The sequence below is a fragment of the Bufo bufo genome, chromosome 5 (genome assembly GCF_905171765.1).
Source record: "Bufo bufo chromosome 5, aBufBuf1.1, whole genome shotgun sequence".
In the NCBI taxonomy this organism is placed as follows: Eukaryota; Metazoa; Chordata; class Amphibia; order Anura; family Bufonidae; genus Bufo; species Bufo bufo.
In genome coordinates, this window is record NC_053393.1 from 18,638,129 (window position 1) to 18,704,337 (window position 66,209).

A 66,209-nucleotide genomic window follows, 5' to 3' on the forward strand; every position below is an offset into this window, starting at 1 on the left:
TGTGTCAGGTACAGGGGTGCAGAGCTGTGTGTGTGTCAGGTACAGGGGTGCAGAGCTGTGTGTGTGTCAGGTACAGGGGTGCAGAGCTGTGTGTGTCAGGTACAGGAGGCTCCACACATTGATGCCTTTCTCCATCCAGCAGCCCAGCCTGGAGTCTGACTCCGCCCACTTGTGATAGCTCACGTGGTCATGACACCAAGGTCCTGCTCCTTTAACAGCACAACCTAGAATCTGACTCCTCCCACGTATAATCGCATGGGCATGACGTCATCACAGGTCCTTTAGCGTTCCCAGTTGCACAGCCTGGAGTCTGACTGCGTTACCCTGTTGCTACATCCCTCCGTTCCTTTAAACCCACGTGAGTTTGTCATGTCACGTGACCTTGTGACATCACAAGGTCCTTACAGCGCATTTCCACATATAATGAAATGATAAGGACATCGTCAAAGGTCCTTTAAGCGCCTTCAGCAGCGCGGAAGTCTGACTCCTCCCACATATGATCACATGGTTATGACATCACCAAAGGTCCTTTCGCCACCTAGAATTGCCATCGTGTACACGCTGGAGGATGGCGGGACTGGAGCTGCTGTCAGATCAGGGATACCGGGTGGACGGGAGGAAGGCCGGGGAGCTGCGGAAGATCCAGGCCCGGATGGGGGTGTTCGCACAGGCTGACGGCTCCGCCTATATCGAGCAAGGGAACACCAAGGCGCTGGCTGTAGTGTACGGACCGCATGAGGTGAGAGGGGGGTGCCCGCTGCATGATGGGAGTGCTGGTCTAAGGGTGTGTGACTGGTCCATGATGGGAGTGCTGGTCTTAGGCTGTATGACTGGTCCATGATGGGAGTGCTGGTCTTAGGCTGTATGACTGGTCCATGATGGGAGTGCTGGTCTTGGTCTGTATGACTGGTCCATGATGGGGGTGCTGGTCTTGGTCTGTATGACTGGTCCATGATGGGAGTGCTGGTCTTGGTCTGTATGACTGGTCCATGATGGGAGTGCTGGTCTTGGTCTGTATGACTGGTCCATGATGGGAGTGCTGGTCTTGGTCTGTATGACTGGTCCATGATGGGAGTGCTGGTCTTGGTCTGTATGACTGGTCCATGATGGGGGTGCTGGTCTTGGTCTGTATGACTGGTCCATGATGGGAGTGCTGGTCTTAGGCTGTATGACTGGTCCATGATGGGAGTGCTGGTCTTAGGCTGTATGACTGGTCCATGATGGGAGTGCTGGTCTTAGGCTGTATGACTGGTCCATGATGGGAGTGCTGGTCTTAGGCTGTATGACTGGTCCATGATGGGAGTGCTGGTCTTAGTCTGTATGACTGGTCCATGATGGGAGTGCTGGTCTTAGGCTGTATGACTGGTCCATGATGGGAGTGCTGGTCTTAGGCTGTATGACTGGTCCATGATGGGAGTGCTGGTCTTAGTCTGTATGACTGGTCCATGATGGGAGTGCTGGTCTTAGGCTGTATGACTGGTCCATGATGGGAGTGCTGGTCTTAGTCTGTATGACTGGTCCATGATGGGAGTGCTGGTCTTAGGCTGTATGACTGGTCCATGATGGGAGTGCTGGTCTTAGGCTGTATGACTGGTCCATGATGGGAGTGCTGGTCTAAGGGTGTATGACTGGTCCATGATGGGAGTGCTGGTCTTGGTCTGTATGACTGGTCCATGATGGGAGTGCTGGTCTTAGTCTGTATGACTGGTCCATGATGGGAGTGCTGGTCTTAGTCTGTATGACTGGTCCATGATGGGAGTGCTGGTCTTAGTCTGTATGACTGGTCCATGATGGGAGTGCTGGTCTTAGTCTGTATGACTGGTCCATGATGGGAGTGCTGGTCTTGGTCTGTATGACTGGTCCATGATGGGAGTGCTGGTCTTAGTCTGTATGACTGGTCCATGATGGGAGTGCTGGTCTTAGTCTGTATGACTGGTCCATGATGGGAGTGCTGGTCTTAGTCTGTATGACTGGTCCATGATGGGAGTGCTGGTCTTAGTCTGTATGACTGGTCCATGATGGGAGTGCTGAGGAGTTGATAGGTGCTGTGGTCTTGGGGTGTTTAATGGGAGTGCTGATATTTGAGTGGCGGACGATGGGAGTGCTGATATTTGAGTGGCGGACGATGGGAGTGCTGATATTTGAGTGGCGGACGATGGGAGTGCTGATATTTGAGTGGCGGACGATGGGAGTGCTGATATTTGAGTGGCGGACGATGGGAGTGCTGGAGCTTGGAAACGGTGAGGCAGTTAATAGGATGGAAGACGCTTTGTGTGTATCCTGACGGCTTCTTCTCTTAGATCCGAGGGTCTCGCGCTAAAACCCTCCATGACCGGGCGGTGGTGAACTGCCAGTACAGTATGGCCACTTTCAGCACCGGGGAAAGGAAACGGCGACCGCACGGAGACCGCAAATCCACCGAGATGACCCTGCACCTGAAGCAGACGTTTGAGGCGGCCATCCTCACCCAGCTGTACCCGCGCTGTCAGATAGACATCTACGTCCAGGTGAGGAGGGGGGGGGCTCGTGTTTGCAGCCATTGTGATCCTGCAGTCATTTGTTACTCGGCCTCCTCTAGAGCCGGGCTGCAGGATCCGACTACACGGGGGTTGTGTGTAGTCTGTTACCATGGTGACACATGGGCCTCACCCTGAACCCTTATCTTCCCTGCATTGCGCTCTGTTATCAGTGACAGGACATTGAACTCCAAACCTGTCTTCACTTTAGATCCTGCAAGCAGATGGCGGCAACTACTGCACGTGTGTGAACGCAGCCACCCTGGCGGTGATCGATGCCGGGATCCCCATGAGGGACTATGTCTGCGCCAGCTCGGCCGGCTTCATTGAGGACACGCCCCTGGCGGATCTCAGCTACGTGGAGGAGGCGGCGGGGGGCCCCCAGTTGGCTTTGGCTCTGTTACCCAAGTCTGAGCAGATTGCGTTACTGGAGATGAACTCGCGGCTGCACGAGGATCACTTGGAGCGCGTGATGGATGCCGCCAGCAAAGCTTGTAAGGACGTGTACGCCGTGCTGGACCAGGTGGTGCGCGACCACTTACAGGAGGTGGCGGCGCTGGTCGGCGATCGGGGGTCAGTGTAGAGAATGACTTTTCTTGAAGCAGAGGGTTGTAACCCACAGGATGGGGAGGAGAATGGCTGCAGAGGGAGGTGCAACAATGGCCGCCAGGACCTCCGCCGAGAAGTGCGGACTCTTTATATTTTTATATGTTTTCTTTAATAAACATAAAAAATATTAATAAAATAAATAACATAAAAATGGAACTTCGTTGCCACAACATAAATATGTTTTCTTTAAAGGGCCGGTGTTCGTATTATTCTTGCTATAATGAAATTTCTAATAGACTAGTAGTTTTCTATTCTGCACTGTTTTTAAGATCTCTGCTTGCTGTCAGTTTTGATTAAAGATCTGAGAGTTACAATACAGACGCTGCAGACGGAACGTGAAAAGACCTGAACCCTCCCTGATGCAGTGTAACAAGCCCAAGCTCTGTCAGCAGGACTGAATGTGAAGGAGATTATTTTCTATTCTTAGACAGGAAGCAGAGATGGTGAAGTTTGAAAAAAGCATAAAATCATAGCAGCAGAATTTCTCATTCTTCCTTAAAGGGGTTATGCCATCAGTAATGTAAAAAATGCAAATCGGACATCATATAGTAGATGACAACCTCTTTCTGCACCTCACGTGGATCCAGAGATCTCCCCGTTCATTGCTCTGCTGGATTTATATCAAGCTGACAGCTTAAGGGGAGTGTCCTTACTGCTGCAGCTCAGGGGAGTGTCTCAGCGCTCCCTATCACAGCTCAGGGGGCGTGTCTCAGGGCTCCCTATCACAGCTCAGGGGGCGTGTCTCAGGGCTCCCTATCACAGGTCAGGGGGTGTGTCTCAGGGCTCCCTATCACAGCTCAGGGGGCGTGTCTCAGGGCTCCCTATCACAGCTCAGGGGGCGTGTCTCAGGGCTCCCTATCACAGCTCAGGGGGCGTGTCTCAGTACTCCCTATCACAGGTCAGGGGGTGTGTCTCAGCGCTCCCTATCACAGCTCAGGGGGTGTGTCTCAGCGCTCCCTATCACAGGTCAGGGGGCGTGTCTCAGTACTCCCTATCACAGGTCAGGGGGCGTGTCTCAGCGCTCCCTATCACAGCTCAGGGGCGTGTCTCAGTGCTCCCTATCACAGGTCAGGGGGCGTGTCTCAGCTCTCCCTATCACAGCTCAGGAGGCAGTTGAAGGATGAAACTGAGCACGTGCGGCCACCTCAGTGAGCCGGACAAAGAAATAAGAAGAAAACAAACAGCAGGTGGCGCTGTACAGATACATTTTATTGAATAACTCAGTGGCTAGGCTAAATTTTTAATTACATGCAATTATACCAGTATTTAGAATGATCCAGGTGCTGGTTTGAAAACTAGAATATTTTTCGTGGGACAACCCCTTTAAACAGCACTGGTCAGCAGGATCAACCATAGTACACAGGGTTATAGCTTGGAACGGTTGATCCTGCTGACAAGTGGTGTTTAAAGGGGTTTTCCAGAACAAAGCTATTGGCCTATACTCGGAATGAATTCTGTCACCCCCTTTATCAGCTGTTTTGGGCGGCACCGGAGTCTTTACTGTGGATGGCGGCGGATGCACAAGGTTCTGTGCACCGTGTAGCGGCTGCCGGGGATTCTGCGCAGTGAAGGGAGCCTCTGATGTAGCTGACCTGCGCTGGGGATATGCCATCCATATCAAAGTCCTGGGAATCCCCTCTGAGGGCGAGTTCACATCACATTATTTTTCCATCCTTCTGATCCGTCAGAATAACATAAAAAAAAAAAAAAAACGGATCCTGAGCATCAGTTATGCACATTTTGCATCCGTCTGAGATCCGTTATTTTAGCACTGCACGCAGGACTTGTGGGTAACTGATGCTCAGGATCCGTTTTTTTTTCTTCTGTTATTCTAATGGATCAGAAGAACGGAAAAATATGATGTTAACTCGCCCTAAAGGTGCTTTGCGCCTGCAAATTGCGGATCTGAAAAACATGGATACCGGCCGTGTGCGCCCTGCATTTTGCAGAACAGAACATCTGGCCCTTAATCGAACAGTCCTATCCTTGTCTGTAACGGGACATGTTCTATTATTTTTTTGCGGAACGGACATACTGATATGGAACGCACACGGGAGTCGTATCTGTTTTTTTGCGGACCCATTGAAGTGAATGGTTCTGCATACGGGCTGAAAAAAAAACGCAACGGACCAAAAATACATTGGTGTGCATGAGCCCTAAGTTGTAGAAAGTTCCTGGACTTTTAAGGGCTCGTTCACACGACCGTGTGAAGCCCGTGCCTGTTCTGCGGTCCGCAACGCACGGGCACCGACTGTGGCCCAGCCGCATGGGGATCGTGGACCCATTCACTTGAATGGGTCCGCGATCCCTCCGTTCCGCAAAAAGATAGAGCATGATCTCTCTTTTTTGCGGTGCGGAGGAACGGAACCCAAGGAAGCACTCCGTAGTGTTCCGTTCTGTGCTTCCATTCCGCATCTCCGGATTTGCGGACCCATTGAAGTGAATGGGTTTTTCATCCGTGATGCGGAATGCACACGGAACGGTACCCGTGTATTGCGGATCCGCAATACGGCAACAGGCAGCACACGTTCGTGTGAACGAGCCCTAACTCTGCGACGTCTGCTTGTCCTGCGATTCTGGATTTGGTCAAATCTGCATCAAACACCACAGAAGACGGAAGGATTGTGCAGGAGATTTGTGAAGACGCCTTAAGGGCTCTTTCACACGAGCAGGTAATCTGCTGCGTAAAACAGAGCCAAGCCCCGTTCCGGACAGCAGAGACGCGGAGCAGTAACATGGCTGATGATGCAGTGAGATAAAGTCGTCACTGTGATTTTGTAGTAAAAAGGTCACAGAGAGGCACGGAGCATCATCAGCCATGTTACTGCTCCGCGTCTCTGCTGTCCGGAACGGGGCTTGGCTCTGTTTTACGCAGCAGATTACCCGCACGGCATCCGCTCGTGTGAAAGAGCCCTAAGGGTAACGGCCCCCAGTGCAGATTATGTGTGGTTCTTCTGCGCCGCAAACTGCAGGGTAATGCAGAACCAGCGAACTGAATGAGATCTGACAAATCCGCAGCATGTCGATCGCAAAAGAGGTTTTCCCCACGGACTTGAATGGGGTTCTTAACACGAACAGAAAAACCTCATCAAAACCGCAGTACATTGAGCGGGATGTGCTGATACCCCAGGGCAGGGATGGCGAGTGCCCAAACTGCAACCCAAAACCCGCTTATTTATCGCAAAGTGCATGAGATTACACAAAGGTCAGGATTTCTTTTTCTGTGCAGAAATTGACCCGCGTTACGGATTTCCACATCTACAGCACGTCAGTCATGTTTGCATTTTAGCTGCAGATTTCACCCTTTTCCAATGAAGACTGAGATCTGCGGCGAAACAGATCACGGATTCACTTCAATGAGTCTGCAATCTGGAAGAGACGGAGTGGAAGGCCACGGAAGCGCGACGGAGAACGTGCTCTATTTTTATTTTTGTGATGCGAAGTTGAATGAGTCTACATTCGTCAGCGCCTGCCACGCTGACGGCGCCCACGTGCATTGGGGACCGTAATCTGCATGAGCCCTTCGGGTGCGGCCACGCCGTATCTACAAGAGTCCTGCAGCAGCCGCGTTCACACCAAGGGTGACATCTGCAGCTATGTGACCGATTGCCGTCCAGCGCTTTACCCCCCATCTTCTTTTCTACAGGTAAATATGTACCCCCCCCCCCCCCCGTCACGTCATCTCCTCTAGATCTGTATGAGAAAAAAGCATAAGAAAAATGTATGGGGCAACGATGGGAGCGTTGCTATGGAAGCGGCATCTGATTGGTTGTTATGGGCAACAAAGCAAATTTTCCACTACACCAGTTTTGATTAATCTCCCCCAATGTCTATGGAACAAATACTCCAGAAAATGAAGCAAAACGTGGCGGAGCCAGAGGCTGCTACGATAAAAAAAAAAAATCCATAAAAAAAGAAAAACTGCTGAAAAAGCACATTTTTCTATGACAATAATTTTGAATAAAAATGCATAAAAAATCAGCACAATGCCGCACCCATCATAAACACATTAGTGTGGATGGTCACAGTAAGGCCTCATGCACACGGCCGTTGGCAAACGGTGGGTCGGCAATCCGTGGCATCCTGCAGACCCATTCACTTGAATGGGTCCGCAATTCCGGAGATGCAGAACGGAGTCACGGAAGACCGGAAGCACCACGGAGTGCTTCCGTGGTGTTTCTTTCCGTGGTTCCACACCGCAAAAAAATATGACATGTCATATTTTTTTGCGGTGCGGACATACCACAGACCCATTCAAGTTGAATGGGTCCGGCCCGCTGTACGGATGTTGCCCGCCCGTGGGATGCACGGAACGGCCGTGTGCATGAGGCCTAACTGAACAAGCCAGAAAATAAAGTTTTGGAGCTCGTTCACACGAACTTGTGCTGCCCATTGCCGTATTGCGGACCACATTTGCGGATCCGCAATACACGGGCACCGTTCCATGTGCATTCCGCATCACGGATGTGGACCCATTCACTTCAATGGGTCCGCAAATCCGGAGATGCGGAATGGAACACTACGGAAGGACTACGGAGGGCTTTCTGGGGTTCCGTTCTGTTCCTCCGCACCGCAAAAAGATAGAACATGCTCTATCTTTTTGTGGAACGGAGGGATCGCGGACCCATTCAAGTGAATAGGTCCGCGATCCACATGCGGCTGGGCCACAGTCGGTGCCCGTGCATTGCGGACTGCAATTTGCGGTCCACGGCACGGGCTTCACATGTTCGTGGCGTTCCCTTCACGTTCCGGCCCTGGGTTCTCTGCCCGGAACGCTCCCTCCCCCTCTAGAGACCAATCAGGAGGCAGCTGCTATGAATGTCCGTCTCCCGTCCACAGCTGTCAGCGGGTTTGAGGGGTCACAACTGGTACCAGGCCCGGTTCTGACTGCCTCCTCTGCGCCCGCTGTGGCCCTTCCTTTGGAACCAATAGGTTTACCAGTCAATGACTGATCTAATGGGTATAACCAGCAAACTGACTGGTACTGTGGGGGGATTACTGAGGGCTACTATGACTGGTACTGTGGGGGGATTACTGAGGGCTACTATGACTGGTACTGTGGGGGGATTACTGAGGGCTACAATGACTGGTACTGTGGGGGGATTACTGAGGGCTACTATGACTGGTACTGTGGGGGGATTACTGAGGGCTACAATGACTGGTACTGTGGGGGGATTACTGAGGGCTACTATGACTGGTACTGTGGGGGGATTACTGAGGGCTACAATGACTGGTACTGTGGGGGGATTACTGAGGGCTACTATGACTGGTACTGTGGGGGGATTACTGAGGGCTACTATGACTGGTACTGTGGGGGGATTACTGAGGGCTACTATGACTGGTACTGTGGGGGGATTACTGAGGGCTACTATGACTGGTACTGTGGGGGGATTACTGAGGGCTACTATGACTGGTACTGTGGGGGGATTACTGAGGGCTACAATGACTGGTACTGTGGGGGGATTACTGAGGGCTACTATGACTGGTACTGTGGGGGGATTACTGAGGGCTACTATGACTGGTACTGTGGGGGGATTACTGAGGGCTACTATGACTGGTACTGTGGGGGGATTACTGAGGGCTACTATGACTGGTACTGTGGGGGGATTACTGAGGGCTACTATGACTGGTACTGTGGGGGGATTACTGAGGGCTACTATGACTGGTACTGTGGGGGGATTACTGAGGGCTACTATGACTGGTACTGTTGGCGCTGAGAGATACTAGAGCTGGTAATGTGGGACTGAGGGTCACTATGACTGGTGCTATGGGCACAGAGGGTTGCCACCTTTCCTAACAAAAATATACCGGCCAAATTAAGCCACACCCCAAAGGGTGGCTCCTGTGGCTCCCAGTAATAGTAATGCCCCCATTAGTGCCCTCTCCCCTCCCCCTGCGGTGAACACAGGACAGGACCTGCCTCCAGCGTGCTGACGTCTCTCAGGTCCTGTCCTCCCGTCAGCGGCCAGTGTTCCCCGCAGCACGAGAAAATGGAGGAGGGGAGAGAAGGTGGGGTGAGGGCTGCACAATGGCAGTGTTTATTAGTAGCAGTCCTTATAGGAAAATACCGGAAATTAATATTGCTGGTAGAAAAAATATGAGGCAGGGTCACTAAAATAGCGGGTGAAATACCGTCCGGGTGGCAACACTAGGGGTACTATGACAGATACTGTGGGCACTGAGGAGTACTGAGGGGTACTATGACTGGCACTGTGAGGGCACGTTATCTTCTCCCTCCATAGATGGTGGCAGTTCAGGTCATCAGGGGCAGAACACTAAGGCCCCTTTGAGACGAGCGGGTGTCACGCTCAGGACTCGCAGCGCAGCTCCCGTCCTGACCTCCCAGCGCTGCCAGGATCACACAGCATTAGGGCACATGCACACAAACGTATTTTCTTTCCGTGTCCGTTCTAGGTTTTTTGTGGACTGTATGCGGAACCATACATTTCAATGGGTCCGCAAAAAAAACAAAAGCTACTCCGCGTGCATTCCTTTTCCGTCCATATTTCCGTTCTCTAAAAAAAATAGAACATGCCCTATTATTGTCCGCATTACGGACAAGGATACGACTGTTCTATTAGGGGCCAGCTGTTCTGTTCTGCAAAATACGGAATGCACACGGACGTCATCCGTATTTTTTGCGGATCTGTTTTTTTGCAGACAGCAAAATACATACGGTCGTGTGCAAGAGGCCTTATATTGATTTATGATGCTATGTAACCCTTAGAGGTCTGGAATGTATTGGGTAGCACCGACAGCATTATATCAGTGTTATCTAATACAGGCCAGACCTCTAAGGGTTACATAGCATTATAAATCTATATAATGCTGTGTGACCCCGGCAGCGCTGGGAGGTCAGGACGGGAGCTGTGCTGCGGGTCCTGAGCGTGACACCCGCTCGTCTCAAAGGGGCCTAAATCACTGGCCTTTCCTGCATTGATTGCATAAATATTGACACCCTGGCAGGTTCCAGCTGATGATCTGCAGTGTGACTGATGGGACTGAACAGTTATAAATGGCGCACACTGGGGGAGATTTATCAAACTGCTGTAAAGTAGCTGTGGAAAATGAAAGGTGGAATCTGGTTGCTATGGGCAACTAAGCCAGCTCTACTTTACAGCAGTTTGATAAATCTCCCCCAGTGTGATTACTGGTTTCCATTGTAGTGCAATTCCCCTTCCTGCCATTAGATGCCGCCGTGTCCTCCTGATTCTCTCTATGGTAACGGCTTGCGGCCGCTCTGCACTCTGCTTCCTGGTCTCTATGATGCGGAAACATCTGTAGTGACAGCAGAGGAGGTGAGAGAGCGAGCGGCAGAGACAGAGCACGAGCCTGTGTGTAATGTATAATAGTATACTGTGTGTGTGTGATATGTACTGTGTGTGATATGTAATAATATACTGTGTGTGATATGTAATAATATACTGTGTGTAATGTATAATAGTATACTGTGTGTGATATGTAATAATATACTGTGTGTAATGTATAATAGTATACTGTGTGTGATATGTACTGTGTGTGATATGTAATAATATACTGTGTGTGATATGTAATAATATACTGTGTGTAATGTATAATAGTATACTGTGTGTGATATGTAATATACTGTGTGTAATGTATACTGTGTGTGTATAGTGTATGAATGGCCTGTGTGTAATGTATAATATACTGTGTGTGATATGTAATAATGTGTGTAATGTATAATAATATTCTGTGTGTGATATATAATAATGTGTGTAATGTATAATATACTGTGTGTGATATATAATAATATTCTGTGTGTGATATATAATAAATAATATACTGTGTGTGATATGTAATATACTGTGTGTGATATATAATAATATACTGTGTGTGATATATAATAATATACTGTGTGTGATATATAATAATATACTGTGTGATATATAATATACTGTGTGTTTAGTGTATGAATAGCCTGTGTGTTATATATATATATATAAGGAAAAAGTCCAGTGGGAGCACCAATCAGAGTGCGGGTGCACGGTCCAACGCAGGGCAGCGGCAAACCCCAATAGTATAAAAAACGAAGAAGTAGGACTGCACTCCAAATATGTGGTAAAAACAGCAGTGATTTATTCACTGCTGTTTTTACCACATATTTGGAGTGCAGTCCTACGTCTTCGTTTTATATATATATATATTAATGTAATAACAAGTGTGTATAATATACTGATATAATAACCAATGTACATTATATACTGTGTGAAATAATAGCTGTATGTAATGTGTGTGCTAATAACTGTGTGTGGTATACTGTGTATTCACTGTATATTATAATATAATAACCAGTGTGTAACATCCTTTTGTATATGAATAATTGTACATTATAGTAATATAACCAGTGTCTAATATCTGGATATTATATCCTGTGTTTAATATCCTGTGTTTAATTTACCTGCACATTATAATAATTTAATAACCGGCCTATAATACTAATCAACCTGTGTGTAATTAATTTGCATTATAAAGAATAGCCTGTGTATAATAACTGGATATTATACTAGTATATTATGGTGATTTTTATAACTGAATGATAATAATTTCTTTGTAGACGTCTGCATTATAATAGTGTAGTAACTTGAGCATTAGAAATAATAGAATACCATGGGTGTTACATCAGTAGACTGAGCATTATAATATTACAGTTTTCTGTGTATAAAATCTCTGATGTGTAGTGTAAGAAGTTATACCGTATAATTACCCCATAGTCACCTGTATAATGTACAACAGAATATCATATATACTGTACAGTTACCACTCCTGATAAGTATTATGCTGTCGAGCTAGTGGGCCTATAGCGACCGGCATATTATACTGTGCAGTTACCGGACCTATAGCGACCGGCATATTATACTGTGCAGTTACCGGACCTATAGCGACCGGCATATTATACTGTGCAGTTACCGGACCTATAGCGACCGGCGTATTATACTGTGCAGTTACCGGACCTATAGCGACCGGCGTATTATACTGTGCAGTTACCGGACCTATAGCGACCGGCATATTATACTGTGCAGTTACCGGACCTATAGCGACCGGCATATTATACTGTGCAGTTACTGGACCTATAGCGACCGGCATATTATACTGTGCAGTTACCGGACCTATAGCGACCGGCATATTATACTGTGCAGTTACCGGACCTATAGCGACCGGCATATTATACTGTGCAGTTACCGGACCTATAGCGACCGGCATATTATACTGTGCAGTTACCGGACCTATAGCGACCGGCATATTATACTGTGCAGCTAGTGGGCCTATAGCGACCGGCATATTACACTGTGCAGTTACCGGGCCTATAGCGACCGGCATATTACACTGTGCAGTTACCGGACCTATAGCGACCGGCATATTATACTGTGCAGTTACCGGACCTATAGCGACCGGCATATTATACTGTGCAGTTACCGGACCTATAGCGACCGGCATATTACACTGTGCAGTTACCGGACCTATAGCGACCGGCATATTATACTGTGCAGTTACCGGACCTATAGCGACCGGCATATTATACTGTGCAGTTACCGGACCTATAGCGACCGGCATATTATACTGTGCAGTTACTGGACCTATAGCGACCGGCATATTATACTGTGCAGTTACCGGACCTATAGCGACCGGCATATTATACTGTCCAGTTACCGGACCTATAGCGACCGGCATATTATACTGTGCAGTTACCGGACCTATAGCGACCGGCATATTATACTGTGCAGTTACCGGACCTATAGCGACCGGCATATTATACTGTGCAGTTACCGGACCTATAGCGACCGGCATATTATACTGTGCAGTTACCGGACCTATAGCGACCGGCATATTATACTGTGCAGTTACCGGACCTATAGCGACCGGCATATTATACTGTGCAGTTACCGGACCTATAGCGACCGGCATATTATACTGTGCAGTTACCGGACCTATAGCGACCGGCATATTACACTGTGCAGTTACCGGACCTATAACGACCGGCATATTATACTGTGCAGTGACCGGCATATTATACTGTGCAGTTACCGGACCTATAGCGACCGTCATATTATACTGTGCAGTTACTGGACCTATAGCGACCGGCATATTATACTGTGCAGTGACCGGCATATTATACTGTGCAGTTACCGGACCTATAGCGACCGGCATATTATACTGTGCAGTTACCGGACCTATAGCGACCGGCATATTATACTGTGCAGTTACCGGACCTATAGCGACCGGCATATTATACTGTGCAGTTACCGGACCTATAGCGACCGGCATATTATACTGTGCAGTTACCGGACCTATAGCGACCGGCATATTATACTGTGCAGTTACCGGACCTATAGCGACCGGCATATTATACTGTGCAGTTACCGGACCTATAGCGACCGGCATATTACACTGTGCAGTTACCGGACCTATAACGACCGGCATATTATACTGTGCAGTGACCGGCATATTATACTGTGCAGTTACCGGACCTATAGCGACCGGCATATTATACTGTGCAGTTACCGGACCTATAGCGACCGGCATATTATACTGTGCAGTTACCGGACCTATAGCGACCGGCATATTATACTGTGCAGTTACCGGACCTATAGCGACCGGCATATTATACTGTGCAGTTACCGGACCTATAGCGACCGGCATATTATACTGTGCAGTTACCGGACCTATAGCGACCGGCATATTATACTGTGCAGTTACCGGACCTATAACGACCGGCATATTATACTGTGCAGTGACCGGCATATTATACTGTGCAGTTACCGGACCTATAGCGACCGTCATATTATACTGTGCAGTTACTGGACCTATAGCGACCGGCATATTATACTGTGCAGTTACTGGACCTATAGCGACCGGCATATTATACTGTGCAGTTACCGGACCTATAGCGACCGGCGTATTATACTGTGCAGTTACCGGACCTATAGCGACCGTCATATTATACTGTGCAGTTACCGGACCTATAGCGACCGGCATATTATACTGTGCAGTGACCGGCATATTATACTGTGCAGTTACCGGACCTATAGCGACCGGCATATTATACTGTGCAGTTACCGGACCTATAGCGACCGGCATATTATACTGTGCAGTTACCGGACCTATAGCGACCGGCATATTATACTGTGCAGTTACCGGACCTATAGCGACCGGGGGGGGGGGGGTGGCGGCTGTTTCAATTTTTGCCTCAGGCAGCACGAATGCTATGTGCACCCCGGACACAAAGCCCTGAGGGAAAGGGGCCCCAAGCTGAACTGTTGCTACTCCCTGTGTACAGTCACCTCGCTAATCGTCTGTATATTATGTCCATCTCATCCTTCACAGGTTATAATATACCACGTTCACTGACTCCTATCCAGCTGTGCATTATAATGACCGGTTATAACGTACAGTGCTGCTCCGTACTGATCATCATGTTTCTTAAAGGGATCCTGACAGCAAGATTCCGCCTATAGACCTGATGACACGTTGTCTCCTATAGTGTCAGTCATAAACCAGTATGTAACTTATCTGCTGTAGTTTAGCTGAAAAAATAAATGCTTTTATATATATGCAAATCGCCTGTGAAAAGAGCCCAAGGGGCGGTCCTAACCATCAGTGGAGCCCCGCCCCCGAGGGAGCCCAGCACATCTTCTCCTCCTCCTGTCCTCTCCTTTATGAGGCTGCACTGTAATCTCACCTGAGCGCTTTTATTTATCACCTAAGCGCCTGCACGGTCTCCCATCCCTGTGCTGGCATCGGCCTCATGGAAGGAACAGCGCATGCGCCAGCCTCAAGTACAACATTGATAGGTTACATACTGGTATATTTCTGACCTCCAGTAACATGGAATCAGTCATGTAGGCCTACTCTTGCTGACCGAATCCCTTTAACTTCTCTCTTTTATATGTTTATTGTTGCAGGGACGGCACTGACACCATGGGGATCCTCTCCGATCCAAATCGGCGGCAGGCGCTCTCGCGCATCATCACACGGCTGAACGCCCCCCTCTGGTGAGTGCGCAGTGAAGCCTCGGTTCACACGTTACTGATTAGCTGCGGATTTGTGCGGTAAATCTGCAGCGTTGTACGGAACCAGCATAGTGATTTCTCATCCACATGCTGCAGAAAGGCTGCGGTATCACCCTGATCAATGCAAAGTATGAGACTGCATCTAATGGCAGCACGGATAGCTAATTAGTCACATGTGAACCTAGCCTAAAACAGCTCTTCTGTACCCCCTCATACATGACTGTAGGACAGGAGAATACAGTCTATTGCCCCCTGTTATCAGCCATGTCAGGGGCGAGGATGACTGTAGGACAGGAGAATACAGTCTATTGCCCCCTGTCATCAGCCATTTCAGGGGAGAGGATGACTGTAGGACAGGAGAATACAGTCTATTGCCCCCTGTTATCAGCCATTTCAGGGGCGAGGATGACTGTAGGACAGGAGAATACAGTCTATTGCCCCCTGTTATCAGCCATTTCAGGGGAGAGGATGACTGTAGGACAGGAGAATACAGTCTATTGCCCCTGTTATCAGCCATTTCAGGGGAGAGGATGACTGTAGGACAGGAGAATACAATCTATTGCCCCCTGTTATCAGCCATTTCAGGGGAGAGGATGACTGTAGGACAGGAGAATACAATCTATTGCCCCCTGTTATCAGCCATTTCAGGGGAGAGGATGACTGTAGGACAGGAGAATACAGTCTATTGCCCCCTGTTATCAGCCATTTCAGGGGAGAGGATGACTGTAGGACAGGAGAATACAGTCTATTGCCCCCTGTTATCAGCCATTTCAGGGGAGAGGATGACTGTAGGACAGGAGAATACAGTCTATTGCCCCCTGTTATCAGCCATTTCAGGGGAGAGGATGACTGTAGGACAGGAGAATACAGTCTATTGCCTCCTGTTATCAGCCATTTCAGAGGAGAGGATGACTGTAGGACAGGAGAATACAGTCTATTGCCTCCTGTTATCAGCCATTTCAGAGGAGAGGATGACTGTAGGACAGGAGAATACAGTCTATTGCTCCCTGTTATCAGCCATTTCAGGAGATAGGATGACTGTAGGACAGGAGAATACAGTCTATTGCCCCCTGTTATCAGCCATTTCAGGGGAGAGGATGACTGTAGGACAGGAGAATACAGTCTATTGCTCCCTGTTATCAGCCATTTCAGTGTAGAGGATGACTGTAGGACAGGAGAATACAGTCTATTGCCCCCTGTTATCAGCCATTTCAGGGGAGAGGATGACTGTAGGACAGGAGAATACAGTCTATTGCTCCCTGTTATCAGCCATTTCAGGGGAGAGGATGACTGTAGGACAGGAGAATACAGTCTATTGCCCCCTGTTATCAGCCATTTCAGGGGGGAGAAGATGACTGTAGGACAGGAGAATACAGTCTATTGCTCCCTATTATCAGCCATTTCAGGGGAGATGATGACTGTAGGACAGGAGAATACAATCTATTGCCCCCTGTTATCAGCCATTTCAGGGGAGAGGATGACTGTAGGACAGGAGAATACAGTCTATTGCCTCCTGTTATCAGCCATTTCAGGGGAGAGGATGACTGTAGGACAGGAGAATACAGTCTATTGTTCCCTGTTATCAGCCATTTCAGAGGAGAGGATGACTGTAGGACAGGAGAATACAGTCTATTGCTCCCTGTTATCTGCCATTTCAGGGGGAGGATGACTGTAGGACAGGAGAATACAATCTATTGCCCCCTGTTATCAGCCATTTCAGTGGAGAGGATGACTGTAGGACAGGAGAATACAGTCTATTGCTCCCTGTTATCAGCCATTTCAGTGTAGAGGATGACTGTAGGACAGGAGAATACAGTCTATTGCTCCCTGTTATCAGCCATTTCAGGGGAGAGGATGACTGTAGGACAGGAGAATACAATCTATTGCCCCCTGTTATCAGCCATTTCAGGGGAGAGGATGACTGTAGGACAGGAGAATACAATCTATTGCCCCCTGTTATCAGCCATTTCAGAGGAGAGGATGATTGTAGGACAGGAGAATACAGTCTATTGCCCCCTGTTATCAGCCATTTCAGGGGAGAGGATGACTGTAGGACAGGAGAATACAGTCTATTGTCCCCTGTTATCAGCCATTTCAGGAGAGAGGATGACTGTAGGAGAGGAGAATACAGTCTATTGCCCCCTGTTATCAGCCATTTCAGGGGAGAGGATGACTGTAGGACAGGAGAATACAATCTATTGCCCCCTGTTATCAGCCATTTCAGAGGAGAGGATGATTGTAGGACAGGAGAATACAGTCTATTGCCCCCTGTTATCAGCCATTTCAGGGGAGAGGATGACTGTAGGACAGGAGAATACAGTCTATTGCCCCCTGTTATCAGCCATTTCAGTGGAGAGGATGACTGTAGGACAGGAGAATACAGTCTATTGCCCCCTGTTATCAGCCATTTCAGGGGAGAGGATGACTGTAGGACAGGAGAATACAGTCTATTGCCCCCTGTTATCAGCTATTTCAGGGGAGAGGATGACTGTAGGACAGGAGAATACAGTCTATTGCCCCCTGTGATCAGCCATTTCAGGGGAGAGGATGACTGTAGGACAGGAGAATACAATCTATTGCCCCCTGTTATCAGCCATTTCAGGGGAGAGGATGACTGTAGGACAGGAGAATACAATCTATTGCCCCCTGTTATCAGCCATTTCAGGGGAGAGGATGACTGTAGGACAGGAGAATACAATCTATTGCCCCCTGTTATCAGCTATTTCAGGGGAGAGGATGACTGTAGGACAGGAGAATACAATCTATTGCCCCCTGTTATCAGCCATTTCAGTGGAGAGGATGACTGTAGGACAGGAGAATACAGTCTATTGCCCCCTGTTATCAGCCATTTCAGTGGAGAGGATGACTGTAGGACAGGAGAATACAGTCTATTGCTCCCTGTTATCAGCCATTTCAGTGTAGAGGATGACTGTAGGACAGGAGAATACAGACTATTGCCCCCTGTTATCAGCCATTTCAGGGGAGAGGATGACTGTAGGACAGGAGAATACAATCTATTGCCCCCTGTTATCAGCCATTTCAGGGGAGAGGATGACTGTAGGACAGGAGAATACAATCTATTGCCCCCTGTTATCAGCCATTTCAGAGGAGAGGATGATTGTAGGACAGGAGAATACAGTCTATTGCCCCCTGTTATCAGCCATTTCAGGAGAGAGGATGACTGTAGGAGAGGAGAATACAGTCTATTGCTCCCTGTTATCAGACATTTCAGGGGAGAGGATGACTGTAGGACAGGAGAATACAATCTATTGCCCCCTGTTATCAGCCATGTCAGGGGAGAGGATGACTGTAGGACAGGAGAATACAGTCTATTGCTCCCTGTTATCAGCCATTTCAGTGGAGAGGATGACTGTAGGACAGGAGAATACAGTCTATTGCCCCCTGTTATCAGCCATTTCAGGGGAGAGGATGACTGTAGGACAGGAGAATACAGTCTATTGCCCCCTGTTATCAGCCATTTCAGGGGAGAGGATGACTGTAGGACAGGAGAATACAATCTATTGCCCCCTGTTATCAGCCATTTCAGAGGAGAGGATGACTGTAGGACAGGAGAATACAGTCTATTGCCCCCTGTTATCAGCCATTTCAGGGGAGAGGATGACTGTAGGACAGGAGAATACAGTCTATTGTCCCCTGTTATCAGCCATTTCAGGGGAGAGGATGACTGTAGGACAGGAGAATACAGTCTATTGCTCCCTGTTATCAGCCATTTCAGTGTAGAGGATGACTGTAGGACAGGAGAATACAGTCTATTGCTCCCTGTTATCAGCCATTTCAGGGGAGAGGATGACTGTAGGACAGGAGAATACAATCTATTGCCCCCTGTTATCAGCCATTTCAGGGGAGAGGATGACTGTAGGACAGGAGAATACAATCTATTGCCCCCTGTTATCAGCCATTTCAGTGGAGAGGATGACTGTAGGACAGGAGAATACAGTCTATTGCCCCCTGTTATCAGCCATTTCAGGGGAGAGGATGACTGTAGGACAGGAGAATACAGTCTATTGTCCCCTGTTATCAGCCATTTCAGGAGAGAGGATGACTGTAGGACAGGAGAATACAGTCTATTGCTCCCTGTTATCAGCCATTTCAGAGGAGAGGATGACTGTAGGACAGGAGAATACAGTCTATTGTCCCCTGTTATCAGCCATTTCAGTGGAGAGGATGACTGTAGGACAGGAGAATACAGTCTATTGCCCCCTGTTATCAGCCATTTCAGGGGAGAGGATGACTGTAGGAGAGGAGAATACAGTCTATTGCCCCCTGTTATCAGCCATTTCAGGGGAGAGGATGACTGTAGGACAGGAGAATACAATCTATTGCCCCCTGTTATCAGCCATTTCAGTGGAGAGGATGACTGTAGGACAGGAGAATACAGTCTATTGCCCCCTGTTATCAGCCATTTCAGGGGAGAGGATGACTGTAGGACAGGAGAATACAGTCTATTGCCCCCTGTTATCAGCCATTTCAGGGGAGAGGATGACTGTAGGACAGGAGAATACAATCTATTGCCCCCTGTTATCAGCCATTTCAGAGGAGAGGATGACTGTAGGACAGGAGAATACAGTCTATTGCCCCCTGTTATCAGCCATTTCAGGGGAGATGATGACTGTAGGACAGGAGAATACAGTCTATTGCCCCCTGTTATCAGCCATTTCAGAGGAGAGGATGACTGTAGGACAGGAGAATACAGTCTATTGCCCCCTGTTATCAGCCATTTCAGTGTAGAGGATGACTGTAGGACAGGAGAATACAGTCTATTGCTCCCTGTTATCAGCCATTTCAGGGAGAGGATGACTGTAGGACAGGAGAATACAGTCTATTGCCCCCTGTTATCAGCCATTTCAGGGGAGAGGATGACTGTAGGACAGGAGAATACAATTTATTGCTCCATGTTATCAGCCATTTCAGGGGAGAGGATGACTGTAGGACAGGAGAATACAGTCTATTGCCCCCTGTTATCAGCCATTTCAGGGGAGAGGATGACTGTAGGACAGGAGGATACAGTCTATTGCCCCCTGTTATCAGCCATTTCAGGGGAGAGGATGACTGTAGGACAGGAGAATACAGTCTATTGCCCCCTGTTATCAGCCATTTCAGTGTAGAGGATGACTGTAGGACAGGAGGATACAGTCTATTGCCCCCTGTTATCAGCCATTTCAGGGGAGAGGATGACTGTAGGACAGGAGAATACAGTCTATTGCCCCCTGTTATCAGCCATTTCAGTGTAGAGGATGACTGTAGGACAGGAGAATACATTCTATTGCTCCCTGTTATCAGCCATTTCAGGGGAGAGGATGACTGTAGGACAGGAGAATACAGTCTATTGCCCCCTGTTATCAGTCATTTCAGGGGAGAGGATGACTGTAGGACAGGAGAATACAGTCTATTGCTCCCTGTTATCAGCCATTTCAGGGGAGAGGATAACTGTAGGACAGGAGAATACAATCTATTGCTCCCTGTTATCAGCCATTTCAGAGGAGAGGATGACTGTAGGACAGGAGAATACAGTCTATTGCCCCCTGTCATCAGCCATTTCAGGGGAGAGGATGACTGTAGGACAGGAGAATACAATCTATTGCCCCCTGTTATCAGCCATTTCAGGGGAGAGGATGACTGTAGGACAGGAGAATACAGTCTATTGCCCCCTGTTATCAGCCATTTCAGGGGAGAGGATGACTGTAGGACAGGTGAATACAGTCTATTGCTCCCTGATATCAGCCATTTCAGAGGAGAGGATGACTGTAGGACAGGAGAATACAGTCTATTGCCCCCTGTTATCAGCCATTTCAGAGGAGAGGATGACTGTAGGACAGGAGAATACAGTCTATTGCCCCCTGTTATCAGCCATTTCAGTGTAGAGGATGACTGTAGGACAGGAGAATACAGTCTATTGCTCCCTGTTATCAGCCATTTCAGGGAGAGGATGACTGTAGGACAGGAGAATACAGTCTATTGCTCCCTGTTATCAGCCATTTCGGGGAGAGGATGACTGTAGGACAGGAGAATACAGTCTATTGCCCCCTGTTATCAGCCATTTCAGGGGAGAGGATGACTGTAGGACAGGAGAATACAGTCTATTGCCCCCTGTTATCAGCCATTTCAGGGGAGAGGATGACTGTAGGACAGGAGGATACAGTCTATTGCCCCCTGTTATCAGCCATTTCAGGGGAGAGGATGACTGTAGGACAGGAGAATACAGTCTATTGCCCCCTGTTATCAGCCATTTCAGGGGAGAGGATGACTGTAGGACAGGAGAATACAGTCTATTGCTCCCTGTTATCAGCCATTTCAGGGAGAGGATGACTGTAGGACAGGAGGATACAGTCTATTGCCCCCTGTTATCAGCCATTTCAGGGGAGAGGATGACTGTAGGACAGGAGAATACAGTCTATTGCCCCCTGTTATCAGCCATTTCAGTGTAGAGGATGACTGTAGGACAGGAGAATACAGTCTATTGCTCCCTGTTATCAGCCATTTCAGGGAGAGGATGACTGTAGGACAGGAGAATACAGTCTATTGCCCCCTGTTATCAGCCATTTCAGGGGAGAGGATGACTGTAGGACAGGAGAATACAATTTATTGCCCCCTGTTATCAGCCATTTCAGGGGAGAGGATGACTGTAGGACAGGAGAATACAGTCTATTGCCCCCTGTTATCAGCCATTTCAGGGGAGAGGATGACTGTAGGACAGGAGGATACAGTCTATTGCCCCCTGTTATCAGCCATTTCAGGGGAGAGGATGACTGTAGGACAGGAGAATACAGTCTATTGCCCCCTGTTATCAGTCATTTCAGGGGAGAGGATGACTGTAGGACAGGAGAATACAGTCTATTGCCCTCTGTTATCAGCCATTTCAGGGGAGAGGATAACTGTAGGACAGGAGAATACAATCTATTGCTCCCTGTTATCAGCCATTTCAGAGGAGAGGATGACTGTAGGACAGGAGAATACAGTCTATTGCTCCCTGTTATCAGCCATTTCAGGGGAGAGGATAACTGTAGGACAGGAGAATACAATCTATTGCTCCCTGTTATCAGCCATTTCAGAGGAGAGGATGACTGTAGGACAGGAGAATACAGTCTATTGCCCCCTGTCATCAGCCATTTCAGGGGAGAGGATGACTGTAGGACAGGAGAATACAGTCTATTGCCCCCTGTCATCAGCCATTTCAGGGGAGAGGATGACTGTAGGACAGGAGAATACAATCTATTGCCCCCTGTTATCAGCCATTTCAGGGGAGAGGATGACTGTAGGACAGGAGAATACAGTCTATTGCCCCCTGTTATCAGCCATTTCAGGGGAGAGGATGACTGTAGGACAGGAGAATACAATCTATTGCCCCCTGTTATCAGCCATTTCAGGGGAGAGGATGACTGTAGGACAGGAGAATACAGTCTATTGCCCCCTGTTATCAGCCATGTCAGGGGAGAGGATGACTGTAGGACAGGAGAATACAGTCTATTGCTCTCTGTTATCAGTCATTTCAGGGGAGAGGATGACTGTAGGACAGGAGAATACAGTCTATTGCCCCCTGTTATCAGCCATTTCAGGGGAGAGGATGGCTGTAGGACAGGAGAATACAATCTATTGCTCCCTGTTATCAGCCATTTCAGAGGAGAGGATGACTGTAGGACAGGAGAATACAATCTATTCTAGACCTCTGGTTGCTGTCAGTGAGTTCACGGCTTAAAAGCCTTATGGACCTAGTCCTGGTTACACGGCTGAGGGTTTGTTACGGTGTGTTAGTGCAGGCGATCCTCTGTCATCCAGCAGTGCACACCTGTCATGGATTCTTGGCTCATCTGTTTTGTCTGCGCTGATACATTGTTCCAAACCCTGAGCTTTGTGAGGAGGATTTCATTTCCTTCAGTGGGAGCTGACAGTTTTGTTCCCATTGTCTTACCGTGTTGTCCCTCGGTTTCCCCTCAGCACCATCAGCTATTTGGTCGGGGTCGGCTGGTTCCTGGGCCTGGCTTTCCAGCCGTTCACACTGCGCTCCTACATATCAGAGAATTCCATGGGATCCACCATGGTGGATGAGAAATTCGTATACGGGGAGAGGGCGCTGTCCTACGCGCGAGAATTCGCTGCACACAAGAAGTCGGCCGGGTGAGTGACCAGATCTGCATCTTCATGGGAAAATGGTTCCATATTAACCCCAGCAGTGCCAACCCTGTATCACCATGCAGTGCGTATAGTGGCCCATAGCAGCATCACATACAGAGCAGCATGTAGAGTATTGACTGACGGTCACATCGGTGTCCACACACACGACCCCCTGACCAGCCATGTCCTCGGGATTGTCTTCACAACCAGGGCTCGTCTCCAATCCAGGACACATTCAGGGGCCCCTCGGGGCCAGCACCTCCTCCCACTGCCCCGTTCTCTGGGCTCTCAGCCGCCTGCCCCGGGGTACAGACTCTAGCTGGATGACAGTGAGCTGGGTAACAACATGGCAGCAGCTTCGCCCTGGAGATGGAGAAGGGGCCCTGGGCAGGAACCCTTCAAATGAGTTGTTTCTCCCGCAGGCTGACAGTTGGGAACCGTTTTCTGAGAGATAGGGAATCTCAGAGGTGGAGGAGCAGGAGATGTCCCAAACCAATTACCCGTCTGCTGTAGAGAAAGCGCCTTACTCACAGCTGCCCACCATTGTCTGTAAGGAAGGAGCTTTCTCATTGGCTCCTCTGCACAGTCTGCACTTACTTAATTTGGTGCCACCTGATGTTCATGTTTTACATGATATGGCGCCACCTGGTGTTCATTTACTTATATAGTATGGCGCCACCTGGTGTTCATTTACTTATATAGTATGGCGCCACCTGGTGTTCATTTACTTATATAGTATGGAGCCACCTGGTGTTCATTTACTTATATAGTATGGAGCCACCTGGTGTTCATTTACTTATATAGTATGGCGCCACCTGGGGTTCATTTACTTATATAGTATGGCGCCACCTGGGGTTCATTTACTTATATAGTATGGCGCCACCTGGGGTTCATTTACTTATATAGTATGGCGCCACCTGGTGTTCATTTACTTATATAGTATGGCGCCACCTGGTGTTCATTTTAAATATATAGTATGGCGCCACCTGGTGTTCATTTACTTATATAGTATGGCGCCACCTGGTGTTCATTTAAATATATAGTATGGCGCCACCTGGTGTTCATTTACTTATATAGTATGGCGCCACCTGGTGTTCATTTACTTATATAGTATGGCGCCACCTGGTGTTCATTTACTTATATAGTATGGCGCCACCTGGGGTTCATTTACTTATATAGTATGGCGCCACCTGGGGTTCATTTACTTATATAGTATGGCGCCACCTGGGGTTCATTTACTTATATAGTATGGCGCCACCTGGTGTTCATTTACTTATATAGTATGGCGCCACCTGGTGTTCATTTTAAATATATAGTATGGCGCCACCTGGTGTTCATTTACTTATATAGTATGGCGCCACCTGGTGTTCATTTAAATATATAGTATGGCGCCACCTGGTGTTCATTTAAATATATAGTATGGCGCCGCCTGGTGTTCATTTACTTATATAGTATGGCGCCACCTGGGGTTCATTTACTTATATAGTATGGCGCCACCTGGGGTTCATTTACTTATATAGTATGGCGCCACCTGGGGTTCATTTACTTATATAGTATGGCGCCACCTGGTGTTCATTTACTTATATAGTATGGCGCCACCTGGTGTTCATTTTAAATATATAGTATGGCGCCACCTGGTGTTCATTTAATTATATAGTATGGCGCCACCTGGTGTTCATTTAATTATATAGTATGGCGCCACCTGGTGTTCATTTAAATATATAGTATGGCGCCACCTGGTGTTCATTTACTTATAAACGTATGGCGCCACCTGGGGTTCATTTACTTATATAGTATGGCGCCACCTGGGGTTCATTTACTTATATAGTATGGCGCCACCTGGGGTTCATTTACTCATGTAGTATGGCGCCACCTGGTGTTCATTTACTTATATAGTATGGCGCCACCTGGTGTTCATTTTAAATATATAGTATGGCGCCACCTGGTGTTCATTTACTTATATAGTATGGCGCCACCTGGTGTTCATTTACTTATATAGTATGGCGCCACCTGGTGTTCATTTACTTATATAGTATGGCGCCACCTGGTGTTCATTTACTTATATAGTATGGCGCCACCTGGTGTTCATTTTAAATATATAGTATGGCGCCACCTGGTGTTCATTTACTTATATAGTATGGCGCCACCTGGTGTTCATTTAAATATATAGTATGGCGCCACCTGGTGTTCATTTACTTATATAGTATGGCGCCACCTGGGGTTCATTTACTTATATAGTATGGCGCCACCTGGGGTTCATTTACTTATATAGTATGGCGCCACCTGGGGTTCATTTACTTATATAGTATGGCGCCACCTGGTGTTCATTTACTTATATAGTATGGCGCCACCTGGTGTTCATTTTAAATATATAGTATGGCGCCACCTGGTGTTCATTTACTTATATAGTATGGCGCCACCTGGTGTTCATTTAAATATATAGTATGGCGCCACCTGGTGTTCATTTAAATATATAGTATGGCGCCACCTGGTGTTCATTTACTTATATAGTATGGAGCCACCTGGTGTTCATTTACTTATATAGTATGGCGCCCCCTGGTGTTCATTTACTCATATAGTATGGAGCCACCTGGTGTTCATTTACTTATATAGTATGGCGCCACCTGGTGTTCATTTTAAATATATAGTATGGCGCCACCTGGTGTTCATTTACTTATATAGTATGGCGCCACCTGGTGTTCATTTACTTATATAGTATGGCGCCACCTGGTGTTCATTTACTTATATAGTATGGCGCCACCTGGTGTTCATTTACTTATATAGTATGGCGCCACCTGGTGTTCATTTAAATATATAGTATGGCGCCACCTGGTGTTCATTTACTTATATAGTATGGAGCCACCTGGTGTTCATTTACTCATATAGTATGGCGCCACCTGGTGTTCATTTTCTCATATAGTATGGCGCCACCTGGGGTTCATTTACTTATATAGTATGGCGCCACCTGGGGTTTATTTACTCATATAGTGAGGCGCCACCTGGGGTTCATTTACTCATATAGTATGGCGCCACCTGGTGTTCATTTACTCATATAGTATGGCGCCTCCTGGTGTTCATTTTCTCATATAGTATGGCGCCACCTGGTGTTCATTTACTCATGTAGTATGGAGCCACCTGGTGTTCATTTACTCATATAGTATGGCGCCACCTGGTGTTCATTTTCTCATGTAGTATGGCGCCACCTGGTGTTCATTTACTCATATAGTATGGAGCCACCTGGTGTTCATTTACTCATATAGTATGGCGCCACCTGGTGTTCATTTTCTCATGTAGTATGGCGCCACCTGGTGTTCATTTACTCATATAGTATGGCGCCACCTGGGGTTCATTTACTCATATAGTATGGCGCCACCTGGGGTTTATTTACTCATATAGTATGGCGCCACCTGGTGTTGATTGTGTGTTGACGTGCCGTTGTGCAGGGGCTCTCCTGTGGCCTGGCTGGAGCGGACGATGCGAGGGATCGGGCTGGAAGTTTACACTCAGAGCTTCATTAGGAATCTGCCGTTCCCTGATGAGTCCACAGAGCGCTACGTATGTACGGTATATATGAGGGGATGGCGGGGGGGGGGGGAGAGATTCCTGCCATAACCTTATTCTGCATTTCTGTTGTCGTGGTTACAGATGGTGAAAGGCACCAATGTGTACGGCATCCTGCGGGCCCCTCGTGCTGCCAGTACAGAGTCCCTGGTCCTCAGTGTCCCCTGCAGCGAGGGCCAGAACAATAACCAGGCGGTGGGGCTCCTGCTGTCGCTGGCCTCTTACTTCCGAGGTGAGACCCCCGGAGGAGAGGGGGGGTGTTGTATGACAGTGCCCCGGTTGATGACATCACTGGACTTCATTCCGACCTCTATGTCTGTTATTCCCAATGGGGTCGTCTCTGTGTGACCCCCCCCCCCCCCCTGGCGATACCACGGATTAGCGCCAATGTCTCCCTGCTTGGGACCCCTCTGTGGGTGCAAGAACATGGCTGACATGGCCATGCATTTAACTCTACGTTTTCCCTACAGCATCATTTTTTTTCCAGACCCGCATTTATTAGATATGCTATGAATGTCACTGGTCGGGATACCCCTTTAAAGGGCATTTCAACTACAAAATAAAAACATCAAAAACACCAGTAAATAGAAGCCCCCGAGTCGATATCCTTGGGTAGAAATTCTCTTCTCTGGCGTCCTCGCTGAAACCGCTTTTTTGAAGCCGTCTTAAATGACGGAAGGAAGTGGCGGCCATTACTGTTCCTGTCGGGGGAGGGGGGGTAGAAATAACCCCGGGCTCCTCCGACCACCTGCAGGAAGATCCCTTTAATCCAAGATCGTCGGGAAATGATCAGATATTCTAGATATCGTTCATTCTGCTCCGTTTTCCGCTTCGCGGTCTCGTTCCGTTCCGTGTGACGTTACATTTACGCCGCCCGATTAGATTTCCTGAATTAAAGGAATCTTTAGCGGAGGTGGTTATGGGCAGGCCGTCCTGTGCCTAATTTTTAAAGGGGTCTCCAGTTTCGTGTTGCCGTTTCTTGGTGGCGATTTGAATATTCACTAAACGTGTCCGACCCTCTTGTGATTTGTGCTCCTCACAGGGCAGATCTACTGGGCGAAGGACATCGTCTTCCTGGTGAACGAGCACGACCTGATCGGGATGGAGGCCTGGCTGGAGGGATACCACGACGTCAATGTGACCGGTACCGGAGCTCAGATGTAGAGCGGGACTCCGGGGGAAGGGACCAAGCGGATCCTTCGCCTGTGCTGATACTTTGTTACAATGTAGCCCTCCAAGGATAATGTATCAGTCTGTGTATTAGATGGAGTATTAGTTACAACTGTAACAAACCCTCAGCTGTAAGAAGGATCGGGTCAGGATAGCATTTTTTTTTAATGTTTCCGTTCACCAACAGCAAGCTGAGATCTTGGAAATGAAAACACAAAATCCATTAGAAAGTTTTATATATATATATATACCTACCAGAGAAGGGCCCGGGGTCATGACAATCCCACCCTGTTCATGGGGAGGGGTCCCCCCTGTGCGCAGCCCTCTTGTGTTAACCCAATCATGTCAACGCCTGTCCCACATGCATGGCTGGATGGAGATGGAGAGATGACTGCAGAAGTGTCGGACAGAGGACACCCCACCCAGCAGATGGGTGCGGGAGTGAGCGGCAGGACTGGCATCTATCAGACATTTATGACATATCCTGTGATGGTGGGAATACCCCTATTAAAGGGGTAACAGTTATTACTATTAGAGCAGTGGTGGTCCTGCCGCTGGGACCCCACGGAGCCCCCAAAATGCAGGTAGAGCATGTACACTGCTGCTCCATGTCTATGGGTGTTCCAGCTGAGTACAGCGCTCCTCTATTTCCGGAACTCCCATAGAAATCAATGGAGTGGCAGTTCACATGCTCGACCCGCCTGCCTCCATTCATTTTTGGGGGGCTCTGAGCTGTACGAGGTCCCGTTCTCATGATCCCAGCGATGGGATCCCCCCCCACCGATCTCATAGTTACCCCCTAACCTGTGGATTGTACCCCTTTAATGTGTCTGATTGCTTTCACATATCGTTCTTGTGTCTGCTGCCCCCTAGAGGCCGCACTAAATATTGTGCTGAGGTCTGTTCACCATATTAAAGGGGTTATTCAGGAATTGTTATTGATGACCTATCCCGAGGATAGATAAGTGATCGGTATTATTCCCTGGATATAACCCCCTCTATTGTCTTGTCCTCTGCACCCACCAGACATCAAGTCGTCGGTGATGATGGGAAGAGCCGGTGCCATCCAGGCTGCCGTCTCTCTGGAGATTAGCAGTGATGTCATCACCAGTTTCGATGTGGTCGTTGAAGGGCTGAACGGGCAGCTACCAAACCTGGACATGGTGAACCTGTTCCTAGCCTTCTGCCAGAAGAACCAGCTGCTCTGCACCATACAGGGCAAGGTGAGCCCGGTGCCCCCTCCATGTGTCTGTGCCTTGGCCCTGACACATTAGGTATATTAAACGCCTGGTTTTATAATGCCCATTACTAGCTGCGTGTAGGTGATAGATAGCGGATCGCCCTGTCAGTACTGATCACCTTTCCTCAGGTCCAGCTCCTGGCCCCCCTTCCAATCTGTTATTTGACGAGGTGAACTGTTCTGAGGATAGCCCTTGGAAGACCCCTTTAATGCTTGCTGCATCTGCGGCTCAACTTTCTAGGCTTCTTGAGCAACTTAAAGGGGTCCTCTCACTTCAGCAAGTAGAGAACGTTAATACCAGGCACTTACTAATGTATTGTGATTCTCCATATTGCCTCCTTTCCTGGCTGGATTCATTTTGCCATCACATTATACGCCGCTCGTTTCCATGGTTATGACCACCCTGAAATCCAGCAGCGGTGGTCGTGCTTGCACACTATAGGAAAAAGCCCCGGCCTATGTGCACCCCCCCCCCCGTGGTCCCAGCCACCAGAGAGGTTGGTGCATTGTTCTATAATGCTGTTGGATGCCAGGGTGGCCGTAACCATGGAAACGAGCAGTGTGTAATGTGATGGGAAATTAATCCAGCCGGCTGCTATTCCAGTCTAGGGTTGTCGCGATACAAAATTTTGATTCGATTTTCGATACCATAAAAAAGTATTGCGATATTCGATACCAAGCAAAAAAAATACCCCCCCCCCCCCCCCCCAAAAAAAACGCGTGCATTCCACATTTTATGAAACATCCGGCCCCATAATCGAACAGTCCGATCCTTTTTTGGGGGGGGATAAGGTGACAAAAAAAATGGCAAATTGTGCGGTTTTTATTATTATTTTTTTTCTGTTACGGCGTTCACCGTATAGGAGATATTTTTTATATTTTAATAGTTCGCACTTTTTTGGGCGTGGTGATATATATGTATATTGTTTATATATTTTATATGTAAAATTGGGAAAGGGGGTGATTTATACTTTTATTTTGGTGTTTGTTTTTTACTTCATTTTATTTTTTTTTACTTTTTATTTAATAACTTTTAGCCCCCTTAAGGAGCTAGAACCTGGGATCTTTTCATCCCTTGTCCTATTCACCCCCATAGAGCTCTATCAGGGTGACTAGGACTTAACACTGTCCCTGCCGCCCTGGGCATAGTGCACACAGCAGCAGGGAAGTTACCATGGAAGGCTTCAGTAGCATCCTGGCTGCCATGGTAACCGATCGGAGCCCCAGGATTACACTGCTGGAGCTCCGATCGGAAGCTACCACTGCCACCAATGAGGAGGGGGGGAGGGGACCCTGTGGCCACTGCCACCAATGACTTTAATACTGGGGGGGGGGGCGGGGCACCATTGAAGATAAGTAACCTTTTAATACAAATACAGGAGGCGGGTGCCGGCGGCAGAATCACATAGCCGGCACCCAACCTCTGACAGGGCGCGGCAGTTAACCCCTCACGTCGGCTATGTGATTCTGCCGCCGGCACCCGCCGCCTATATTTGTAGTAATGGGTGAGTTATCATTGGTGGCGCAGTGGACACAGCCCTGCCCCTCCTCCTCCCGTCTCTCTTCTTACTGGCGGCACAGCGGGGAGGGAGGGAGGAAGCGACTGCTTCTCCCCTGTGCTGCTGAGGAGAACATGGAGCGTGCTGAGAGCGGCGTGCGCCATGTTCTCTGATACTAGGCTGTGCGTTAGCGCAGCCCAGTATCGGTAAATGTCAAATCCCGGTATCGAATCCATACCAGTACAAAAGTATCGATTGGGCATTGATAATTCGATACCCGCTACCACCCTAATTCTGTCAGCTCTCAGATTGTAATATCCTTCCTGCACAGAGGTAAGTCCGAACTGTACTGGGCTCTGAACGCGTAGGCGCTGTGTGATCAGGAGCTGAACCGCAGCGGAAATATACAGATCGCAGAGTAAAGGGGGGAAGCAAAGGAGAAGCCCACCTATGATGGCCTCACAGGGACCAATAGGAATATATGAGGTTAAGTAATATAAAAAAATAAATAAAAAAATCTCATAATCACAAAGTGGACATGATTTGAATAATTAATTTTATTAACATAAAACTCTAAACATGATTAGCAGGACAGAGGCAAATTAAAAATTATTTTTAAAAAAACCACATTAATTAGGGTGGTCTGACAGCAGGATACAAGAAAGTGCCTAGATAGATGGATGGTAATGTAGCTACAGCAGAAGCCATGTAGCCATACATTAACTGCTTACATATGGGTCATTTAACCTAATATACACTGAATAAATTGGCAAAATCAACAAACAGTAAGCAATCGCGTACTAAGTCAGGCCATTACCACTCCCGACGCGCGTTTCCTGGTCAGCTTTTTCATGGGGTAATGGCTGGTGGGAGAGCTGAAGGAACACGTATAGTGCTGTGTAAATTACCATCAGCCAATAGGCGGCAGCGCACGATCATATATTCATGATTGACACCACACCAGCCAATAAGAACAATGCCACATACCGGTTATTAATAAACTATATAATGGAATCGCGGCTCATTATATGACACGACACAGCGTTGTCATGCTGCCCGGCACGAGACGCGCCCGCGGCCTCCGGAAGGCACGGAGCACACAGGAACTGGCGCTATCCATGTCATCACGGAGCCGGGAGCGTGTCACAGGCCGGAGCGGCCATCTTTGAAACAGTCTATGGATAGATATAACATAAAGGCTGGTATATAGAAATAACAATAATCATAGAGCATAATCAGTAAGGTGAATATCAAACTTACAATTATAATTATAAGCGTGAAGGAAATCATAGTACAAGAGAATATAGGAACAAGACCCATTTATATCATGTACATAATTGGAAAGATAAATGATAAAAAAAACATGAATTCATATCGGTGTATGAATAAAAAATCCCGTGAACGCATGTGACGTGATGAGGCGAGAGATTTGTGGAAAAAGCAAAATGTGAAAATGAGGCATAAAATAAAGAGAACATGAGCACAATGTGTAGGAAATGAGAAAGATGTGAATAAATGAGGGCGTAATGAACACACATGTCGGGGAATAAGAGACGGGTGTGTGATGATGTAATGAATATAAAAATGGAAGTGTGAACATGTAATGTGAGTGCAACCAAAAAAATAAACAAAATGATGTAAAAAGTACATAAAAAAAATAAATGTGAAATAGTGATGAAGCGAACGGTCCACAGTGAATTAAAATCACCGTAATTTCCGCACTATAACATGCAGCCCAGGTTTAGACCACAGACAATCAGACAATTAATATTTTCTACTTCCCTGGTGGAGCTGCCAATATCAGTAACTTATACACACAGCACTGCTACATACACACCTGACAAACACAGCACTGCTACATACACACCTGACAAACACAGCACTGCTACACAGGTGGTATGACTATAGATGGATACAGAAAGAGACACACACACACAGCACTGCTACATATACATCTCTCACACACACAACATTATCTCTATTATAACATCACAGTTTACATTGGCCTCCTGCTGCCACACTGGAACTATGGCCTGCATCGATGTGCCCGTCTACCTGCCTGAGAGTTCTAGCCCATGCTGGATGGTCTCTGGCATCCTGAAGGCCCAGGCAGGCTTAGAGGCACAGTCCTCAGAAGACGCTTAGATTGTGATCATGGAGTTGCAAGCTCCAGAAGTGAGGACGTCACCACCAATCCAACGCGTCTCACTTGAGTTCTGGTGTATGTATGTGAGCAGGAGGCAGAGGCAGCGCAAGTCATGACGGAAGCAGTCAGGGGGTCTGGTACTGCTGGACTGCAGACTGTAAGACGCTGGTACTTTATAGCAAGATTTTTGTCTTGCCAAAAAAAGTGCGTCTTATAGTCTGAAAACTTTTTTTTTTGTACATATAAATGTAACAGCTGCAAAGCAGCGACTAGTGCACGCACACACGTATCACCAGAGACGTAACTGCTTTATTTATAGTGATTGGTGCAAAAAGTAAAAAAAAAAAAAAAAAAGTCAATCTAAATATAAATTCATTACCTGCATGTTACCTGAAAATGGCTCCAAAATAAAGAACAGTTAGTCCAGTGAAAAACAAGACCTCACACCAGAATACTGAGAGGCAAAAAAAAATCATTTTGGTCCATTTTGCCAAAAATAGCCTGGTCTTCAAGTGGCGAATGCGGTATGGGATCTTTCTAGCGTTCTATGAGCGTGTCTGTCATCATAGTACTGTCCAGTAACCAGCAGAATTAAGAATGCAGCTCTGGCTGTGACTAGAGTACATGCTGTTCTGTTATAAAGTTTAGCCGGCTTCTCATTTCCCGTCATCTTTGTATTAATACTCTGCCCCCTAGTGTTTATTACAGACTAGTGCAGCGCCCCCTGGTTAACACTGATCTCTTGTGGTACAGCTGCAGCGCAATGACTATGACACCTTCCCGGGATACCTACACAACCTGCAGACGATGCTTCTCATGGTTCTCAAGCAAGGGTCCGGCCGACCTCAGGGAGACCACGGCCTCTTCCTTCGCTACCACATTGAAGCCATCACCCTGCGCGGCATCAACAGCTTCCGGCAGTACAAATACGACATGGTCACCATCGGAGAGTGAGTGATTATAAAGCTTTTATTACACCACAGATATGTAACACCATGCTGCTGCTGCTGCCGCTGCGGCCGTGATGAGTGCAGTTCCACCAAGTGGCCATAAGGGGGAGCCGCACAGTCAAGTTCTGGTCTCTTCCTCACTTTTTCCTTCTTCTTTTCCAGGACTATTGAAGGGATGTTCCGCAAACTGAATAACCTGTCCGAGCGTCTGCATCAGTCCTACTTCTTCTACCTGCTTCCCTCCCTCTCCAGATTCGTGTCTATTGGGATTTACATGCCGGCCATCGGTTTCCTCATCCTCATTCTCATCCTTCGAATATCCTTTACCAAAATGAAACTATGCCAGGTTTAGGTTCTTGCTGATTGTCTAGAGCTGTCCTCAGCTGAGAGGTAAAGGGCTCCTTGTAGTAGAGATCAGCGATGGCGAGCTCTGCCAGCAGCCACCACTAGGGGGAGCTTGTGACAGTCAGGTTTATTTAGCTTCGTGGGAGCTGTATACATTCTTATGCCGTGAGCTCCCTCTAGTGGTGGAAAAGTAAAGAAAAAAAATAAACCTAAATAAAATAATAAAAATACTAAACTAGGGGTAGATCTCACCCACATCTTTAAAGAGCTCGTCTATTTTGGATGCTCTCTTAGTGGGGAATTTGGAGGTAATGGAAAACGTTGGGGTTTCCTTAGATTCTCTGGGATTTTCATATTGATGACCTCGGTCATCAATAGGATATCGGTGGGAGTCTCACTCCCAGCATCCCTGCCGATCAGCTATTTGAGGAGGCCGCAGTAGTTGCAGCACATCAAGCACAGCGCCATACATTGTATAGTGGCTGTGCTTGGTATTGCAACTCAGCCCCATCTACTTGAATGGAACTGAGCAGCGCCTAGGCCAGTGATGGCTAACCTCCGGCACTCCAGCTGTGGTAAAAATACAACTCCCAAGATGCACACTTGCTTGGCTGTTCTCAGCTCTCCACAGAAATGAATGGAGCATGCTGGGAGTCGTAGTTTCACCACAGCTGGAGTGCCGGAGGTTAGCCATCACTGGCCTAGGCCATGTGACCAATGAACGTGACATCACGCGGCTTAGTAAGAGGCCTAAGACGCTCAAGATGCCCTGCGACCTCTTCATACAACCGATTGGCGATGGTCTTGGGAGTTGAAGGCCCCACCAATCAGATAGTAATGACCTATCCTAAGGATAGGCCATCGATATGTAAATCCCCTTTAGTACTGACTCTTTCTCTCTCATGGTTGGCGTATGACACGTGGTCCGGGGGTCACTACCCCCAGTGATTCCGAAAGGGGGAGCTGTTGAATTGAATTGCCTCATGGGTTAATTAGAAAAAGACATAGGGATCCTGACAGTCACATCCAGAGCTGCACTCCGAGACCCCCGTCGCCTCATTCTGGTGCATTGCGGGAGATAGTAGTATTCCCCACCTGTCTTAATACTTCAGCCTAGTGTGCAGAACCTGGGGTTGTACAGAGGGCAGCAGCGACGGCGTTTAACCTGAGAGCTAACAAGAAGCCCAGCAGAATTGTGAATGCAGCTCTGGTATGATTGCAGATTTACTATGGAGGTTTAACCTTCTGCATCAGTTTCAGTCTGACCTCGGGCTGTATCCGGACACTCAATGATCCTTGACCTTGTTCCCACGCTCTGGATCTGTGGATTAAGTTGAGCCGGCCTGAAACAACGAGCGAGGACGGCGCTGGAGACGCTGAACCGGTACCTATGTCCCCATTGTATACAGCGGGGCTGATCGTCCGTAGACCAGTCTGATCTTCTATATCATTGTGTTGCAGGAGGGCAGACCCGGGCTCCTGTCGCTGGCAACTCCCATCGTGATCTGCCACGCTACCGGGCTCAGCCTGTACTACATCCCAGTGCTGAGCCAGGACATGGCCACCGACCACTTCCCAGTTTCAGAGTCGGAAGCGGTCGTGCTCATCGCCATTGCTATATACGTGGCAGGGTTGGCGCTGCCCCATAATACACACAGGTATGGTGCATTTAAAGGGGCGCTATCACCTCTCCTGACATGCCTGTTCAGTAAATACCTGCATCCCCATGTAATAACAGTTCTGAAGAATCTATTTGTATGACTCTTTGTTGTACCGTTCCTCTATTATCACTACTAGAAACTATTAATGACTTGCCAGCAGTCTTCATTAAAGGTCCAGCTGGATGTTACCAGTCGGGGGGTGTCCCTACACAGTCTGACACCAGCAGCGCTGGTTGGATAATGTCAGACTGTGGGAAACCCAAACTGGTAACACCTAATTAAACCTTTATTTCAAACTGCTGGCATGTCATCCATAGACTTCAAGTATTAATAGTGGAGGAGCAGCACAGCGTAGTGTAATAAGAATGGATGCGCTTTCCAGAATTGTTATTACATGGGTATACAGGTAGCGTCTAAAGCAGACATGTCAGGAGAGGTGACAGGTCTTGTTTACGCCCAAGTGTAACAGCAAGCAGAGATCTTGATGAGAACAAAGTCTATAAGAAACTTGCAGAACTTTTCCTTATATAATGAAAAATGCTTTATTTCTGAAGCTCTAAGAGGCCGTCTAACCTCTTAAAGGGGTTGTGTAGTGGTAAGATATTGATAAACCGTCCTAGGGTTGAGCGATATACCGTACTTGGAGATATACCGCGGTATTAAGAACCAGCAACCCCTGCCCCTGTACCCCATACAGTATAACGTCTCCTTGTGGCTGCCCCCATACAGTATAATGTCTCCTTGTGGCTGCCCCCATACAGTGTAACGTCTCCTTGTGGCTGCCCCCATACAGTATAACGTCTCCTTGTGGCTGCCCCCATACAGTATAACGTCTCCTGGTAGCTGCCCCCATACAGTATAACGTCTCCTTGTGGCTGCCCCCCATACAGTATAATGTCTCCTTGTGGCTGCCCCCCATACAGTATAATGTCTCCTTGTGGCTGCCCCCATACAGTGTAACGTCTCCTTGTGGCTGCCCCCATACAGTATAACGTCTCCTTGTGGCTGCCCCCATACAGTATAACGTCTCCTTGTGGCTGCCCCCATACAGTATAACGTCTCCTTGTGGCCGCCCCCATACAGTATAACGTCTCCTTGTGGCCCCCATACAGTGTAACCTCTCCTTGTGGCCCCCATACAGTATAACGTCTCCTTGTGGCCCCCATACAGTATAACGTCTCCTTGTGGCTGCCCCCATACAGTATAACGTCTCCTTGTGGCTGCCCCCATACAGTATAACGTCTCCTTGTGGCTGCCCCCATACAGTATAACGTCTCCTTGTGGCTGCCCCCATACAGTGTAATGTCTCCTTGTGGCTGCCCCCATACAGTATAACGTCTCCTTGTGGCTGCCCCCATACAGTATAACCTCTCCTTGTGGCTGCCCCCATACAGTGTAATGTCTCCTTGTGGCTGCCCCCATACAGTATAACGTCTCCTTGTGGCTGCCCCCATACAGTATAACCTCTCCTTGTGGCTGCCCCCATACAGTATAACGGCTCCTTGTGGCTGCCCCCATACAGTATAATCTCTCCTTGTGGCTGCCCCCATACAGTATAACGTCTCCTTGTGGCTGCCCCCATACAGTATAACGTCTCCTTGTGGCTGCCCCCCATACAGTATAACGTCTCCTTGTGGCTGCCCCCGTACAGTATAACGTCTCCTTGTGGCTGCCCCCATACAGTATAACGTCTCCTTGTGGCTGCCCCCATACAGTATAACGTCTCCTTGTGGCTGCCCCCATACAGTATAACGTCTCCTTGTGGCTGCCCCCATACAGTATAACGTCTCCTTGTGGCTGCCCCCATACAGTATAACGTCTCCTTGTGGCTGCCCCCATACAGTATAACGTCTCCTTGTGGCTGCCCCCATACAGTATAACGTCTCCTTGTGGCTGCCCCCATACAGTATAACGTCTCCTTGTGGCTGCCCCCATACAGTATAACGTCACCTTGTGGCTGCCCCCCATACAGTATAACGTCACCTTGTGGCTGCCCCCCATACAGTATAACGTCTCCTTGTGGCTGCCCCCCATACAGTATAACGTCTCCTTGTGGCTGCCCCCATACAGTATAACGTCTCATTGTGGCTGCCCCCCATACAGTATAACGTCTCCTTGTGGCTGCCCCCATACAGTATAACGTCTCCTTGTGGCTGCCCCCATACAGTATAATGTCTCCTTGTGGCTGCCCCCATACAGTATAACGTCACCTTGTGGCTGCCCCCCATACAGTATAACGTCTCCTTGTGGCTGCCCCCATACAGTATAACGGCTCCTTGTGGCTGCCCCCATACAGTATAACGTCTCCTTGTGGCTGCCCCCATACAGTATAACGTCTCCTTGTGGCTGCCCCCCATACAGTATAACGGCTCCTTGTGGCTGCCCCCATACAGTATAACGGCTCTTTGTGGCTGCCCCCATACAGTATAATGTCTCCTTGTGGCTGCCCCCATACAGTATAACGTCACCTTGTGGCTGCCCCCCATACAGTATAACGTCTCCTTGTGGCTGCCCCCATACAGTATAACGGCTCCTTGTGGCTGCCCCCATACAGTATAACGGCTCCTTGTGGCTGCCCCCATACAGTGTAAGGTCTCCTTGTGGCTGCCCCCATACAGTATAACGTCTCATTGTGGCTGCCCCCCATACAGTATAACGTCTCCTTGTGGCTGCCCCCATACAGTATAACGTCTCCTTGTGGCTGCCCCCATACAGTATAAGGTCTCCTTGTGGCTGCCCCCATACAGTATAACGTCTCCTTGTGGCTGCCCCCATACAGTATAATGTCTCCTTGTGGCTGCCCCCATACAGTGTAACGTCTCCTTGTGGCTGCCCCCATACAGTATAACGTCTCCTTGTGGCTGCCCCCATACAGTATAATGTCTCCTTGTGGCTGCCCCCATACAGTATAACGTCTCCTTGTGGCTGCCCCCATACAGTATAATGTCTCCTTGTGGCTGCCCCCATACAGTATAACGTCACCTTGTGGCTGCCCCCCATACAGTATAACGTCTCCTTGTGGCTGCCCCCATACAGTATAACGGCTCCTTGTGGCTGCCCCCATACAGTATAACGTCTCCTTGTGGCTGCCCCCATACAGTATAACGTCTCCTTGTGGCTGCCCCCCATACAGTATAACGGCTCCTTGTGGCTGCCCCCATACAGTATAACGGCTCTTTGTGGCTGCCCCCATACAGTATAATGTCTCCTTGTGGCTGCCCCCATACAGTATAACGTCACCTTGTGGCTGCCCCCCATACAGTATAACGTCTCCTTGTGGCTGCCCCCATACAGTATAACGGCTCCTTGTGGCTGCCCCCATACAGTATAACGGCTCCTTGTGGCTGCCCCCATACAGTGTAAGGTCTCCTTGTGGCTGCCCCCATACAGTATAACGTCTCATTGTGGCTGCCCCCCATACAGTATAACGTCTCCTTGTGGCTGCCCCCATACAGTATAACGTCTCCTTGTGGCTGCCCCCATACAGTATAAGGTCTCCTTGTGGCTGCCCCCATACAGTATAACGTCTCCTTGTGGCTGCCCCCATACAGTATAATGTCTCCTTGTGGCTGCCCCCATACAGTGTAACGTCTCCTTGTGGCTGCCCCCATACAGTATAACGTCTCCTTGTGGCTGCCCCCATACAGTATAATGTCTCCTTGTGGCTGCCCCCATACAGTATAATGTCTCCTTGTGGCTGCCCCCATACAGTATAACGTCACCTTGTGGCTGCCCCCCATACAGTATAACGTCTCCTTGTGGCTGCCCCCATACAGTATAACGGCTCCTTGTGGCTGCCCCATACAGTATAACGGCTCCTTGTGGCCCCAAGTGTTTGTTTTTTTCTTCAAAATTGTGATAAACTTCTTAATATCGTTATCATGGGAATATTTTTGATATTGCCCAACACTAACCCATCCTCAGGGTAGGAGGCATCAGATTGGTGAGTCTCCTGGCACGTCTGCCAGTCAGCTGTATGACTGGATAGTGGTTCTTGTATGTGCGCTGCCGGCTCGCCGCCTCCTTTGTACAGACAGCGCAGTGTCCGTCCCATTCCAGTCAGTGTACAGTATTTTGATTGCACCGTGGTGCTGCCTGTACAGAGGGAGGGTGCCAGGATTCGGCCCTCTGCTGATCTGATATCCTGAGAATAAGTCGTCAATATCTTCACACTGCACAACCATCGCAATGATGGGAGTTATACTTCCATAGTTTATATGTACAAGTGTATACCTCAACCTTCCCCCCCCCCCCCACAATGCCTCATACAGCCACATCTATGAAAATAAAAGTGTCATGGCTGCTGAAATGCAAATAGGCGAGAACATTTTGTGTGTTGTTCTTATTGCGCAGGAGCTGCGGCGTGCCCCGGTGTGCACAGGCCTGTGTACTAGGAATGTCAATTTGCAGCCATTTTATTTTCCTTCTTTTCTGGTTACATGAACGTCTGGACAGCGAATATGTGCAACCCCCTAATCCAACCAGTGGCGTCTCTGTCCTTTCCCTGCAGGGTCCTGACTGGCGGCGGATCGGACCAGGGCTGGATGACACTGAAGCTGATCTCCCTCTTGTATCTGGCCGTTCAGCTCGGCTGCATCGCCGTCATTAACTTCTCCCTGGGGTTTATCCTGGCCGTCACCATTGTGCCAGTGGCCGCTATTGTCCAGCCCGTCGGACCCAAGTGAGTGATCCCACAAATCCACATCAGAAGTCTCCTGTTACACGATTTCCTTATGTTTTCAGGTTGATTCTTCTTATTATTTACATTATTTGACAAACTCAGAATTTTCCCCTTTGAATCAGAGTAAATTCTGCACCATTTTGCTATGATTCATCTTCGAATCCTGACTTTCCCATTGTATTATACTCTAGTCACACCCAGAGCTGCATTCACAAGTCTGCTGTTTTACTGTCATGCCTTTAGGCTGCTTTCTTACTACTTTCCCAGTAAGGTTATTTATTTTTATTTTTATTGTTAACACACAGCTCTGGATGTGACTAGAGTATGAAACTTACAAGATGCTTCCGACGACGACAGTAGCACAGGATTTATTTTCTGTTTTGCAGTCATGTTTAAGGCCGCCTCTCTTATGTTTGCAGACTCCTCTATGCGTTTCTTCTGGTCCTGGTCACGCCGGCCACCATTCTACTGGGCAGCATCTTCCTGTACCGAGAACTTATTGAGTATCCGGTTACGTTCTTGGAATGCTGGCAGATCTTCCTCCAGGCCATTGCTGGGGGCATGCTGGACCACTACCTCTATGGATCACTGCTCTTCCCCTTCATTTCCTTCTTTGTCTACCCGTGCTGGCTGCAGCTCTGGAATGTGGTCTTCTGGAAGTAAGAACTGGGTTTGGGTTTTATTCCCTCCCTGAAAAAAAAAACTTTCTTGTCATTGCAACGTTTGGAGGAGGTCTTCGAAGAATGGATTTGAAGAGCCAAGTCAGGAAGATAGAGCCACTTGAAGGCAGCGTCGGCACAATCGTGGTGGGGGTGGTGGTTTAGGTGAGACACGAGGAATCCAGAGAAAATATTTATTGGAACTTTTTGAGAAGCGGCGGATCAGTGATATAATGCATGAGACATTTCACTGTCAAGTTTTCATCTTATTTTTGAATTTTATTTTATTTTTTCTTGGGAGAAAATAATACAGTTTTGGTATGAGCCGAAGTCAAGAAAGTGACGATGATGTGACCGGAGACAATGATGAACAGAAGCTGCAGATAAAATACTGTTCAGGAACAGCAAGTTCTGCTACTGGAGTCACTGACAACTCCTGTATTACATCTGATTAAAAAATTTAAAAAGTAAATAAGAAATAAAAAGATTTTTCTAAGTGGTCGTGATTTTATGTTTAAGAATATATTTACTATAATACTGCTCCTATGTACAAGAATATAACTACTATAATACTGCTCCTATGTACAAGAATATAACTACTATAATACTGCTCCTATGTACAAGAATATCACTACTATAATACTGCTCCTATGTACAAGAATATAACTACTATAATACTGCTCTCTATATACAAGAATATAACTACTATAATACTGCCTTCTATGTACAGGAATATAACTACTATAATACTGCTCCTATGTACAAGAATATAACTACTATAATACTGCTCCTATGTACAAGAATATAACTACTATAATACTGCTCCTATGTACAAGAATATAACTACTATAATACTGCTCCTATGTACAAGAATATAACTACTATAATACTGCTCCTATGTACAAGAATATAACTACTATAATACTGCTCCTATGTAGAGTAATATAACTACTATAATACTGCTCCTATGTACAGGAATATAACTACTATAATACTGCTCCTATGTACAAGAATATAACTACTATAATACTGCTCCTATGTACAAGAATATAACTACTATAATACTGCTCCTATGTACAGGAATATAACTGCTATAATACTACTATGTACAGGAATATAACTACTATAATACTGCTCCTATGTACAAGAATATAACTACTATAATACTGCTCCTATGTACAAGAATATAACTACTATAATACTGCTCCTATGTACAGGAATATTACTACTATAATACTGCTCCTATGTACAGGAATATTACTACTATAATACTACTCCTATGTACAAGAATATAACTACTATAATACTGCCTCCTATGTACAAGAATATAACTACTATAATACTGCCTCCTATGTACAGGAATATAACTACTATAATACTGCTCCTATGAACAAGAATATAACTACTATAATACTGCTCCTATGTACAAGAATATAACTACTATAATACTGCTCCTATGTACAAGAATATAACTACTATAATACTACTCCTATGTACAAGAATATAACTACTATAATACTGCTCCTATGTACAAGAATATAACTACTATAATTCTTCTCCTATGTACAAGAATATAACTACTATAATACTGCTCCTAAGTACAAGAGTATAACTACTATAATACTGCCTCCTATGTACAGGAATATAACTACTATAATACTGCTCATATGTACAAGAATATAACTACTATAATACTGCTCCTATGTACAAGAATATAACTACTATAATACTGCTCTTATGTACAAGAATATAACTACTATAATACTGCCTCCTATGTACAAGAATATAACTACTATAATACTGCTCCTATGTACAAGAATATAACTACTATAATACTGCCTCCTATGTACAAGAATATAACTACTATAATACTGCCTCCTATGTACAAGAATATAACTACTATAATACTGCCTCCTATGTACAAGAATATAACTACTATAATACTGTCTCCTATGTACAAGAATATAAATACTATAATACTGCCTCCTATGCACAAGAATATAACTACTATAATACTGCTCCTATGTACAAGAATATAACTGCTATAATACTGCTCCTATGTACAAGAATATAACTACTATAATTCTGCTCCTATGTACAAGAATATAACTACTATAATACTGCTCTTATGTACAGGAATATAACTACTATAATACTGCTCCTATGTACAAGAATATAACTACTATAATACTGCCTCCTATGTACAGGAATATAACTACTATAATACTGCTCCTATGTACAGGAATATAACTACTATAATACTGCCTCCTATGTACAGGAATATAACTGCTATAATACTACTATGTACAGGAATATAACTACTATAATACTGCTCCTATGTACAAGAATATAACTACTATAATACTGCTCCTATGTACAAGAATATAACTACTATAATACTGCTCCTATGTACAGGAATATTACTACTATAATACTACTCCTATGTACAAGAATATAACTACTATAATACTGCCTCCTATGTACAAGAATATAACTACTATAATACTGCCTCCTATGTACAGGAATATAACTACTATAATACTGCTCCTATGAACAAGAATATAACTACTATAATACTGCTCCTATGTACAAGAATATAACTACTATAATACTGCTCCTATGTACAAGAATATAACTACTATAATACTACTCCTATGTACAAGAATATAACTACTATAATACTGCTCCTATGTACAAGAATATAACTACTATAATTCTTCTCCTATGTACAAGAATATAACTACTATAATACTGCTCCTAAGTACAAGAGTATAACTACTATAATACTGCCTCCTATGTACAGGAATATAACTACTATAATACTGCTCATATGTACAAGAATATAACTACTATAATACTGCTCCTATGTACAAGAATATAACTACTATAATACTGCTCTTATGTACAAGAATATAACTACTATAATACTGCCTCCTATGTACAAGAATATAACTACTATAATACTGCTCCTATGTACAAGAATATAACTACTATAATACTGCCTCCTATGTACAAGAATATAACTACTATAATACTGCCTCCTATGTACAAGAATATAACTACTATAATACTGCCTCCTATGTACAAGAATATAACTACTATAATACTGTCTCCTATGTACAAGAATATAAATACTATAATACTGCCTCCTATGCACAAGAATATAACTACTATAATACTGCTCCTATGTACAGGAATATAACTGCTATAATACTACAATGTACAGGAATATAACTACTATAATACTGCTCCTATGTACAAGAATATAACTACTATAATACTGCTCCTATGTACAAGAATATAACTACTATAATACTGCTCCTATGTACAGGAATATTACTACTATAATACTACTCCTATGTACAAGAATATAACTACTATAATACTGCCTCCTATGTACAAGAATATAACTACTATAATACTGCCTCCTATGTACAGGAATATAACTACTATAATACTGCTCCTATGAACAAGAATATAACTACTATAATACTGCTCCTATGTACAAGAATATAACTACTATAATACTGCTCCTATGTACAAGAATATAACTACTATAATACTACTCCTATGTACAAGAATATAACTACTATAATACTGCTCCTATGTACAAGAATATAACTACTATAATTCTTCTCCTATGTACAAGAATATAACTACTATAATACTGCTCCTAAGTACAAGAGTATAACTACTATAATACTGCCTCCTATGTACAGGAATATAACTACTATAATACTGCTCATATGTACAAGAATATAACTACTATAATACTGCTCCTATGTACAAGAATATAACTGCTATAATACTGCTCTTATGTACAAGAATATAACTACTATAATACTGCCTCCTATGTACAAGAATATAACTACTATAATACTGCCTCCTATGCACAAGAATATAACTACTATAATACTGCTCCTATGTACAAGAATATAACTACTATAATACTGCCTCCTATGTACAAGAATATAACTACTATAATACTGCCTCCTATGTACAAGAATATAACTACTATAATACTGTCTCCTATGTACAAGAATATAAATACTATAATACTGCCTCCTATGCACAAGAATATAACTACTATAATACTGCTCCTATGTACAGGAATATAACTGCTATAATACTACTATGTACAGGAATATAACTACTATAATACTGCTCCTATGTACAAGAATATAACTACTATAATACTGCTCCTATGTACAAGAATATAACTACTATAATACTGCTCCTATGTACAGGAATATTACTACTATAATACTACTCCTATGTACAAGAATATAACTACTATAATACTGCCTCCTATGTACAAGAATATAACTACTATAATACTGCCTCCTATGTACAGGAATATAACTACTATAATACTGCTCCTATGAACAAGAATATAACTACTATAATACTGCTCCTATGTACAAGAATATAACTACTATAATACTGCTCCTATGTACAAGAATATAACTACTATAATACTACTCCTATGTACAAGAATATAACTACTATAATACTGCTCCTATGTACAAGAATATAACTACTATAATTCTTCTCCTATGTACAAGAATATAACTACTATAATACTGCTCCTAAGTACAAGAGTATAACTACTATAATACTGCCTCCTATGTACAGGAATATATCTACTATAATACTGCTCATATGTACAGGAATATAACTACTATAATACTGCTCCTATGTACAAGAATATAACTGCTATAATACTGCTCTTATGTACAAGAATATAACTACTATAATACTGCTCCTATGTACAAGAATATAAATACTATAATACTGCCTCCTATGCACAAGAATATAACTACTATAATACTGCTCCTATGTACAAGAATATAACTACTATAATACTGCCTCCTATGTACAGGAATATAACTACTATAATAGTGTGAGAAATTACTTGAAGAATTTGAATACAGACCAGAATTTCTTTTACAGGTGCAGACCACTATATGCCGAGCAGTTTACACTATGGCGGTATATAAATATTTGTAACATTTTCATAAACGCAAGTGAAACCAAAAGACCACCTTTTTGAGAAAGACCCCTCCACCCATCTAGGCTCCAGTTTGCTGTGATGTTTTTTTGAATCCTCAGTTTTCTGAAAGTATTGCACCCCTGGAAGACCACCCTTTACTGCAGATTGCTCGGTGTTTATGCTCTGCTCCTTTTCTTTCATTGTCTTCCAGCCCAACAACTCCCTAGAATGTAGTAAACTAGAAACGTGATATGGAAAATGTTCCAAACTCTTAACAATGACTCTTATGCAGGACTGTAGTCAACAGACCCCAGCTGGGAATTGTGAATCAAAAATAATTCTGCGTCCCGCGTCATGGCTTTCTCAGGAACAGGAAGCTGATAGTCTATATTTCCTGTGTGTGCCGTAAACACACTACCAACAAAGAGCGCGTGTCCCGTCTGCCTCCCCGGGAATCAAAGTGTGCTCATTACCAACATGGCTCCTACAACAGTCCCGACTGTGCTCACAATATTATAGAGATGTAAACAACAGGGTCAATTAAAGGGTATTCCTGTTATGAGAAGTTATCTCCTGTTCATAGGATGGAGGATAACTACTACATTGCGGGGGTTCTGCTGGGGCACCCACTGACCATTAGAACAGGGGCCACCCCTTTCCTTACCTACACTGTACATGTCTGTCAGAAGTCGGGTCTTGAAAGATGGTGCAGCGAGCACAATAGACACTGGGTTTCTGCAGATTTAAACAAGACTCCCGGGACTGATGTCTGTGATCGGCGATAACGCCGATCTCTGACTTTTAACCCGTCAGATACTGTGGTCAAATGTCACCACAGCATCCGAGTGGTGAAAATGCGTGAGCTCTGTGCTCCCACGCCGGTAACAGCTTCCCTTCGATGAGATTGGGGAAGCTGTTTAGTGGTAACGATAGGCCAGCTCCTGCTGGAGGCTCCGATTCCTATCACAGGTATATTCCAATACAGGCCTGCTGGTGGCAGCACTGCTTTGACATATACAGAATTTTCTATTCAGTAATGGGTCAGATTTCCATCTGCCGACTGCTTGTTATAGTCACCTAGAGTGAATAAAAAAAAAAAAAAAAAAGAATAAATCTATGAAAAATAAAAACCGATAGATATTCAACTCACCACTATTCCCCATAATTAACTTCCCAAAAAAATGAATAAAGTGATCAAAAAGTCATGCTCCAAAATGGATTCTATAAAAGTACAAATCACCCCACAAAGAAAGTGAGCCCACAACCTCCACCTCTCAGCTCCGTAGGCGTAACTATAAAAAATATAAGAAGGTCAAAATATGGCGACGAAAATAAACAATTTTTTCCAAAGTTGTTTTTTTTTTTAGTTTTTTTTTTTTCCATTTCCACACCATTTGGAGTTTTTTTTAATTTATTTTAAGCTTCCTATTACATTGTATGCAATATTAAATTGTGCCATTAGAAAGTACCACTTGTCCCGCTAAAAAATAAGCCCTCATATGGCTATGCAAAGGAAAATAAATAAAAAAAATGATGGCTCCAGGAAGGTGGGGAGTGAAAAAGAAAATGCGGAAATGGCACGCTCTTGAAAGGATTAACTCAAAATGAAGGAAGGTGCTGATCGAGAGTGCTCCATGCTGCTCCATTCATTCTCTACGGGACTGCTAGAGACTCAAGTTCACAAAGCTGCATCTTCGTTAATCTGTGCCACAGTGAGCCCCATAATCAGTTTTTTGGGTTCTAAAAGCCCAGGCAGGAAAGACAATCTGTGCCTCCCCTGACTTCCAGTATACATAGGTAAACCTTGACCCAGTATGTTCTTGTGCTGCCTATTTTTTGGGGGAAGTGGGTGTTTTGAGTTAGACTTAAAGAAGACCTGTCACCACAAGATGCAATGCAATCTGAAAGCAGCATGTTATAAAGCAGGAGGAGCTGAGCAGATTGATATCAAATTTTGTGGGAAAAGATTCAGTAAAACCTGTAATTTATACATTTTACCATATTTTTCATGTATAAGACAAACTTTTTCCCCCAAAAAGTGGGTGCAAAATGTCAATGCGTCTTATAGGGTCATGTGCGTCTTATGTGCGGGCTTTGTAGTCACTGCTTCCTGGTCTTCTCCTGCAGGGTCTGCACGCTGTGCTGTGAGCTGTGCACAGCGTGAGCACGTCGGCGTACTCTGCGACCTCACACTGTGCGACATCGGGGCACAGCAGGAGGAGCGCTGGATCTCAGGAGTAGCTATGTCCGGAGGAGGAGAGGTAAGTTTATTTATTTTTTTATTTATTTTTTTGTCTGATTGGAGGATTTAGTAACATAGGGGTCTGACTGGGAGTCTTAGTAACATGGGGATCTGATCTGAGGTCTGAATGGGGTTCTTTGTAACATAGGGGTCTTAACTAAGGTCTGATTTGGCATCTTAGTAACATGGAGGTCTGATTTGGGGTCTTAGTAGCATGGGGGTCTGACTGGGGGTCTTAGTAAGATGGGGTTCTGACTGGGGGTCTTAGCAACATGGGGGTATGATTTATGGTCTGAATGGCGTTCTTGGTAACATAGGGTTTGATCTGAGGTCTAATTTGGTGTCTTAGTAACATGAGGGTCTGATCTAAGGTCTGATTGGTGGTCTTAGTAACATGGGGATCTTATCTGAGGTCTGAATGGGGTTCTTAGTAACATGGGGGTCTGATCTGAGGTCTAAATGGAGTTCTTAGTAACATGGGGGTCTGATCTGATGTCTTAATGGGGTTCTTAGTAACATAGGGGTCTGATCTGAGGTCAGAATGGGGTTCTTAGTAACATGGGGATCTGACCTGAGGTCAGAATGGGGTTCTTAGTAACATGGGGATCTGACCTGAGGTCAGAATGGGGTTCTTAGTAACATGGGGGTTTGATCTGAGGTCTCATTGGGGTCTTAGTAACATGGGGGTCTGATCTGAGGTCTAAATGGAGTTCTTAGTAGCATGTAACATGGGGGTCTGAATAGAGTTCTTAGTAACATGGGTATCGGAGGTCAGATTGAGGTTATTAGCAACATGGGGGTCTGATCTGAGGTCTGATTGGGGGTTCTTAGTAACATGGACTTCTGATCTGAGGTCTGAATGGGGTTCTTGGTAACATAGGGTTTGATCTGAGGTCTAATTTGGTGTCTTAGTAACATGCGGGTCTGATCTAAGGTTTGATTAGTGGTCTTAGTAACATGGGGATCTTATCTGAGGTCTGAATGGGGTTCTTAGTAACAACGGGGTCTGATCTGATGTCTTAATGGGGTTCTTAGTAACATGGGGATCTTCTGATCTGAGGTCAGAATGGGGTTCTTAGTAACATGGGGATCTGACCTGAGGTCAGAATGGGGTTCTTAGTAACATGGGGGTTTGATCTGAGGTCTCATTGGGGTCTTAGTAACATGGGGGTCTGATCTGAGGTCTGAATGGAGTTCTTAGTAGCATGTAACATGGGGGTCTGAATAGGGTTCTTAGTAACATGGGGATCTGAGGTCAGAATCGGGTTCTTATCAACATTGGGGGTCTGATCTGAGGTCTGATAAGGAGTCTTAGTAATATGGTCTGATCTGAGGTCTGAATGGCATTCTTAGTAACATAGGGGTCTGATCTGAGGTCTGAATGGCGTTCTTAGTAACATGGGGGTCTGATCTGAGGTCTGAATGGCGTTCTTAGTAACATGTGGATCTGAGGTCAGAATGTGGTTCTTAGCAACATGGGTGTCTGATCTGATGTTAGAATGGAGTTCTTAGCAACATGGGGGTCTGATCTGAGGTCTGATTGGGGGTTCTTAGTAACATGGAGTTCTGATCTGAGGTCACAATGGGGTTCTTAGTAACATGGGAGTCCGATGGGGGGTCTTAGTAACATGCGGGTCTGATCTGAGGTTTAAATAGGGTTCTTAGTAACATGGGGGTCTGATCTTAGGTCTTAATGGGGTTCTTAGTAACATGGGGATCTGATCTAAGGTCAGAATGGGGTTCTTAGTATCATGGGGATCTGACCTGAGGTCAGAATGGGGTTCTTAGTAACATGGGGGTCTGATCTGAGGTCCGAATGGAGTTCTTAGTAGAATGTAACATGGGGGTCTGAATAGGGTTCTTAGTAACATGGGGATCTGAGGTCAGAATGGGATTATTAGCAACATGGGGGTCTGATCTGACGTCTGATTAGGAGTCTTAGTAACATGGTCTGATCTGAGGTTCTTAGTAACATGTAACGTGTGTCTGATCTGAGGTCTGAATGGCATTCTTAATAACATGGGGGTCAGAATGTGGTTCTTAGCAATATGGGGGTCTGATCTGAGGTCAGAATGGAGTTCTTAGCAACATGGGGGTCTGATTGGGGGTTCTTAGTAACATGGAGTTCTGATCTGAGGTCAGAATGGGGTTCTTAGTAACATGGGGGTCTGATTTGAGGTCAGAATGGGGTTATTAGTAACACGGTGGTCTAATCTAAGGTCTTAATGGGGGTTCTTAGTAACATGGAGTTCTGATCTGAGGTCTGATTGGGGGTCTTAGTAACATGGGGGTCTTAGTAACATGGGGGTCTGATCTGAGGTTTGAATGGGGTTCTTAGTAACATGGGGGTCTAATCTGAGGTCTTAATGGGGTTCTTTGTAACATGGGGATCTGATCTGAGGTCAGAATGGGGTTCTTAGTAACATGGGGATCTGACCTGAGGTCAGAATGGGGTTCTTAGTAACATGGGGGTCTGATCTGAGGTCTGATTAGGGGTCTTACTAACATGGGGGTCTGATCTGAGGTCTGATTAGGGGTCTTAGTAACATGGGGGTCTGATCTGAGGTTTGAATGGGGTTCTTAGTAACATGGGGGTCTGATCTGAGGTCAGAATGGGGTTCTTTGTAATATAGGGATCTGACCTGAGGTCAAAATGATAACACCTCCTATCTGTACTTATAGCTGTCCATCACTGATAACCCCTCCTCCTGTACTGATAGCTGTCAGTCACTGATTACACCTCCTCCCTGTGCCGATAGATTTCAGCCACTGATGACCCCTTCCTCCTGTACCGATAGCTGTCAGTCACTGGTATCACCTCCCTCCTGTACCGATAGCTGTCAGTCACTGGTATCACCTCCCTCCTGTACCGATCGCTGTCAGTCACTGGTATCACCTCCCTTCTGTACCGATAGCTGTCAGTGACTGGTATAACCTCCCTCCTGTACCGTTCGCTGTCAGTCACTGGTATCACCTCCCTCCTGTACCGATAGTGTCACCGCCAGCTCTGTGAGAAGATCTGGCAGACGTTCTTCTCTTCTTGTTGTATGATGTTCTTTGTTTTGGTTTCACTTTCTCATCTTCTTTCCTTCTCCCAGCTGTCATCTATTTGCACTGATTGTTTACCTTTATATTCCCTCCCATACTGCCTCACTTTGCGGTTTATACTTCTTCCTGGATTGTGTTCACTGCTGGAGGCTGCTTCTCCTGATTCCTCAGATAAGTCTGTTTCCTTTATTTGTGTTTCTTGTTGGCTTGATTGTAGGTGACGCTGACTCCGTCCGTATTAAGTGCAGGGAGCCGGTGGTCGTGTCCCCTCACTATTATAGGGTTTTCCGGTGTCACATAGTATAAGGTACGAGGGCATGCAATCGTCTACCATAAAGATCTTTGCATGGGCATAGCAGTCACGGAGAGCTCTAGGGGTTTTATAGGGCTCACCCATATGCTCCTTAGTTTGGGATCAAGCCAGTCGGATGTTTATTTATAAGTTCCAGCTTTCTGCAACACCATCCGTGACAGATAGCTGTCAGTCACTGGTATCACCTCCCTCTTGTACCGATCGCTGTCAGTCACTGGTATCACCTACTCCCTTTTACCGATAGCTGTCAGTCACTGGTATCACCTCCCTCCTATACCGATCGCTGTCAGTCACTGGTATCACCTCCCTCCTGTACCAATAGCTGTTCAGGAAGTGAAAAAAGTAAAAATGTAAATGTATAAATTAGGGGTTTTACAAAATCTTTTCCCACTAAAATGTATATTAATCTGCTCAGCTCCTCTTGCTCTATAACATGGTGCCACCAGATTGCATTTTGTGGTGACAGGTCCTCTTAAAGGGTTTCTGTCACCCCACAAAACTCATTATTTTTTTTTTGGATAGTTAGATTCCTCATAGCGCGATATAGGAGAATATAATAGTCTTACTTACTTTCATGCGGCCGATTCTTTATAAAACGAAGTTTTATAATATGTAAATGAGGGCTCTACCAGCAAGTAGGGCGTCTACTTGCTGGTAGCCGCAGCAGAAAACCGCCCCCTCGCCGTGTTGATTGACAGGGCCAGCCGTGATCTCCTCCTCCGGCCGGCCCTGTCAGTAATTCAAAAATCGCGCGCCTCTGGTCATTCGGCGCAGGCGCTCTGAGATGAGGAGGCTCGTCTCCTCAGCACTCCCTCAGTGCGCCTGCGCCGATGACATCACCGAAAGAGAAGACGTCATCGGCGCAGGCGCACTGAGGGACTGCTGAGGAGACGAGCCTCCTCATCTCAGAGCGCCTGCGCCGAATGACCAGAGGCGCGCGATTTTTGAATTACTGACAGGGCCGGCCGGAGGAGGAGATCACGGCTGGCCCTGTCAATCAACACGGCGAGGGGGCGGTTTTCTGCTGCGGCTACCAGCAAGTAGAAGCCCTACTTGCTGGTAGAGCCCTCATTTACATATTATAAAACTTCGTTTTAGAAAGAATCGGCCGCATGAAAGTAAGTAAGACTATTATATTCTCCTATATCGCGCTATGAGGAATCTAACTATCCAAAAAAAAAAAAAAGAGTTTTGTGGGGTGACAGAAACCCTTTAAAGAATATGGACTCTTGAAACTGGGACAAAATTAAAAAATCTGGTTATGCAGTGAAATCTTTTTGGATATAATCAGTGATGATTTGAGTAGTGTTTTCAAGGAATCGGAGACTCCACATATAAAAAAACCGAAAGAAAAAAACATTCCGCTGTTCTCAGAGAAGTGAGCAATATCCAAACTCACATCCGTACTTCAGAGCCAAGTGTGGAGGCAGTGGGAAAATCTCTCCTTCCAGAAAGAAGTTTTTTCCTTCCACCTAATGGATTACAAATCTGTTTTGGCAACAGAAGTCTGGAAGATAATTCAGACATCAGATATGGCCATGGAAAGGAGTCCTTATGAAGGCTGCAAAGTCACATGGAAGATACAGTAGCTTTTCACGATCACGTTTCCATATTGTAGTAGAGCTGATCCCTGAGGAGAAGGACTGGGCCAACAAAGCCATCTCATAGTATAGGTCGCATCAACTCGTCATTAAACAGCTAGGTTGGCAGATCAGTCTTATTACCATTAGAAGGTATAGTCAGTAGAGATATCTCATCATTACAGGGCAGCGTCAGCAGTCATCTCATTATCATTATAGGACCAGGTTGGCAGATTAGTCTTATTATCATTAGAGGGTATAATCAGTAGAGCTATCTCATCATTACAGAGCAGGGTGAGCAAAATCAACTCCTTATCATTACAGGACAGGGTCAGCAGTCATCTCATTATCATTAGAGGCCATGGTCAACAGAGTCATCTCATTATCATTAGAGGCCATGGTCAGTAGAGTCATCTCATTATCATTAGAGGCCATAGTCAGCAGTCAATTCATTATCATTAGAGAACAGGGTCAGCAGAGTCCTCTCATTATTGTTAGAGGGCAGGGTCACCTAAGTTATCTCATTATCATTAGAGAGCAAGGTGTGCACAGTCATATTATTAGAATGGAGTGTCAGCAGAGTCATCTTTTATTAGATGGCAGATAATTCTTATCAATAAGATTTACGGTCAGTAGGTCTATCTCATCATTAAGGAGCAGGATAAGCAGAGTCATCTCATTATGGGGTAAAAAGAGTTGCTTTATTATCACTAGAGGACAGGTCAGCAGTCATCTCATTATTATTAGAGTGTAGGGTTGGCAGAATAATTTCATTATTATTAGAAGATGAGGTAGGCAGAGCCATCTTATCATTAGAGGGTGGGGCAGGCATTGTCACTGCCGGTCCTGTGAGAGATCTGAGGAGATCAGATAGACTCACGTGCAGCAAGTCTATCTGACAGGTTCTATGTGTTTCCTTTCAATTAGTTGTTGTGGGCGGGATACCACCTCTCCACAGGTTCGGCTCGTTTGCTGGTTAGAGGCTCTATTTCAGTCTGCCTCTGACTTCTCACCATGCGGTTGATATTTCCTTCTGGAGTTCCTGCTGGTTGTTTGTGGATCCCCTGTTTCTCACTCTTCCCAAGCTAAGTTCCGCTTTAGCCCCGGGTTGTTTGTGTCAGTCTAGGTCTCAGGGAGGGCATGCACCTTCACCGTGGAAGGTACCGGCAGTCTCATTCCCCGTTCCCTAATCTAGGGTTTGCTACAGTATTAGCAGGGTCTAGGTACGAGTGTATGTGTTCGTCCACCATCAGGGCTTGCACATACTGTCAGGAGTCAGGGAGAGACTCAGGGATTGCTAGGAGGTAACCATCTCTCCCTCACTAGCTTCTAGGCCTAGACTGTTATCCTATGCTGTCTGTTTATCTGGTGTACCTGTTATCCACATTACCCCTTGACATTATCAACCACCAACACGATACTGTTGATGCACTGGTGGTTCGCATGCAGGGATTATCTTTGGAGGTACTCGTAGCTGACCTACGTAGCTGACCTACTTTCAGAATTCTCTGGCGTCTGGTTCGGTCAGTGGGAACCAGGTTACCCTTGAACCTAAAGTTGTCCTCCCAGATAGGTTTTCTGGAGGGAGTGATAATTTCGTTTGGTTCAGAAAATCTTGCAAACTTTATTTTCGTCTGCGTTCGTTCTCTTCGGGGAACGAAAATCAGAGAGTGGGGATTATTACTGATGCTCAGTCCTGGGCCTTTTCTCTACCGATCGGCTCTCAATCCCTCCGATCGGTGGATGAATTTTTCAGTTCCCTGGGCCTGATTTATGATGATCCAGATCGGGTTTCTTTGGCTGAATCTAAGCTGCGTAGCTTGAGCCAGGGAGAACGTTCTGCAGAGTCATACTGCTCTGAATTTAGGAGATGGGCGACTGATTCGGAGTAGAATGAACCAGCACTCCGCAGTCAATTCTGTCAAGGGTTGTCTGTGAGACTAAAAGACGCCCTGGCATTCCACGAAAAACCCTCATTCGTTGGAGGCGGCTATGTCCCTGGCCGTTCGGATTGATAGATGCCTGAGAGAGATGTGCAAGGTTCCCCTCACTCGGGATGCATTATCATATGGAGAGACTGCCTCTTCTGTCCCTAGGGGTTCAGAGACATCAGAGTTTGTGTCAGGTGATAAACCTATGCAATTGGGACAGATCTCTTCTTGCCCTGATAATAGGAAACTCAAGGTCCTGAGAAGACTTTGTTTCTTTTGTGGTAAAGAATGACATTTTGTTAATGTATGTGCAGCGTACTCAAGTTAGGTGTAGAAATGTTCCTGGGTGTTGTAGTGCAATTGTGACACTAACCTGAGACAGCTGACTCTCTGCAAGGGCAGGTGATGATAAGTAATGTTCGTGACGCCAGTGCCAATTAAACGGTGGCACGCTGTTTGCTGATAGCAGGAATAATTGAGGAACCACGTGATGTTAAAACAGAACTCAAACTTTAGTAGTCATCATACATGGACATAGATGGAAGCGCAGTTCCTTTGCAGACAGTTGGTTGCAGTACATTTGATGCAGGCAATATATATAGCAAGGTGACTTCAGAGTGTTAAACACAGGACTTGCAGTACAGGCGGCTTGCACTCTATTCCTGACTGATCCTGGAACATAGAAACTCTTCTCCAAGGCCCAATGCCCTAGCTCTGGCGTATATCCTTGGTTTTACAATTATCAAGTACCTCCTCTGTTGTCTTTAGTACCTCTTGCTTTTCTGGACTTGCCTCTGTCTCTCTCAGCTTCCTCAGGCTGGTTAACTGTGGTGTTCCTGCTTCTGCATATATGAGCTCAGGAGGGGAACCTTCTCCTTGGATCTGGAACCCGGTTACAGGGACTGCAATACCCTCTCCTGGTCTGCAGGCTTCAGGCCTGGACTTGACTCAGACATAGTCTAATCTCCAACTCCAACTCCAACTCTTTAACTCTAGACTCCAACTAACTTTCCTTTCCCTGACTGGGCCTTATATAAACCAGGGCTCCCTAGCTCCCTCTAGTGACTAAGAGCTGGAATGACACCCCTAGCAGGCCTGTACTTGCACATTTTACAGTAACAGGGAAGTACATAGCATTACATTACATTACATTTTATAAAGATGACTTATACCAACTTTCCCTTAAATAAGGAGAAACGACAGCACACCAGTGACCCTTCTGTAGTGACGGGCATTACAGCTCCCGTACACTACATATGTCCTTATATTAAACCTCAGGGTGAAAAAGGGGTTGTAACTAAGGGGTTTAGCTCTCTTACTCTTGGTAGTGTGGGTGGAGAACCAGAGAAGGTATTTTTGTTGTTTGCCTGTAGTACCCGATTTCTCCTGCCTGTCATGACTCAGAAAATATTGATTTGTAAGTATTTATTGACAATGGGGCAGGAGTGAACCTTGTAGATTATCAGTTCGTTCAGAATCATGGTTTTAAAACTAGTGCATTAAGCAAAGTTATATCTGTGTTTGCTAATGATTCCCCCCCCCCCCCCATCACAAAAGTGTCTGACTCATATGGTGCACGATATTCATTTGAGGGTGGGTGATTCCCATTTTGAGTCCATTTCTTGTTTTGTTCTGAAGGGTCTGCCTGCTCCCCTAGTGCTGGGTTTACCATGGTTGACCAGACATAATCCTACCATAGATTGGCAAACAAGACAAATCAGTAATTGGAGTGATTTCTGTATTGACAACTCTCTTGGCGCGTCACTTTATGTGGTATCCACTAAGGTGTTACCCCTACTTTCTCTCTGATTTTGCTGACGTATTCTCTGAGGGTGGAGATCAGGTGTTACCCCCTCACCGAGAGTGTGACTGTCCGGTCAACCTCATTCCCGGAGCTAAATTGCCAAAGTCTCGGCTGTATAATCTTTCTCAACCTGAAAAATTAGCTATGCGAGAGTATATTACCGAGAGTTTGACAAAAGGACATAAGACCTTCTAATTCACCGGTGGCCGCAGGCTGCTTTTTCGTAAAAAAAAAAAGATGGGACCCTTAGACCATGTTTAGACTTTTGTGAGCTCGATCTTATCACTGTCCGTGATCTGTACCCCCTTCCCTTGATTCTGGACTTGTTTAATCAGATTGTCGGAGCCAAGGTGTTCTCCAAGTTGGATTTAAGAGGGGCTTATAATCTGATAAGAATCAGGAAAGGGGACGAATGGAAGACGGCATTTAATTCACCTGAGGGTCACTTCGAGAACTTGGTAATGCATTTTCGGTTGACGAATGCTCCGGTGGTCTTTCAGCACTTTAGGCTACTTTCACACTTGCGTTCGGGGCTCCGCTTGAGAGCTCCGTTTGAAGGCTCTCACAAGCGGCCCCGAACTGATCCGTCCAGCCCTAATGCATTCTGAGTGGATGTGGATCCGCTCAGAATGCATCAGTTTGGCACCGTTTGTCCTCCGCTCAGCAGGCGGACCCCTGAACGCAGCTTGCAGCGTTCGGGTGTCCGCCTGGCCGTGCGGAGGCAAACGGATCCGTCCAGACTTACAATGTAAGTCAATGGGGACAGATCCGTTTGAAGTTGACACAGTATGGCTCAATTTTCAAACGGATCCGTCCCCCATTGACTTTCAATGTAAAGTCAAAACGGATCTCAACGGAGTCAAATAATTTTTTATTTTTTTTTGTTCATGGTAATGCAAACGGATCCGTTCTGAACGGATCTAAGCGTTTGCATTATAGGTGCGGATCCGTCTGTGCAGATACCAGACGGATCCGCACCTAACGCAGGTGTGAAAGTAGCCTTATTAATGCCATTTTTCATCACTTGGTGAGGAGGTTGGTTGTTATATACCTCGATGACATACTAATTTACTCGCCCGATATAGAGACTCATCAGGATCATTTAAGACAAGTATTATTGATCCTCCGGGAGAATAAGTTGTATGCTAAGTTGGAAAAATGTGTGTTTGCGGTCCAGGAGCTGCAGTTCCTGGGTTACCTGCTTTCGTCCTCAGGTTTTCGTATGGATCCAGAAAAGGTCAGTGCGGTATTGGACTGGGATCGACCTGAGAATCAGAAAGCGCTGATGCGGTTTTTGGGGTTTACTAATTACTACAGAAAATGTATCCTGAATTATTCTACTGTTGTTAAACCTCTGACCAATATGACCAAGAAAGGTGTGGATTTCTCAGTCTGGTCTGATGAGGCATTGCATACCTTTTCTACTATAAAGAGGTGTTTCGCTGCGGCTCCCATTCTGGTGCAACCCAATGTGTCTCAACCTTTCATTGTGGAGGTGGACGCGTCAGAAGTGGGAGTCGGAGCAGTTTTGTCGCAGGGTCCATCTCCTGGCAAATGGCGCCCATGTGCTTTCTTTTATAAAAAACTCTCTTCTGCTGAAAGAAATTATGACATTGGTAATAGAGAGTTGCTGGCCATTAAATTGGCTTTTGAAGAGTGGCGTCAATGGTTGGAAGTAGCAATCCATCCCATTACTGTAATTAGAGATGGCCTTGCGGTTCGCCCTGGCAGTCGTTTCGCGGCGAACTTTGTGTGCTCGCGAGCGCAAAGGGACTCTATGGGAACCTCATCAAAGATGGCCAAGTCTGGAAGTAAATACATGTGCGCATGTCTGAGCAATAGTTGCCACCCAAATCAGGGTCATGTGATCACAGTCACATGATCCTGATCGCAACATGTAAACATAATCAATGATCCAGGACGAGAATGCTCATCCTAAATCGCCCCGGCACTTAGCGTTAGAGTCGAGCATTCTCGTCCTGCGGTCCTTCCGCCCCCCCCCCCCCCAATCCCCGTGCGGTGCAGCGATCAACGGCAGAGATCCGGCTGTTACTGAGAGCCGGATCCCTGCTGCATCCACCAGCATTGGTGATGATGCCGATGTCGGTGGATTAACCCCTCATATGCCGCGGTCAGTGCTGATCGCGGCATATGGGAGGTTTGCGCTCCCTCACCTCATCCATTGATCCCCGCGCTGCTGTGGCGGGGACTCGATGGTTGCCATGGCAGCCCCAAGCCATTCCAAGGCTTGGAGCCTGGCATGTACAGAGGCTTAAGAGGCCCAGCCCCCAGGCTGGGTCTCCTAGGCAACTCTTAGCGTCTTACAGTGTAAGACACTAAGGCCCCTTGCAGACGAGCGTGTCCGGATAGAGTCTGGAAGCGTTGCGGCAAAATCCGTGCGAGTAGGTACCCAATTGCAGTCAGTTTTTATCGCGCGGGTGCGAAGTTCGGGTTTGGGTTCGGTGTTGTGTAGATTGTATTATTTCCACTTATAACATGGTTATAAGGGAAAATAATAGCATTCTGAATACAGAATGCATAGTACAATAGGGCTGGAGGGGTTAAAAAAATATATATATTTAACTCACCTTAATCCACTTGTTCGCGCAGCCGGCATCACTTCTGTCTTCTTCTTTGAGGAATAGGGCATTTGATGACGTCACTGCGCTCATCACATGGTCCATCACATGATCTTTTTTACCATGGTGATGGATCATGTGACGGACCATGTGATGAGCGTAGCGACGTCATCAAAGGTCCTATTCCTCAAAGAAGAAGACAGAAGAGAAGCCGGGCTGCGCGAACAAGTGGATTAAGGTGAGTTAAATTATTATTATTTTTTTTAACCCCTCCAGCGCTATTGTACTATGCATTCTGTATTCAGAATTGCATTATTTTCCTTTATAACCATGTTATAAGGGAAAATAATAATGATCGGGTCCCCATCCCGATCGTCTCCTAGCAACCGTGCGTGAAAATCGCACCGCATCCGCAACATGCTGTGATTTTCACGCAACGCACAAGTGATGCAGGAAAGCCACCGCTCGTGTGCACAGCCCCATGGGTCCGGATTCAGTGCGGGTGCAATGCGTTCACGTCACGCATTGCACGCGCGTGGTAAACTCGCTCGTGTGAAAGGGGCCCCCTTTCACACAGGCGTTGCGGATTGGGACCGGATGCGTTCAGGGAAAATGGTGCGATTTTGACACTAAAACAAGTCAGTTTTCACTGCGGTTGTGTTCCATGTTTGCGTTTTTTCCGCGCGGGTGCAAAACATTGTAATGCGTTTTGCACGCGCGTGAGAAAAATCTGCATGTTTGGTACCCAGACCCGAACCTGGACTTCTTCACAGAAGTACAGGTTTGGGTTAGGTGTTGTGTAGATTTTATTATTTTCCCTTATAACATGGTTATAAGGGAAAATAAGAGCATTCTTAATACAGAAAGCATAGTACAATAGGGCTGGAGGGGTTAAAAAAAATAAAATATAATTTAACTCGCCTTAATCCACTTGTTCGCGCAGCCCGGCTTCTCTTCTGTCTTCTTCTTTGAGGAATAGGACCTTTGATGATGTCACTGCGCTCATCACATGGTCCATCACATGATCTTTTACCATGGCGATGGATCATGTGACGGACCATGTGATGAGTGCAGTGACGTCATCAAAGGTCCTTTTCCTGTGCACAGCAAAGAAGAAGACAGAAGAGAAGCCGGGCTGCGCGATCAAGTGGATTAAGGTGAGTTATATTATTATTTTTATTTTTTTAACCCCTCCAGCACTATTGTACTATGCATTCTGTATTAAGAATGCTAATAATGATTCGGTCCCCATCCCGATCGTCTCCTAGCAACCGTGCGTGAAAATCGCACCACATCCGCACTTGCTTGCAGATGCTTGCGGTTTTCACGCAGCCCTATTCACTTCTATGGGGCCTGCATTGCGTGAAAGACGCACAAGTGATGCGTGAAAATCACCGCTCGTGTGCACAGCCCCATAGAAATGAATGGGTCCGGATTCAGTGCGGGTGCAATGCGTTCACGTTACGCATCGCATCCGCGCGGAATACTCGCCCGTGTGAAAGGGGCCTAAAAGTTCAATACAGCACAATACAGATGTATCGTGCTGCATTGTAACAGGGATCAGACCCTGTAATGTTGAAGTCCCAGAGTGGGACAAATAATAAAGTGAAAAAAAAAAGTTCATAAAATGAAAGTCTTACAAAAAAAAATTAAAAGTTTCAAGTAAAAAAGTTTTTCAAAAATAAAGTAATTTTTAAAAAAAAAAATAGGGAAAAGACATATAGACATATTGGGTATCGCCGCGTCCATATCGACCAGCTCTATAAACATATCACATGACCTAACCCCTCGGATGAACACCGTAAAAAATAAAAAATAAAAACTGTGCTAAATAAAAAAAAATTGTCACCTTACATCACAAAAATAGTACCAATCTAACCGTCATCTCATCCCGCAAAAAATAAGCCCCTGCCTGAGACAATCGCCCAAAAAATAAAAAAACTATGGCTCAGAATATGGAGACACTAAAACATCATTTTTTTTGTTTTAAAAAAAGCTGTTATTGTGTAAAACTTACATAAATAAAAAAAAGTATACATAATAGGTATCGCCGCGTCCATATCGACCGGCTCTATAAAAATATCACATGACCTAACCCCTTAGGTGAACACCATAAAAAATAAAAACTGTGCTAAATAAACAATTTTTTGTCACTTTACATCACAAAAAGTGTAACGCAAGCGATCAAAAAGTCATATGCACCCCAAAATAGTGCCAATCAAACCGTCATCTCATACCACAAAAAATGAGACCCTACCTAAGATAATCGGCCAAAAACTGAAAAAACTATGGCTCTCAGAATATGGAGACGCTAAAACATGATTTTTTTTTGTTTCAAAAATGATATAATTGTGCAAAACTTACATAAATAAATAAAAAAGTATACATATTAGGTATCGCCACATCCGCCTCTATAAAAATATCACATGACCTAACCCCTCAGGTGCACACCGTAAAAAAATATAAATAAAAACGGTGTAAAAAAAGCCATTTTTTGTCATCTTACATCACAAAACGTGTAATAGCAAGCGATCAAAATGTCATATGCACCCCAAAATAGTGCCAATCAAATCGTCATCTTATCCCGCAAAAAATGAGACCCTAGCTAAGATTATCGCCCAAAAACTGAAAAAACTATGGCTCTCAGACTATGGAGACACTAAAACATGATTTTTTTTGTTTCAAAAATGAAATCATTGTGTAAAACTTACATAAATAAAAAAATTGTATACATATTAGGTATCGCCGCGTCCGTGACAACCTGTTCTATAAAATTACCACATGATCAAACCTGTCAGATGAATGTTGTAAATAAGAAAATAAAAAACGGTGCCAAAACAGCTATTTCTTGTTACCTTGCTTCACAAAAAGTGTAATATAGAGCAACCCAAAATCATATGTACCCTAAACTAGTACCAACAAAACTTCCACCCTATCCCGTAGTTTCTAAAATGGGGTGACTTTTTTGGAGTTTCTACTCTAGGGGTGCATCAGGGGGGCTTCAAATGGGACATGGTGTCAAAAAAACCAGTCCAGCAAAATCTGCCTTCCAAAAACCGTATGTCATTCCTTTCCTTCTGCGCCCTGCCGTGTGCCCGTACAGCAGTTTACGACCACATATGGGGTGTTTCTGTAAACCACAGAATCAGGGCCATAAATATTGAGTTTTGTTTGGCTGTTAACCCTTGCTTTGTAACTGGAAAAAAAATATTAAAATGGAAAATCTGCCAAAAAAGTGAAATTTTGAAATTGTATCTCTATTTTCCATTAATTCTTGAGGAACACCTAAAGGGTTAACGACGTTTGTAAAATCAGTTTTGAATACCTTGAGGGGTGTAGTTTCTAGAATGGGGTCATTTTTGGGTGGTTTCTATTATGTAAGCTTCACAAAGTGACTTCAGACCTGAACTGGTCCTTAAAAAGTTGGTTTTTGAAAATTTCAGAGAAATTTCAAGATTTACTTCTAAACTTCTAAGCCTTGTAACATCCCCAAAAAATAAAATGTCATTCCCAAAATGATCCAAACATGAAGTAGACATATGGGGAATGTAAAGTAATAACTATTTTTGTAGGTATTAATATGTATTATAGAAGTAGAGAAATCTAAACTTGGAAATTTGCAAATTTTTTCAGATTTTTGCCAAATTTTGTATTTTTGTATTTTTTTATAAATAAAAATGATTTTTTTTTACTCCATTTTACCAGTGTCATGAAGTACAATATGTGACGAAAAAACTATCTCAGAATGGCCTGGATAAGGCCGAATGCACACGGCCGAGAGCGGTCTAGGTTCGCTGCTAGTCGCTGTGATCCTTAATGTATCATTGATTATGTTTACATGTTGCGATCGGGATCATGTGACTGTGATCACATGACCCTGATTTGGGTGGCAACTATTGCTCAGACATGCGCACATGTATTTACTTCCAGACTCCATCTTTGATGAGGTTCCCATAGAGTCCCTCTGCGCTCGAGATATCGTGAGGTCTATGGATCTCGCACATGCGCATTAACTGAACGTGGACGCTCTCGACACTGTTGGTTAATTGGTTTTGTAAGTTTTTAATTAACACCACACATTGGCAACACGTGAATTTTTAATTATTAATTATATTCGATTATGCACTTTTGTTATGTACAATGCACTTTTGCACGAGGCACTGTCACTTTATTTGTATTGTATACAATTTCACATTGCTGCTGGTGGATATGTGTTTATTTAATATATTTTTTTATGAATTGTGATTATTTCTATTTTAATTGGATGATTTAATGTAATGAATTGACACACCTTTATATATCACTGATGTAACACATGTCTGTATAGCTTGAGAAAGACCGCAACAAGCGGCTGAAACGTTGCTGCTATTTGACACTGGGTGAATAAACCACGTTGATTCTTTGATTATATTGGAGTGCTGCTGGCTTTTTGAATTTCCTCCATTGAATGGGACCCTGGTGCCGGTTCATATTGGCCCGATTCTGCACCCTAATGCTAGTGTGCTGCGTTTTCAATTTCCAATTTTTTATTTTTTTTTTGGCACATTTTATACCTTTATCAACTTTGCCTAATGCCAAAACTCTTGCACAAGTGTTTATTGATAATATTGTGAAATTACATGGCATTCCCTCTGGTGTGGTGTCGGATAGGGGACGCAATTTGTTTCCAGGTTCTGGAGGGCATTCTGTTCTCGTCTGGGAGTTTAGTTGTCCTTCTCTTCGGCTTTCCATCCCCAGTCGAACGGACAAACTGAACGCACTAACCAGAACCTGGAGACTTATTTGAGGTGTTTTGTCTCCGAAAATCAGGAGGAGTGGTCTTCATTTTTGTCTTTGGCAGAGTTTGCTTTAAATAACCGTAGACAGGAGTCCACTGATAAGTCACCATTTTTTGGTGCATATGGGTTTTATAGTTTGGTACTTTTTCGGGGACTGAGTCCTCTGGTATACCTGAAGATGAAAGATTCTCTTCCTCTTTGTCATCTATCTGGCGGAAGATTCAAACCAATTTGAAAAAAATGCGCGAAAGATATAAACGTATGACTGACAAGAAACGTATGTCTGGTCCGGACCTCTGTGTGGGTGATTGGTGTGGTTGTCCACTAAGAACAAAATCTCTGCCATTGTTAATCCTGTTGCATTTCGTCTCGAACTTTAGCAGACTTGGAAGATCCATAAAGTGTTCCACAGGTCGTTGTTGAAAAACTATGTCAAACCTGCTGAACCATCTCCCTTGCCACCTCCTCCTGTCTTGGTGGATGGTAATCTGGAGTTTGAAATCTCCAGAATAATTGACTCACGTGTTCTTCGGGGGTCCCTTCAGTACCTCGTACATTGGAAGGGTTACGGTCCAGAGAGAACGTGGGTTCCAGCGACTGATGTCAGTGCCAGTCGCCTTCTTAAGGCCTTTTACAGGGCCCACCCGGATAGGGTTGGGCCTGGGTACCCGGAGGTCACTCGTAGAAGGTGGGGTACTGTCACTGCCGACCCTGTGAGAGATCTGAGGAGATCTTCACTTGAGTCTATCTGACAGGTTCTAGGTGTTTCCTTTCAGTTTGTTGTTGTGGGCGGGATCCCACCTCTCCACAGGTTTGGCTCGTTTGCTGGTTAGAGGCTCTATTTCAGTCTGCCTCTGACTTCTCACCATGCAGTTGATATTTCCTTCTGGAGTTCCTGCTGGTTGTTTGTGGATCCCTTGTTCCTCACTCTTGCCAAGCTAAGTTCCGCTTTTGCTCTGGGTTGTTTGTGTCAGTCTAGGTCTCAGGGAGACGCTGGCCCCTTTACTGTGGAAGGTACCGGCAGTCTCATTCCCCGTTCCCTAATCTAGGGTTTGCTACAGTATTAGCAGGGTCTAGGTACGAGTGTATGTGTTCGTCCACCATCAGGGCTTGCACATACTGTCAGGAGTCAGGGAGAGACTCGGGGATTGCTAGGAGGTAACCATCTCTCCCTCACTAGCTTCTAGGCCTAGACTGTTATCCTATGCTGTCTGTTTATCTGGTGTACCTGTTATCCACATTACCCTGTGACAGGCATCATCTCATTATTATCAGAGGCAGGGTCAGGAGCATAATCTCATCATTATAGGCTGGGTTCAGCAGAGTCATCTCATTAATAGGCAGAGTCATCCACCATCTCATCATTGGAGGACTAGGTCATCAGAGTGATCTCATTACAAGAGGTAGGGCCAGTAGAGAGATGTCATTATCATTAAAAAGCAGGGTATGCAGAGTCATCTCATTATGGGGTCAAAAGAGTCATATCATTATCACTAGAGGACAGGTCAGCAGTCATCTCATTATTATTAGAGTGTAGGGTTAGTAAAATCATCTCATCATTATTAGAGGATGAGGTGAGCAGGGTCATCTTATTATCATTAGAGGGTGGGGCAGGCACCATCTCATTATCATTAGAGGTAGGATCGGGAGCATAATCTCATCATTAGAGGACTGGGTCAGCAGAGTCATCTCATCACTAAAGGTAGGGTCAGTAGAGATATGTCATTACCATTAAAGAGCAGGGT

General features: G+C 45.6%; 2 protein-coding genes across 2 annotated transcripts; both read left to right on the forward strand.

The window, feature by feature from the left end:
* The first annotated feature begins 454 nt into the window (after positions 1 to 454).
* Positions 455 to 3,304, forward strand: EXOSC4 (exosome component 4). Its single transcript, XM_040434351.1, has 3 exons — positions 455 to 739; positions 2,301 to 2,507; positions 2,728 to 3,304. The coding sequence occupies exons 1-3, from the start codon at positions 569 to 571 to the stop codon at positions 3,097 to 3,099; spliced, it is 750 nt and encodes a 249-aa protein (XP_040290285.1). The 5' UTR covers positions 455 to 568; the 3' UTR covers positions 3,100 to 3,304.
* Positions 3,305 to 10,380: 7,076 nt separating this feature from the next.
* GPAA1 (glycosylphosphatidylinositol anchor attachment 1) lies at positions 10,381 to 41,306 on the forward strand. Its single transcript, XM_040434352.1, has 13 exons — positions 10,381 to 10,461; positions 15,047 to 15,136; positions 23,108 to 23,287; positions 26,728 to 26,839; positions 26,930 to 27,077; positions 27,888 to 27,989; positions 29,042 to 29,238; positions 33,654 to 33,850; positions 34,013 to 34,166; positions 35,508 to 35,579; positions 35,657 to 35,853; positions 40,367 to 40,537; positions 40,957 to 41,306. The coding sequence occupies exons 2-13, from the start codon at positions 15,063 to 15,065 to the stop codon at positions 41,198 to 41,200; spliced, it is 1,848 nt and encodes a 615-aa protein (XP_040290286.1). The 5' UTR covers positions 10,381 to 10,461; positions 15,047 to 15,062; the 3' UTR covers positions 41,201 to 41,306.
* The last annotated feature ends 24,903 nt before the right edge of the window (positions 41,307 to 66,209 follow it).

Excerpts from the sequence above, each read along its gene's own strand:
- EXOSC4 (XM_040434351.1), top strand. The coding sequence starts at position 569 with ATGGCGGGACTGGAGCTGCTGTCAGATCAGGGATACCGGGTGGACGGG. Across the intron at positions 740-2,300 it reads TAGTGTACGGACCGCATGAG|ATCCGAGGGTCTCGCGCTAA; the intron begins GTGAGAGGGGGG and ends TTCTTCTCTTAG. Across the intron at positions 2,508-2,727 it reads AGATAGACATCTACGTCCAG|ATCCTGCAAGCAGATGGCGG; the intron begins GTGAGGAGGGGG and ends TCTTCACTTTAG.
- GPAA1 (XM_040434352.1), top strand. The coding sequence starts at position 15,063 with ATGGGGATCCTCTCCGATCCAAATCGGCGGCAGGCGCTCTCGCGCATC. Across the intron at positions 34,167-35,507 it reads TCCTCATTCTCATCCTTCGA|GCTCTGGATCTGTGGATTAA; the intron begins ATATCCTTTACC and ends CCTTGTTCCCAC. Across the intron at positions 35,854-40,366 it reads CTGCCCCATAATACACACAG|GGTCCTGACTGGCGGCGGAT; the intron begins GTATGGTGCATT and ends CTTTCCCTGCAG.